Genomic DNA, 72,089 nt, shown 5'->3' with positions numbered 1-72,089 from the left:
ATAGAATTGCAAGTTAATTTGTTTATATATTTGGACAGTAATAATACAATCCAAAGATTGATACTATAAACTTTATATTGCAGGTATTGGACAGAAAGCCTGGTGAGGTGCACTTTGTTTCCATGAGTGGTAGATAAAACACATATGGACAGCACTTGCAGTATTAGTTGCCTTTTGCTTCAAGCTTTATTGTTGTATATCCGGCACATTATGTTGTCAGTTGTTCTTTCGGATTTTTCAAAGTATGGTGTTTGTTTTTGCATGATCTGAATATTGTTGATCACAATAAAATTGATATAATTATACATTTTCTGGTGTGTTTTTTAACAATATGTGTGATTGTCAAATACGTTAACCTTTGCCGTGCTTCCTGGGTTCACCTGTACCCAGAGACACACTAAAATCATTGTAACTCTGGAACCATTAAAGGTATAGTTTTGAAATTTTAAGTATCTCTCACACACCTAATTTGCTCTCTGTCTGCAAATTTTTAGTGTGTACATGACAAAACATTAAAATTAATTGATTATGATAATTTACATAAACACTACCGATGGCGCGGGTTCACACAAACCCATACTTTTAAAGAGTAGTAGTGATTGTAACTATCCCTCTGCCGACGGCGCGGGTTCTGCTACACCCATAATTACCAAAGCGGCGGAACAGTGTCTGTCTGCCTGTTTGTCTCCAAGAGACTGTCTGTCCGTATCTCTAAGTCTGTTGTCAGTTGCTCTGTCTGTCTATCTGTCTATCCGTCTATCTGACTGTCTGTCTCTGTCTCTCTCTTAGGCTCTCTCTCTGTCTCTCTCTCTTAGTCTCTCTCTCTGTCTCTCTTTCTTAGTCTCTCTCTCTTTCTTAGTCTCTCTCTCTTTCTTTCTTAGTCTCTCTCTCTCTCTCTTTCTTAGTCTCTCTCTCTCTTAGTCTCTCTCTCTCTTTCTTAGTCTCTCTCTCTTTCTTAGTCTCTCTCTCTCTCTTTCTTTCTTAGTCTCTCTTTCTTTCTTAGTCTCTCTCTCTCTCTTTCTTAGTCTCTCTCTCTCTCTTTCTTAGTCTCTCTCTCTCTCTATTTCTTAGTCTCTCTCTCTTTCTTAGTCTCTCTCTCTCTTTCTTAGTCTCTCTCTCTTTCTTAGTCTCTCTCTCTTTCTTAGTCTCTCTCTCTCTCTTTCTTAGTCTCTCTCTCTCTTTCTTAGTCTCTCTCTCTATCTTTCTTAGTCTCTCTCTCTCTCTTTCTAAGTCTCTCTCTCTCTTTCTTAGTCTCTCTCTCTCTCTTTCTTAGTCTCTCTCTCTTTCTTAGTCTCTCTCTCTCTCTTTCTTAGTCTCTCTCTCTCTCTTTCTTAGTCTCTCTCTCTCTTTCTTAGTCTCTCTCTCTCTCTCTCTCTTTCCTAGTCTCTCAGTCTCTCTCAGTCTCTCTCAGTCTCTCCCTCCCCCTCTCCCTCCCCTGAAAGAAGTCGGTGAAGGGAGAAACTCGATGTACCCACTGAAGTAGCGCTGTGGGTTTCCCTGAACCCACCCCGTCGTTAGAGAAATAAACGGTAAAAACCCTCTTTCAAATGTATGGGCTCAGACAAACCCGCATCGTCGTTAGAGAAATAAACGGTTTGTTTGTTTGTTTGTTTATTTGTTGCTTAACGTCCAGCCGACTACGCAGAGCCATATCAGGACGAGGAAGGGGGGATGAAGGGGGCCACTTGTCAAGCGATTCCTGTTTACAAATGCACTAACCCATTACTTGTGTCCCAGCAGGCTTTAGTAAAACTAAATTAATACCTACTGGAAGATTACCAGTTTCCAGTATGTTAAAAATAGGCTTAACCTATCTACTGCTGGACTTACATCAGAACACTAACAGATTAAACTATACATGAATCGCGAGACAAGCGGCAAGAGAAGAGATTTTTGGAAAAAATACAGGTGAATGAGCAAGAAGGCAGAAAAAAGAAAAGAATTCATGAAGAAAAAGAGAGCATGACAGGAAAGAGGAACCAAAAATCTACCTAACAGCAAACTAGAAAGCTCCTGCGGTTCCAAAAACAGGAGGGGCCTTTAATTTCATAACCGCAGTGCCCCACTGCTGGAAGAAATAAACGGTAAAAACCCTCTTTCAAATGTATGGGTTCAGACAAACCCGCATCGTTGGGCGTGTGTAGTCAAAAGCGGCATCCGGCAAAGGTTAACGTCGTTTTCAACCATTCAAGGTTATATCGCGACGGGAAAAGGGGGGAGATGGGATAGGGGAAAGCGGGGAGATGGGATAGGGGAAAGCGGGGAGATGGGATAGAGCCACTTGTTAATTGTTTCTTGTTCACAAAAGCACTAATCAAAAAATTGCTCCAGGGGATTTTCAACGTAGTACAATATATGACCTTACTGGGAGAATGCAAGTTTCCAGTACAAAGGACTTAACATTTCTTACATACTGCTTGACTAAAATCTTTACAAACATTGACTATATTCTATACAAGAAACACTTAACAACGGTAAAAGGAGAAACAGAACCGTTAGTCGCATCTTACGACATGCTGGGTAGCATCGGGTAAATTCTTTCTCGTCCCAACCAATATGGGACTCCCCTTAACCCGCAGGGGGTTCCCCTAACCCGCGGGGGGTGACGGCACAAATAAATTAATCACATACAAATAATCACACAGCAAAAGCACTACTTGAAAACTGGCGTCAAACTGTACAGCACAACTTAAAAACCATAAAATGCCTCTGTTTTTGCACAAGAATCCATAAGACAGACAGCAAAAATACATTAATCACATCTTGATGCTCAGCAGAAGCACTACTTGTAAACTAGCGTTTGTTTGTTTGTTTGCTTAACGCCCAGCCGACCACGAAGGGCCATATCAGGGCGGTGCTGCTTTGACATATAACGTGCGCCACACACAAGACCGAAGTCGCAGCAGGCTTCATGTCTCACCCAGTCACATTATTCTGACACCGGACAAACACTAGTGTCCTAGCATTAACCCCATAATGCCAGACGCCAGGCGGAGCAGCCACTAGATTGCCAATTTTAAAGTCTTAGGTATGACCCGGCCGGGGTTCTTTCTTTCTTTATTTGGTGTTTAACGTCGTTTTCAACCATTCAAGGTTATATTGCGACGGGGAAAGAGGGGGATGGGATAGGGGAAAGGGGGGAGATGGGATAGGGGAAGGGGGGAGATGGGATAGAGCCACTTGTTAATTTGTTTCCAGTACAAAGGACTAACATTTCTTACATACTGCTTGACTAAAATCTTTACAAACATTGACTATATTCTACACAAGAAACACTTAAGGGTAAAAAGAGAAACAGAACCGTTAGTCGCCTCTTAGGACATGCTGGGTAGCATCGGGTAAATTCTTTCTCGTCCCAACCAATATGGGACTCCCCCTAACCCGCGGGGGGTTGATAAATGTTGATATCACAGTCAAATCTAACGATAAATAATATATACTAAACTTGGCAAAAATATTATTGCGATTAAGTTTGCACCCAAATTAAAGTGGTAATTCCCGTGTCATTTTATTCCAACCTTCTCTTGGATGACTTCTCGGATAACTAATTTCCTTTACACAAATCACGTGATCGCCGCTTAGATTTCCCTGTACAATGCAGTGAGGACAGGTGGCTTTTCTCAAGTATGTGTTAACATGTGGATTTTCAAACTATTTTCGTGAGAATATTTTGCTGTGCAAATAAGGCAGGCATGTGGCTTTTCTCCTGTATGTGTCAACATGTGGGACTTCAAATACCATTTCCGAGTAAATTTCTTTGAACAATGAGGACAGGCATGTGGTTTTTCTCCTGTATGTGTCAACATGTGGGTCTTCAAACCCACTTTCCGAGCAAATGTCATTGTACAATGAGGACAGGCATGTGGCTTTTCTCCTGTATGTGTCAACATGTGGGTCTTCAAAGTCCCTTTCTCAGCAAATTTCACTTTGCAATGAGGACAGGTATGAGGCTTTTCTCCTGTATGTGTCAACATGTGGATATTCAAAACATCTTTCCAAGCAAATTTCTTTGAACAACGAGGACAGGCATGTGGCTTTTCTCCTGTATGTGTCGACATGTGGGGCTTTAAATGCTCTTTCTGAAAAAATTTCACTTTGCAATAAGGACAGGCATGTGGCTTTTCTCCTGTATGTGTTAACATGTGGGTCTTCAAAAGCCCTTTCTGAGCAAATTTCTTTGAACAACGAGGACAGGCATGTGGCTTTTCTCCTGTATGTGTCAACATGTGGGTCTTCAAAACGTCTTTCCGAGCAAATTTCTTTGAACAATGAGGACAGGCATGTGGCTTTTCTCCTGTATGTGTCAACATGTGGGTCTTCAAATGCCCTTTCAGAGCAAATTTCTCTTCGCAATGAGGACAGGCATGTGGCTGTTCAGTTGTATGTGTTAAAATGTGATTTTTTACAAGAGCACTGGACAATGTTGGTATTTCAGGTGCCTCTTGTTTCAGCCAAACAACGTTGCTGTCAGCACTGGACGATGTTATTTCTGATGTACGCTCCATCTGCACGTAAACTGTTTTGTCTCTCTTGAAATCTTCACCTGCTGGTGCTGTAACAGAAAATGCAAAAATCTTTTGTAAGTCTCATGATGAAAATGTTTACATACCTTTTCTGAAGGTAAGCAAGACAGCATTCCTGAAAGATAGAAATTCACAATTCCCAAAGACAGAACGATTCTCTTCCTGAAAGAAAAGACGAGACGTTAAGGAAAGACAGAAAAAGATGTCACTTCTCAGGAAAACAGTTCGGCTTACCATCTCAGATTTGGCAGGTCTTTGCATGGAATACGACCATCTGTCCACTTGGTCACATACCAGAAATGAACAGCGTGGGTGATCCCTGTGCATAGTAGACATTAGCTGATGAATTAAATTAAATGTTGTAAATGCAACCACTGGCTTCTCAATAAATCATTTTATTCAGTGGAACCCCCCCCCCTTTTAAGACCCTTCAAAAATCTAAGAAAATCAGGTTTTCACTGTACAGCAATTTCAACTCACCAGGGGCAGTGAGGAATTGTTAGTATGTAACCAAGTGAAGGGATGGTCTTAACCCATGTCAAGTCTGGCCTGATCTGAGATGCTGATCCAAACCATTTTCACAAGAAGGAGTGAGCCTTTAAAGTCATCTTCCCATGCTTAATGCTGTATGTGGGGCTTGCCTGTCTTGTCAAAAGTACTTCAGATGAGTTTACTCAAGTTACATACACACACCCTGCAATCACAGGAACGCTTGGTGGTTAAGGAATCGTGTGCAAAGGGGAATAACCACGTTTTATCTCTAACTCAAGAGGAAGAAAAGGCAGTTGCTTTTCTTAAAAGTGACTTTGAGCAAAACTTGCATTTTTAAGTTTTTGTTGTTGCCGCAGCCTCAACACGACCCCCACACACCTTATGCGTATATCGCATGTTAACATGTGGATTTTCAAACTGTTTTTGTGAGAATATTTTTTCTGTGCAATTAAGGCAGGCATGTGGCTTTTCTCCTGTATGTGTCAACATGTGGGTCTTTAAATGCCTTTTCCGAGCAAATTTCACTTTGCAATAAGGACAGGCATGTGACTTTTCTCCTGTATGTGTAAACATGTGGGTCTTTAAATGCCCTTTCAGAGCAAATTTCACTTTGCAATAAGGACAGGCATGTGACTTTTCTCCTGTATGTGTTAACATGTGGGTCTTCAAATGCTCTTTCAGAGCAAATTTTACTTTGCAATAAGGAGAGGCATGTGGCTGTTCAGTTGTATGTGTTAACATGTGTTTGTTTACACCCCCCTTTTGACCAAATATTGTTGTACATTTAAGGCAGGCATGTGGTCTTTCTCTTGTCAACATGTGATTGTTTACTTGACGCTTTGAATCATGTGTAACTGCACTCGTGGAACAGACATATTGTCGTTTCTTACTGTATGGGAGTGCACATCTTGTCAAATTGTTCTTCAAACAATGAGATTCATCTTTACTACTCGAAGATCCATCTAAAACAATATGTTTTTCTTTCACTAACGTTCTGCTAAAGATAGGTGTTCTGATTTTTGTTTTTTTTTCCTTTGTCCTATGACTTGTCTCTTTGTCCAGTGATGTCTTTGTCTTACTTGCAGTGACCACAGATTCTGTAGCTGAACATTTCTCCACCACAACAGCCTTGACTCTTGCAGTCTCACAGGTGAAGGTGTCAGAGGATTTCAAGTCACTGTGTTCCACACTCTCAACGTGTTGTGTGGGTTCTACTGGCTCTTGTTTCACTTTCACTTGACAGTAACAGCCTGCAGACAGAGGACAGCATGCTGCTTGCCTTACACAGTCACGTGCAATGTCTGGTTTCCTGTCCTCTTCAACTTCCACACCACCACAAACAAAACTCTCACCATGCGCATACACACTTGTTGCAGGGATGTCTTCAACTGCAGAACTGCTGGTCTCGGTCACAGCTGGTAATGCCTCAGTCTTGAAGTCCTGCCCCGCATTGCATGTACACTCCTCTTTGCACTTGTCGGAGACCTCCATCACTGGCCTTGCTCCACCCTCCCCCACACCGTCTTTTTCATGCTTGATATCAATAGAACATGTACCCCAATCTTGTTCTGAAAATGAAGCTGTGTCTGCAATGGTTCCAAAATCAATTGGGATTTTTGCTGCCCCTTGTTTCTGCCTAACAACTTCACTGTAAGCACTGGATGATGTTGGTATTTCAGCTGCCTCTTGTTTCAGTCTAACAACGTCGCTGTGAGCACTGGACAATGTTGGGATTTCAGCTGCCTCTTGTTTCAGCCAAACAACGTCGCTGTCAGCACTGGATGATGTTGTTATTTCAGCTGCCTCTTGTTTTAGCCAAACAATGTTGCTGTCAGCACTGGACGATGTTGGTATTTCTGATGTACGCTCCATCTGCAAGTTGACTGTTTTGTCCGTCTTGAAATCTTTACCTGCTGGTGCTGTAACAGAAAATGCAAAAATCTTTTGTAAGTCTCGTGATGAAAATGTTTACATACCTTTACTGAAGGTATGTAAGACAGCATTCCTGAAAGATAGAAATTCACAACTCGCAAAGACAGAAAGATTCTCTTCCTGAAAGAAAAGACGAGACGTTAAGGAAAGACAGAAAAAGATGTCACTTTAAAGGCACACAATTTCTCAGGAAAACAGTTCACCTAACCATCTCAGATTTGGCAGGTCTTTGCATGGAATACGACCATCTGTCCACTTGGTCAAATACCAGAAATGAACAGCGTGGGTGATCCCTGTGCATAGTGGATATTAGCTGATGAATTAAATTAAATGTTGTAAATGCAACCACTGGCTTCCCAAGAAATCATTTTATTCAGTGGAACCCCTCCTTTTAAAGGCCGAGGTCCAACAGGCCGAAATACCCATGGGTCTTGGCGGAGCCTATTTTCAGTGAGCGACAGGTCTCAGGTTACCTAGTCTGTTTGATGCAGTGGCCAAGGCATTCCGCTTGATTAAACAAGCCAACAGCTGACTGCATACCTCTTCTTGCTGTGTGCCTTTCTTGTGAACCTCTGTAAATTCCCGTTATGTGTGTGTGTGTGTGTGTGTGTGTGTGTGTGTGTGTGTGTGTGTGTGTGTGTGTGTGTGTGTGTGTGTGTGTGTGATGTTTTTGTGTGTGATATTCACCTTTTTTTCTGACGGTTGTTTGGAACCATTATTAGTGGCAATGATTTTATTGACACTAGCAATAAATCCGCTGAGTGCAGATTACACGCACACACACATACACACGTGCACACACCGTCGCGCACGCATTTGTTCACTGTTTAATACAACTGAGCACATGGTCAAAGTTATGCAGTGCCAAACACTGACGCAACCGGTCAACCTGACTTCGTGTTGTAGACTGAAGAGTAGAAATACCTTCTCTCTTGGTGCAGAACCAGAGTGGAAACTCGCACCAACAATCGGATGTCAAGAACTTGAGGAACCACATAGAGTTCAATGTGTCACTGCTTTCTAATGTTTTATCCAATATACTGGCGCCACTATGTAGCTTTGTGTCTTGGTCTTACAGTTCCCAAGGTATCAAGGTCGTTACCGTTTTCAAGAAGAGTGGGTCAGTCTAGCCGGCTTTTGGAACAGTGGAACCCTGGTTACACAAACTGACTGCATTCTCTAGAGAAAATATATTGACCATTGTCTTTGCCATAAAAAACCAAATGTAAAGTCTGTGAATCTAACAAGTTGAAAGTGACTTGTTAGACACCCTTATTTTGAACAAAACATATGGTTTGCGGTTGTTAATTATGAATGTGACCGTTGGTTTCAGGTTGACCAGTAAGTCCAGATACATAACGGCACTGTGAGCGTGCATTTCGCTCCCCCAGCCCACATGTTTGGTTTTGTCTGAGACTAACTAGGTCACCAAAATTTGCGGGAAGAGGAGAAATTTGGTGGGAAAACTTTCATTTAGTCAGTCAAGGCATGGTCTCGCGTCGTGGACGGATGAGAATAGCTTTGTGATTAATATATTTTTAATTAGATAGCAGAGCATCACTATTGCTGGATGTTTATGAATATGATATCTGTGACAGACAGGGATTACGACATTTGCCGCATAGTCGCCTGAAGAGTGGTGTTTTAGTGTGTGAAAAAGTGAAGAAAGTGTCTTTCGTGAGTGCCTGGTTCCAACGTGCGTGACTGTGATACGCGGTGTTCTACTGGAAACATCAAGCAACGCGTACAATATTATTTTCTCTGGAAAAGTCTGCCATAAATTCAAGACATTGGTACCTAACTCACGATCGTATTCATTTAGGGAGAACTGCCACGGCTGCTTTGAAAAAGCCGCAGCCATAGCTGATTGTCAATCATTCCCCCATGGGCGTGTGGGGTCAGCCTCTAGGCGGGACCTAAACTGTTGGTCATAAAGGGCCCAGGCGTTATCTGGGTTGTCCCTTGCGGCGCCCCTTATCAGCTCAGCGTAGGCGAGCATATCTTGGAGCTGCTGGGGGTGCCGCACCAGGTAAACGCTCATCAGAACGTGGAAGGCGGAAGACCACTGATCTATGGTGAGGTCTCCCTTGCTTCGCCTTTCTAGACTTGGGACCAGCCGCCCTTGCTTGTCATGAACAATTTTGTTTGTTTGTTTGCTTAACGCCCAGCCGACCACGAAGGGCCATATCAGGGCGGTGCTGCTTTGACATATAACGTGCGCCACACACAAGACAGAAGTTGCAGCACAGGCTTCATGTCTCACCCAGTCACATTATTCTGACACCGGACCAACCAGTCGTCCTGAACTAAGGCTAAGGCCTTTTCCTCAAGCCTGTCCAGAAACGATTTCGCAGACAAAACCTGCAGGTCCACAAATTTGTTAAGCACAATTCTCTCCTTTATCTCGTGGGGAACCGTGATGGAGAGGGCGTCCAAGGCCTGCCCCTTCTGGCTGGCAGACTGACTCGCTAAAGCTGACTCGAGAGCCCTAATCCTGGCTTCCGAATCCTGCCTAGCCTGATTGGCCGCCTCCTCTAAGGATCTCACCCAGTTAAAGAGACCCTCATCAGTACCTTGTTGTTGTCGAGGTTCAGGTTCCTGTCTGGTGGCGTCATGTGCCCCGTCAAACCAGGCTCCCTGGCTGTCTCTGTTGCTGCTGGGCACCTGGGCTGTCGCAGCTCTTGTCGCTGTCCAGCGCTGCCTTTTTGCCCTGGCCCCACTCACAGGCAGCTCCTCCTGCAGCCTTGCGGGTCTCGTACCTTGGTTGGGCCTACGAGGTCGTCCTCTCCCAGACATCTTGCCAGTACCAACTAATCAGTTAAACAATTAATAATAATAATAATAATACGAGAATTTATAACGCGCAGATAACTCACCACAAGGCGACTCAAGGCACACTCATACACAATCTTTCGCATTAACAACTCAAGCATACTCAAATACACTTACGCATAAATTACATCAAGATGACAAGGCAATAACACAAACAGAGACACGGCACTCAAAAGTAAGCATGAGAAAAAAAAGAAAAAAAAGTACAGTCATGGCTATTTATAACTGATATAATTAGGCTTGCGGGTGAAAAGGGTGAGGGGGGGGGGGGGGGTGCGTAGCGGGGCACAGTAGTCTTGAGGATTATTTAGGGAAAAGAAAAGTCTTGAGGCCAGATTTAAATGCTTCTAAAGTCTGTTGTTGCCGGAGGGGGAGAGGTAGTGAGTTCCAGTTGGTGGGGGCTTGAAAGGAAAAGGAGCGTTGGCCTGCAGTTTTGAGCTTTGTGTGAGGTATGTTGAGTTTGAGGTTGTCGTTTGAGGAGTGGAGTGGTCGAGAAGGTTGATAGAGTGAGAGGGAATCAGAGAGATAGGAAGGAGCAAGCTTGTTGAGGCATTTGTATGTGAGAGTGTTGAGCTTGTTGAGCGACACACACCCCTCTGCCTTGGGTTCTGTGTGGTGTTCTTTTGCTTCGCTGGTGGATTGGGCCTGCTAGGGGGAACTGCCACGGCTGCTTTGAAAAAGCTGCAGCTATAGCTGATTGTCAATCATTCCCCCAGGGGCGTGTGGGGTCAGACTCTAGACGGGACCTAAACTGTTGGTCATAAAGGGCCCAGGCGTTACCTGGGTTGTCCCTTGCGGCGCCCCTTTTCAGCTCAGCGTAGGCGAGCATATCTTGGAGCTTCTGAGGGTGCCGCACCAGGTAAACGCTCATCAGAACGTGGAAGGCGGAAGACCACTGATCTATGGTGAGGTCTCCCTTGCTTCGCCTTTCTAGCCTTGGGACCAGCCGCCCTTGCTTGTCATGAACAATTTTGTTTGTTTGTTTGCTTAACGCCCAGCCGACCACGAAGGGCCATATCAGGGCGGTGCTGCTTTGACATAAAACGTGCGCCACACACAAGACAGAAGTTGCAGCACAGGCTTCATGTCTCACACAGTCACATTATTCTGACACCGGACCAACCAGTCGTCATGAACAAAGGCTAAGGCCTTTTCCTCAAGCCTGTCCAGAAACGATTTCGCAGACAAAACCTGCAGGTCCACAAATTTGTTAAGCATAATTCTCTCCTTTATCTCGTGGGGAACCGTAATGCAGAGGGCGTCCAAGGCCTGCCCCTTCTGTCTGGCAGACTGATTCGCTAAAGCTGACTCGAGAGCCCTAATCCTGGCTTCCGAATCCTGCCTAGCCTGATTGGCCGCCTCCTCTAAGGATCTTACCCTGTTAAAGAGACCCTCATCAGTACCTTGTTGTTGTCGAGGTTCAGGTTATAAAATCTAACCATCATTTCAACACTCACCATGTGAATGTTGCTGGGTCATGCACCATGCTAGTGGTGGTTCTTCGGCAACGTCGATCTCTATCTTGATCTCTGGCTCTCGTGAATGTTGCTGTGTCGTGCACTGTGGCACTGATTGTCTCCCTAGTAGTGGTTCTTGTGTATCTCTTTCTGTCTCAACCTCTATCTTCACTGTTCGCTCTTCTTCCTCCATCCTGTCACAGCCGCTCACTGTCTGTCTGGCCTGGCTTCTTTCCACTGACTGCGGTTGTTGCTGTGTCATGCTCCATGCCAACGGCGGTTCTTCAGCTACGTCAATCTCTATCTTGAACTCTGTCTCGTGTGAGTGTTGATCTGTCTCCATCCTGTCACAGACGCTCACTGTCTCTCTTGATTGGCTTCTGTCCACTGACAGCTGCAACAATCACAGTCATGGTTCATTTTAACAATGTGCTGGCACCAACTGAGACAGAATTTCTCTCCTTCAAACATTAATTTCAAACAGATGATCTTGCAAAGTTGCATAGGAACCTGACACAGGAGAAACCTGACACAGGAGAAACCTGACACAGGAGAAACCTGACACAGGAGAAACCTGACACAGGAGAACCCTGACACAGGAGAAACTTGACACAGGAGAAACCTGACACAGGAGAAACCTGACACAGGAGAACCCTGACACAGGAGAACCCTGACACAGGAGAAACCTGACACAGGAGAACCCCTTGTTCTTCCTCTTTACAGACCAGCTTTTCTTACATGTTCTGTTCACAACGTTACCTTCATTTTATTATTAAGACACCCTCCTTTTTCAAACCAGATTGTCTCAGATTTGTTCTGTCTTAAAAAAGGGGTTCCGATGTGGAGTTACCAGCCAGGATTACTACAGCAACGCTGAGGCTTCTCTACACCTTTTCTCCAAGTCCCCCTACCCACATTATGAAGAAAATGTAAAGAGGGGGGACGAGATGGGTACTTAAGGCTGTAGGTTACTTCTGCAACTACGTTGGGGATAGCCTCCCTTATCGGATATAGAATGCTTTGTGTGTCGTAACAGGTAATCCACGCATGAGCCATATCCATATGCCAAATAATATGAAATTCTTTCTTTATTTGGTGTTTAACGTCGTTTTCAACCACGAAGGTTATATCGCGACGAAAATAATATGAAATAAACATTCGGAAACGCCAGAAGTTGTAAAATATCGACATTTTTATTAGTTCAATTTAAAACAATAGCTAGAACCTGCAAACACGGGATAGAGTATACCACATAATAGACTTTCCTATTATTCACACAGCAGTCAGCTTGTCTTCTTAGCTCAGTCGTTAGTGAAATGCGCTAGATACCGTGAGGTCGCCGGTTCGAGCCTTGCCATGGTCGGTACATTTTTATTTTTTCTTCAAAAATGGGTTTAAAGGTGTTATTTCTGAATTCACCAGTAAAATCACTATGTTTTATGTTCTATGTTGTTTCCTAATTCTCTTTTTCAGTTTCTGATCATCTCATTATCATACTTTACTAAGTGGACGAGAATAAATATATATATGGATCCACTCTTTTTTGTCAAATGGGTAGGGGGTTGTGGTAGTAAAAGCATCACAGTTCAAGATTTTGCACGACAAGAGGTGTGTTTCTTTTAACTCTGATGAAGAGGGATAACTCAACTTGGTATCTAACACTATGTTATGAACACTGAACCACTTTCAATTTTGTTTCTTTCTTCCAAGCTTCAAAAATGAGTAACAAGTCACGTAAGACGAAATTACTACATTTAGTCAAGCTGTGGAACTCACAGAATGAAACTGAACGTAGTTCGCCGCTAGTGCAAAAGGCAGTGAAAGTGACGAGCCTGTTTGGCGCGGTAGCGGTTGCGCTGTGCTTCATACTCATACATGTACCTCTCTTCGTTTTAACTTTCTGAGCGTGTTTTTAATCCAAACATATAATATCTATATGTTTTTGGAATCAGGAACCGACAAGAAATAAGATGAAATATTTTTTAAAATGATTTCGAAAATTTAATTTTGATCATAATTTTTATATTTTTAATTTTCAGAGCTTGTTTTTAATCCAAATATAACATATTTATATGTTTTTGGAATCAGAAAAAGATGAAGAATAAGATGAACGTAAATTTGGATCGTTTTATAACAAAATATTTTTTTTTTACAATTTTCAGATTTTTAATGATTAAAGTCATTAATTAATTTTTAAGCCATCAAACTGAAATGCAATACCGAAGTCCGGCCTTTGTCGCAGATTGCTTGGCCAAAATTTCAATAAATTGGATTTAAAAATGAGGGTGTGACAGTGCCGCCTTAACTTTTACAAAAAGCCGAATATGACGTCATCAAAGACATTTATCGAAAAAAACGAAAAAAACATCCGGGGATATCATTCCCAGAAACTCTGTCAAATTTCATAAAGATCGGTCTAGTAGTTTAGTCTGAATCGCTCTACACACACACACAGACAGACACACACACACATACACCATGACCCTCGTCTCAATTCCCCCCTCTATGTTAAAACATTTAGTCAAAACTTGACTAAATGTAAAAAAGTGGGTTTTTTTCTGAATTCACCAGTTAAATCACTACGTAATGTTGGATGTTCTAATTTTATTTTGCTTCCCTATTTCTCTTCTTACGTTTTTGGTCATCTGACTACCTTGCTTTTCTATAATTTGGAAGATAATATGCACTTTTCTGAAAAATGGGTTGGGGGTGGAGGTAGAAAAAGCATCACACTCACAGTTCAAGATTTTGCGCGACAAAAGGTGTGTTTCTTTTAAAAGTGGAGAAGAGTGATAACTCAACTTGGTATCTAACACTATTTCTGAACACTGTAATCACTTTTAACACTTTTCATGTATCTTTGTCTGTGTTTCCTGCTTCAAAAATGGATACATAAGTGGGTTTTTTCAAAATTCACCAGTAAAATTACTATGTTCTATTTAGCTTCCCTATTTCTCTTCTTCAGTTTGTGAAATACCGATCGTCATAATAACTAGCCAATCACAGCCTGGCTGCGTCCTGCCGCTAGCCCCAAGTTTCTTTGGTTCGAATTCGATAAAAGTGACTTGTAATTATTATAATGTCAAAAATAAGTTCAAAACACTACCGGATTTTATACTGTGACTGTCCAAGGCTAAATTTCAACATTACAACTTGAATGTATGTTTACAAGAGCAAGTTCTTCCGCAACCCTCCAAAGCGCCACTAATAGTCAGAACGTTGACCCTGGGCGTTAAATGGAAGAAGAAGAAGAAGAAGTTCTACGTAAATAGTAGAGGCTAAGATTGCAGCCGTAGAAAAACGGCACAAAAGATGTAAACAAAAGGCACTGCGCCCAAACAAAATGGCGTTGCGCGACCCTTCGCTGTCGAAAACAAGTCTGTCAGCACCTCTGCTTACCTAACAATTAAACATATTCCTAACGTAGTGCTTGCGGGAGCTCAACATTACCTCATAAACCAGAGCAGACATTGGCTCAGAGCTTGCTTCCAATGCTACTTCACTGGCAAGCACCATTCGCATGCGGCGTGACAATGAGCAACAGATTTAGTGAGTCTGAGTTACTTCCCTCTCATTATCTTTCTACACCAAACTACGCAAAGACAAAAACAATTGATTGCCCAGGAAAGACAAATCTGGCTTCACCCGTTAAAATAACTTGTATGTAAGCGTGTTTGTGTGTGCACACATGACGAATTCATGTCAGTAAAAACCGATGTAGGGCCAAGCCACAGGATGTAAATAAAGACTTTTTACATTGTTTTTACACTAACTCTGACTCGCTTTTAAACAAGCGATCAGAACTTTTACATGTGATAGAGATGGAGAAGCCGGATGTTATCTGTGTTACAGAAGTTTTACATGTGATAGAGATGGAGAAGCCCGATGTTATCTGTGTTACAGAACTTTTACATGTGATAGAGATGGAGAAGCCGGATGTTATCTGTGTTACAGAACTTTTACATGTGATAGAGATGGAGAAGCCCGATGTTATCTGTGTTACAGAACTTTTACATGTGATAGAGATGGAGAAGCCCGATGTTATCTGTGTTACAGAACTTTTACATGTGATAGAGATGGAGAAGCCCGATGTTATCTGTGTTACAGAAGTTTTACCAAAGAATCTGAAGAATCCTTCATCTTTAAGTGAATTAAACATTGACAAGTATAACTGTTTTACTAACATTAACTCTGATGTACAAACTGGCTCCAGTATTTCTTTATTTGGTGTTTAACGTCGTTTTCAACCATTCAAGGTTATATCGCGATGGGGAAAGGGGGGAGATGGGATAGGGGAAAGGAAGGAGATGGGATAGATGGCTCCAGTATGAGAGGTGTGGTTGTGTATGTGAAAAATGTTCTTAATGCCCAAGTGTTTTTTTAAGACTACGCATGTTTTAGAATCAGTATGGTGTGAGGTACCACTTGACGGTAGGGATAGGCTTTTGATTGGATCAGTGTATAGGTCACCAAATAGCACTCATGAAAACAACTTGGCGTTGAACAATTTGATTTTGGAAGCTACCCAAAATAGATCTCATGTTCTTATTACCGGGGACTTTAACTACCCAGAGTTAAATTGGGAGGAGGGCACCTCACCCTCAAATTCAGAACACAAAGCAACAGTATTCATGGATACAGTCAGAGACGCTTTTCTCCACCAGCATGTGGTTAAACCTACTCATCATAGAGCAGAGCAGAATCCTACCCTGATTGACTTGATTTTGACAAATGAGGAGGGCATGGTTAGAAAACTGCAGCAGCAGGCACCCTTGGGCAAGAGCCACCATCAGTGTCTTTTGTTTGAGTATGTATGCTATGCAGGAAAATCATCCAGTGGCAAAACCGGACGTTACGTGTACAATAAAGGTGACTATGAGGGTATGAAGGAAAAATTTGGAGCCATCGGTGTGAACGACAGACTGAAAGGGATGGGGGTTCAGGAGGCGTGGGATTTGTTGACAAATGAACTGGATAACATGGTGAAGGAATTTGTGCCTTACGTTAACAGTGACTGTACTGGTAAGAAGAAAAAACCTCTGTGGCTAAATGAGAAAGCTTTGACTAAAGTTAAGAAAAAACTTGCAGCTTATCAAAGATACATGAATACCAGAGATGGAAAAGACTATCAGCTATACGCTCGGGCTCGAAACCAGGCCAAGTCGGCATGTAAAAGAGCCATAAAGGACCATGAGAAAGAAATAGCCAAATCTGCAAAGAAAAACCCAAAAGAATTCTACGCATATGCAAGGAGTAAAATGAAAACAAAGGACACTATTCCCGATCTAAAGGACTCTGGCGGGACTCAGTATACCTCCGACCGAGTCATCCATACCGGAATGCACTGAACGAAATTTGAACTCAACCTTAAGCACTATTGATATTAAAACGGAGTGTGTTCTCAAACTGTTGAAGTCTCTCAATGTGTCCAAACCTCCAGGTCCTGATAATGTGCACCCTAGAATTCTAAGAGAATTAGCAGATGAGTTGGCAGAGCCACTGGCAACTGTGTTTAGGACATCTTTGTGTGAAGGTGTGTTACCAAGACAATGCAAATGTGACACCACTGTTTAAGAAGGGTGACAAGTCCAAGCCTGGAAATTACCGACCAGTATCTCTGACAAGTATAACATGCAAGACAATGGAAAAAGTTGTAAGAGACTCACTGTTTGAGCATATGGGAAGTAATGGTGTGTTCACAGTTGACAGAGTGTCAGCATGGATTTGTGTCAAAAAGATCATGTGTAACAAATCTGCTTGGAGTCCTTGATGACTGGACAAATAGCCTAGACAATGGAAAGCCGGTGGATGCGATATACCTGGATTTCTCTAAGGCATTTGATACGGTGTGTCACGAACGCCTCCTCGCAAAGCTCAAATCGTATGGTGTCACTGATGAGGTCAATGATTGGATCGGCAGCTTTTTAATATATCAATATATCATAATCATCAAAGCTGAAAAAGTTTTCCCTTTCCACCTCCAGTCTCTCAATATATATATATACACTCAAAGGAAAAAGTTAGGGACCGCCCTTGAAAAAAACAGCTGACTTCATCTGTGCCAAACTCCTTGTTCCTAAGTTTATAAAACCAAATGGTTGTCAGGCCGTACACACCAGTGGGTGAGCAATGCTGTGTTAGCAGGAAACTTGCTCGGGATCCACGGAGGCCTGACTAGGGCATGAGACAGAAACTGCCAAACTGCAAAAAGTGGACCATTTTTACGCTGGCGCGTGGGCAAGCCTGGGCGGGAAAGATGAAAAATTCGTTATGCACGTGCAGGGAGGATGTGTTGAGAGTGAACTGTTGTCACCAGTTAGGCTTTATAGCCCCGCGATTTTCCGCTAGCCACCATCTTCTCACTATGCCTCCCAGACGAAAGGTGACCACCTTCAACAAAGCCCGGGCCATCGCATGGCTGCAAGACGGCGTAAGCAAGCGAGAAGTGGGCAGACGACTTGGAGTGTCCCATTCTGTCGTGGTCAGGCTGCATCGGAAGTTCCAGGCCACCAACAGCGTTCTGGAGAGGCCCAGGTCAGGACGGCCTAAGAAGACAACACAGCGTGAAGATCGCTTCATCAGAAGACAAGCTCTGCAGCAGCGAGGCACCACTGCAAACATCATCAGGGGCCAGCTGAGGGTGGCAACAAACACCAACGTCAGCACAAAAACCATCCGCAAACGCCTGCACGAAGTTGGCCTGCGATCACGTCGTCCAGCTGTACGACCACGACTGACAGCAGCTCATCGCCAGGCTCGTTTGGCGTTCTGTCACAACCATGCCAGGTGGACACGCTGTGTTCCAGGACGATAACGCGACACCTCGCAGAGCGAGGCTGGTCAACAACTTCATCCAGCAGGCTGGTGTCACCAAGATGAACTGGCCGGCCTGCAGCCCTGATTTCAACCCCATCGAGCACCTCTGGGATGAGCTGGACAGGCGAGTGAGGAACAACCACACACCCCCAAGGAACCTGCAGCAACTGCTTCAGTTCCTGCAGCAACTGCTTCAGTTCCTGCAGCAACTGCTTCAGTTCCTGCAAATCGAATGGCAGGCTATTCCTCAGGCCTTCTTCAGGAAGCTGGTAAACTTGATGCGGAACAGGACTGCAGAAGGCATCGCAAAACACGGCGGACACACCCATTACTGAACTGTTCGGAACTTGCACATTTTGTTTTCAACCCCCATGTTGTTTCAGAGCTTGTTGACACGTAATGCGTGAATGAAATGTCACCATATTTTGGAAAAGGATCCCAGAGATAATGAATTAAACATCTTACATGTTACAAAATTGATTCAATTTTGTTTGGTGGTTTGGAAGCTGTGTTTGTTTGCGTAAGTGGTCCCTAACTTTTTCCTATGAGTATATGTCAATTCTTTTAAATCCTTTGGCGTGTCGCTCTTCTTTGAACTCTATCCAAGGCAATAGATTGCCGTTTTAAAAATAGGGACCATACCAAATTACCATATTCCAAATGCGGCCTAATTAACAATTTATACAATTTAAAAAAAGAATCTTTATCCAATTAATCGAAACTCTCTTATCATATACATGTATTGATATAAATCATTTTAACAGCCTTATTAAGGTTGTCGAATACTCCTGCGAGTAGCCTCCCTTTTCGATATAGAACGCTTCGTGTGTCGTCACAGGTAATCCACGCATTAGCCATATCCATACATGTTTATGCAAAATAATGAAATAAACATTAGGAAATGCCAGATGTTGTAAAATATCCCATTTCTATCAGTTCAATCAAAAACAATGGCTAGAACCTGCATTTATGGGATAGTCTCCCTCAAAATAGACTTTCCTAGTTTTCACCCAACAGTCAGCTTGCCTTTTTAGCTTAGTCGTTAGTGAAATGCGCTAGACATCATGAGGTCGCCAGTTCCAGCCTTGCCTTCTTAGCTTAGTCGTTAGTGAAATGCGCTAGAGATCATGAGGTCGCCGGTTCCAGCCTTGCCTTCTTAGCTTAGTCGTTAGTGAAATGCGCTAGAGATCATGAGGTCGCCGGTTCCAGCCTTGCCTTCTTAGCTTAGTCGTTAGTGAAATGCGCTAGAGATCATTCTTTCTTTCTTTACTTGGTGTTTAACGTCGTTTTCAACCATTCAAGGTTATATCGCGACGGGGAAAGGGGGGAGATGGGATAGGGGAAAGATGGAATAGAGCCACTTGTTAATTGTTTCTTGTTCACAAAAGCAATAATCAAAAAATTGCTCCAGGGGCTTGCAACATAGTATATATGACCTTACTGGGAGAATGCAAGTTTCCAGTACAAAGGACTTAACATTTCTTACATACTGCTTGACTAAAATCTTTACATTGACTATATTCTATACAAGAAACACTTAACAAGGGTAAAAGGAGAAACAGAACCGTTAGTCGCCTCTTACGACATGCTGGGTAGCATCGGGTAAATTCTTTCTCGTCCCAACCAATATGGGACTCCCCCTAACCCGTGGGGGATGCTAGAGATCATGAGGTTGCCGGTTCCAGCCTTGCCTTCTTTTTTGCCTTCTTAGCTTAGTCGTTAGTGAAATGCGCTAGAGATCATGAGGTCGCCGGTTCCAGCCTTGCCTTCTTAGTTTAGTCGTTAGTGAAATGCGCTAGAGATCATGAGGTCGCCGGTTCCAGCCTTGCCTTCTTAGCTTAGTCATTAGTGAAATGCGCTAGAGATCATGAGGTCGCCGGTTCGAGCCTTGCCTTCTTAGCTTAGTCATTAGTGAAATGCGCTAGAGATCACGAGGTCGCCGGTTCGAGCCTTGCCATTGTCGGTACATTTTTCTTTTTCTTCAAAAATGGGTTTATACCCCCTGCGGGTTAGGAAAGAATTTACCCGATGCTCCCCAGCATGTCGTAAGAGGCGACTAACGGATTCTGTTTCTCTTTTTACCCTTGTTTAAAATCAAGGATAATCCACAAATTGTTTATAAAATAGCTAACATTCTTCAGCTTCAGGGGAGTTTTGCCCCCCAGACTCCCCAACGGGACCCTGGACCCCAGTTTGTACACCCCCCCCCCTCTGGCTTAACTGCTCCGCCCCTGTAATCTGTGTTCATAAGACAATGATTGTATGTATTGGTGTTCCCCTCTTGAGTCTTGTTCTTCAATGACAATGTTGCGGTGACTTTGTATGAGCCAAAATAATAGCCGAACATTTTCCAAGATGTCCTAAAGCTTTCTGACAGTTTCGGCCAAATGTCCCAACATGAAAATGTCTGGCAACACCCCTGCCTTCTAAATGAAATTTAATTTTGATGAGTAAATGGAACATGAAAATGATGAATTAGGTAATCTTGAACTTTAGCGTGTTAAATTCATAGCTCATAATTCGGAGGCATTTAAGTCTCCAAATTTGTAGAACCTGCACTTGTAATCATAACAAGTCATTTTAGATCCCTTTGAAGTTACGGAATAAACTCCGATGAACTGTACGAATGCATTTTGTTTACATGGGTCAAAGAAGGAATTATCCGTATGATCAGAAAAGGGAGACAACTCTTTCGTGTAAATGATGTCCCATGGCTGACAACGTACGCCATTTTCGTCGATTGAACAACCAAATTAATTAATTATGCTTAAGTTTGAAGCTCAATCCGTCAATTAATTTCACGACAAATGTTCTTTGGCTTGCTTACAATGGACTTGTATCAAAAATAAGTAAAGAATGTCACTGGATTCTAAGCTATGAATTTAACACGCTAAAGTTCAAGATTACCATGAATTAAATATCATAAACAAGTAAATGCAGACAAAAATGTTGAAAAAATACTGATGGGACGATATTGGGCCTTACGGCCTACACCATATCCCCACAAACTAAACTAAACTAAGCAAATTTCCAAGTCTAAAATCAAATTTTCACGAGTGAAATACGAGGTCTAAAGTTCAATCAGCAGTACTTTGAGGGGGAGGGAAGATCGTTAGTATGCAGTTTATGTGAGATAAACAAGGCCGGCTGCCGTCCTACCTGTATTGTAGCCGCATGTGCGTTTTACCAGAGATCTGTAGCTGGAGGCTCGTCACGGATGTTCTCCTTTTCCGCACCACGTGTCGTTTTATATTACGGTTCCCCCAAAAAGTGTGTCAACTTAGCGAAAGTTTCAGTGATTGTGGCTTTCTCAATGGCTGAAAGGTTCAGTGACTGTAGTTTTCTCAATGGCTAAATAGCTTGCCTTAATGGCACACGTTTGCACTGCTGTTCGAAAGCTGCGTTGATCCCGGAAACAACACAGTAGTGACCTCCCCTCTACTGAAGTGTCTTTTTAGTGGAATTGTAACTAATGATGGAAACCTTAGCTATTAACGGCGGCCGATCTCTTTATTTCTTGGAGATAAGAAATCTGAATGGATATTTCCGAGGAATTGTGCTTCCCAGACTTCATATTTTTTTATTTTATCTTTTATGCATGCATTCATTTTTTCAAGCCCTTACACTTTTTGATGTGTTATTGGGAACTTTTACGCTGTGCATTTCTGTGGACTGCTTTCAGAAAGTAGAAGAAAACAACAGAAAAAGTCTGCTTTCAGTCATTTATTAAAAAGCATCTTGAAAATAACCTAAAGTTAGCGATAACATATTCAAAAATCACATCAAACAGTCTCCATTACGCACAAATTAATAACTTCATTTATGTGTTTATGTTTTTACCTAGTTTCCATAATTTCAGACCAAACAAGTCAAACTTACTGGGCAACAGTTAACAGGGTCAGATTTAGTGAATGTAATTTTAAACTTATGCTGTCCAGTGTTGTTTTTAAATTAATTTTGTTGATCAGTTTGTATAAATGATGCGTGTGTTGGTGTATATGGCTGGATTGAAATGTTTCTTAACCGCAACGTCATCACAAATTCCCAACCTTGGACAATTGAAGATTCTGTATTCTGTATTCTGTATTAATTTTTCTCGTCGTGTTTTTCCCCACTGACCGTACTGCTTGTATTCTAGACAACTAAGCGTACAAAATACAGTAACATGCAAACTGACAAACCGACAAGTTTCATTTGGCTGGCAACACTAAAGGCATGTGTAGTAATCTGTGGGATAGTCGTGTAAATGCTTTAACTGTTTATAATCTTATTTGCAACAAAAAGACAAATCGCTCTGGTGCTGGAGTGAAAGGGATATTGAATGACAGAAAAATAGTTGTCTTAGAACAACATGTTGATTTTGATTTGTTTCAGAATTGTGACAAGCCAGTACATGTAGCATGATGGAACTTGGAAGACCTGAAGTCTTAAGATGGTGCTGCATGTATGTCTTCCAGTGGCGGGTGTGTGTGAACTGCTGTGTGTAAGAACGTGTGTGTGTGGGTGTGTGTGTGAGCGAGCGAGCGAGAGAGAGATCAGAGACAGGGACAGAGGAGAGAGAGAGGGAGAGAGCTGGAATATTTATATAAGTGGGAAAATGTTGGACAAAAAGCATATACCCGTAAAATCCCTAGCATAAGCCCACAATCTAGCAAACGCCGACCCCCCACTTTGGGCCAAAAGTTGTGCACAGGGGTAACTACCTAGCAAACGCCCACCCTGCTTTTTTCAAAGAGACTATAAGCTCACTTTCACTAGGATTTGTGCAGACTGTTCTAAAAGTCATCTTTTTCCCCTTCTTTACCTTTTCGTGTTTCTTTCCTCTTTTTCTTATTCTTTGTCCCCTCTCCTCACTCCCACCCATCGTTCATGTTTGTTCGAGTTTCTCTTCTCCTTTTTTTCCTAAGTTTGTGAGGTTTTCTTTCTCAGAAAGATTAGGCCTTTTGAAGACAAAATCCAAGTTCAGTTAACGTTTCATTTCCAAAGACGATCGTGTAATTTCTTCCCTGTACAGAAAGAAAGGGCTTCATTGGTGTTGACATTTCGACATTTCATCAAGTTTCTTTTTCCCGGAATTGTGTTGTTATTGTTTGTCCTTGCAAAGGCCTGGCGATTTTGTTTTTACTTTATACATTTATATGAATGACTATACTCGTGTTGTTTTCAGAAGAGCCAGTCCTTTTTATATTTAGTCAAGTTTTGACTAAATATTTTAACATCGAGGGGGAATCGAAACGAGGGTCGTGGTGTATGTGCGTGTGTGCGTGTGTGTGTCTGTGTGTGTGTCTGTGTGTGTGTGTGTGTAGAGCGATTCAGACTAAACTACTGGACCGATCTTTATGAAATTTGACATGAGAGTTCCTGGGTATGAAATCCCCGAACGTTTTTTTCATTTTTTTGATAAATGTCTTTGATGACGTCATATCCGGCTTTTCGTGAAAGTTGAGGCGGCACTGTCACGCCCTCATTTTTCAACCAAATTGGTTGAAATTTTGGTCAAGTACTCTTCGACGAAGCCCGGGGTTCGGTATTGCATTTCAGCTTGGTGGCTTAAAAATTAATTAATGACTTTGGTCATTAAAAATCGGAAAATTGTAAAAAAAAATAAAAATTTATAAAACGATCCAAATTTACGTTTACCGTATTCTCCACCATTTGCTGATTCCAAAAACATATAAATATGTTATATTCGGATTAAAAACAAGCTCTGAAAATTAAATATATAAAAATTATTATCAAAATTTTTTTTTCGAAATCAATTTAAAAACACTTTCATCTTATTCCTTGTCGGTTCCTGATTCCAAAAATATATAGATATGATATGTTTGGATTAAAAACACGCTCAGAAAGTTAAAACGAAGAGAGGTACAGAAAAGCGTGCTATGCAGCATAGCGTAACCACTACCCCGCTCTTCTTGTCAATTTCACTGCCAATGCCGTGAGCGGTGGACCACGAGTATACGGTCTTGCTGCGTTGCATTGCGTTCAGTTTCATTCTGTGAGTTCGACAGCTACTTGACTAAATATTGTATTTTCGCCTTACGCGACTTGTTTCTTTCTCTCTCTCTCTTTCTCTCTTATGGGCGAGGGCCGGATGAAAAGAAGCATGTATACATTGCTTATTCTGTCACCCTCGTAAAGTAAATTTCAATTCAATTCAATTCAATTCTCTCATGATTGTCCTCGTTTGCCTTCTTTGCCTCAAAGTCCCTTTTTTCTTCTTTTTTCCTTCACTTCTACTCACACGACCTAACATGCTTTCGGGGTTTGTATTCACTCAATTACATGGTTGAGCACAAAACTTACTTTGTGCAAAGGGGTCTATCCCTAGCAAACGCCCACCCCCCAATTTTACCCTAAATCTGTGCACAGGGGGGGTGGGCTTATGCTAGGGATTTTACGGTATATATATGTATATATATAACACTGTGATGTGGGTTTTTTTCTGAAAGGTTTGTATTGAACACATATAATATATAATTTGCTTGTATGGTTTACTGGTATCACAACTGACATTCATTATTATAATCTTTATAATCACATGTAGCCAGGACAAATCAATCAATGCATCCTGCATTTACAACTTCCTTAGTTGTTATTTATGATGTTAAGTTTGTCTTTGTTTCTCTTCTCTGCGGAGTATAAACAGAAAAAAGTACACATTTGATATTTCACAAAAACAACAGAGAACAGTATCTTAGTGTTACTTCATATTTATTGAAAAGCACAAAGCAAAATATTTCTCCACTCTCACTTCTTAACATAAATTTACAACAGTTGCATTCAGATCCATTTCACTCTGAAGCCCATTCACACTTGCGATATAAATTGCATTAAAAAAACCACATTTTAAATAAAAAATTCCTGCGCTTAGAATTGTACCCACGGAATACGCGCGATATAAGCCTCATATTGATTGATTGATTCATTCATTTATTTGCTGTGCACGTGCGCACATGTGTTTGTGTGTGGGTGTGTGTGTGTGTGTGTGTGTGAAAGTGTTTGTATGTATTTGTGCGAGTGCCTGTGCATGCGTGCGTGCTGGTATAATTGTGCGTTTGTGTGTGTGTGTGTGTGTGTGTGTGTGTGTTCGACGGTGTGTGTTCGACGGTGTGTGTGTGTGCACCCCCACCCCCCACCCCCCCTTCACACACACACACTATTATGAGCTGATTATTTGCGCCTCAATATTTCATTTATTTTCTTACGTTTTATGTTGTTTGTTGTGATTCACCACACCCGAGTTTCTCGAAATTGAGATAATAAAGACATTTAAGCCTCAATCTTAAATGTTGTTATGTCGGGCGAACGATCTACTCCTGTATTCTGAATTGGTTATTCCTATTCAGCATGCTACTGTGTCAGCATTTGGTCTAGTATAGATGCGAACTATTTGGGTTATTCTCAGACAGCTTGGTAACCACCGGATAACAAAGTGCTCATCATAGGGTGTCACAAGTTACCTCCCATGTAGTGCTGTACTAATTATTTCAATGGGAACTAAGGAATTTGAGGAAAGAACTTTACAGTGATTACAAATAATTAAGGAAAAGCAACCACAATAAGTTTGAGAAGTAAAAGATCAAACTCAGACATTTCTTTAATTGTTGATTTTAGGGGGAAAAGTTTCACTAAAAATACTTGGACAAGAACTTAGAACCTTAAATAATTTAGTGGGGCTAAAGCTTGGGCATATAGAGCTGTACCTTTCCACTACAGAAAGGGAAGAAGGAAGAACAACACGGGGTTATAACATGGTATTTCAACTATTTATAGTCTGAGTGTTGCAGATGTCAACATCGTCGGATGTCCGCACTTCAGCGCCCATGAGCAGAACCGATCCAGGTACACGTGAATTACTTGAGAGACTAAGATTTTTAGAGGAAGCTTTCGAGAGTGGGGCGGGGGGACACAGGGGTCATAGAATGGATCACCTCTCTATAACAGTGGCACATGATGTCAGAAGAAAGATTGTGGAGGAGAAATCCATCGACCTGGCAATTCTCCTTGCCAAAGCCTTTATGGACAGGCACGAGGGACAGGCAGACAGTGGCCTTTGTCCTGGACGACCTGGGGCGCCTGGTCCCAAAGGAAGAAAAGAGGGAAAAAGGTAAATTGCTAGCAATTTGTTGGCACAAGATAGACATGGCCACAGGCGAAAATAATTCTGCTTGGAAGCACACACCATTCAGTAACTTTAACGATATCTGCAGGATCCTCCCAGGATTGAGCCCTTACAAAAGGCCATGTTGTTGTGGTCTGGTTTAGTGGAGGAGGGTCCTGTGGCTGCACCATTACCAACCTGTATCCATTGCTAGTCTTTCTCACCCTGTGAGAGCCAGGGGTTGGCGTGCTAAACAGAGTGATTTGGTTGGTGTACACCACCAGATTACTTCTGCAAGTATAGTACGTAATGGGCAAAACAGAGCTGAGACGTCAGCCAGGGGCCTGCTGATTTGCTGGTACAGATGAGGGCATTTGGATACAGAGAAGCGGAGGGGGTGCATTTCAAAATTAGGTGTTTAAAAAAGTGGTCAATTACTGCCTGTGGTTATATCTATCTCCCCACTAAGATTGGTGCGAAAATCCATTGCGCCATCTACACAAACTGCTTATGAACAAGGTGTACACCGGTTCGAGGCATTTAGGGACTCTCTTGGGCTACCCCAGAGCTGGCCCGCACCAGAATCGCATGTATTGCATTTTGCAGCGTCTGTCTTTACAACACTGTGCGCCAGCAACAGTTAGAACTTACTTAGCGGGTGAAGCTGTAAACACAAACTGAACGGTTGGGAGGACCCCACCGACAATTTTGTACTTAAGTAATTGTTACAGGGGTTGGCCAAGGAGGGCCAGCGACAGGTTAACAGGCTGCCCATCACTTTTGATAGGCTAAAGCAGTTGATCGACATCTTGCCCAGCATATGTATGAATCAGTTTGAGGTAAACTTGTGTATCTTATAAGCTGCATTAACCTCCGCTTAAGTATTAACATTTAAAAATATATATGTTTACAGCTTGCTGGATCATAGGATCAAGTTTTATTTCTCGCATGGACAAGGGTTTGAAACAGAAAGGGCAGGGTCTACTGCTCCCAATACCTACAAGGCTTATTGGACGACCAGGACTCCGCCTAGGCCAGGTGCGTCCGCTTGTGGTGGAGACCCTGAAGACTAGTGTGCCTCCAACATACATGGTTCTGCATGTTGGGGCCAATGATATTGGGTTGCTCAACACCTTTACCTGGAGGAAGGAACTGGAGGAGTGTGTCCTGTTCATGCGGACCTTATGCCCCGACACAACCCTGGTATGGTCGGACATGCTGCCCAGACAGAGCTGGCGGTACAGTCAATCTGTAGCGGGGGCAGAGAGGGCCAGAAAATGGGCACAAAGGAAGGCAAGAAAAGTGTTTGGGGCTGAGGGAGGGGAGGTAATTAAGCACCCCAACATAAGCAACGACGGCTGGTGCCTCGCCGCAGATGGTGTACACCTCAGCGAATGGGGCAACACACTCTTTGTTGCGAACTTAGAGAGACAGCTCACATGTATAATTAGGGCGGGCAGAAGTGGCGTAAATTGCTAGCAATTTGATGGCATAAGATAGACATGGCCACAGGCGAAAGTAATTCTGCTTGGAAGCACAAACTATTCAGTAACTTTAACGATATCTGCAGGATCAGTAACTTTAACGATATCTGCAGGATCCTCCCAGGATTGAGCCCTTACAAAAGGCCATGTTGTTGTGGTCTGGTTCAGTGGAGGAGGGTCCTGTGGCTGCACTATTACCGACCTGTATCCATTGCTAGTCTTTCTCACCCTGTGAGAGCCAGGGGTTGGCGTGCTAAACAGAGTGATTTGGTTGGTGTACACCACCAGATTACTTCTGCAAGTATAGTATGTAATGGGCAAAACAGAGCTGAGACGTCAGCCAGGGGCCTGCTAATTTGCTGGTACACTGATGAGGGCATTTGGATACAGAGAAGCGGAGGGGGTGCATTTCAAAATTAGGTGTTTAAAAAAGTGGTCAATTACTGCCTGTGGTTATGTCTATCTCCCCACTCTGCGCCCGATTATGCCAAAAAGTAATAACCTGATAGAACAGAAATATGTGTTGTTTCGAACCTCTGCATTTGTGTCAGAGGAATAGTGATTCAGAACAGCTAAATGTTTGGTTGTACATGTATAGACATTTTTACCCTGGTCAGGGTTTTGTGCTTAATGAGGAATGTAAATTGAAACTGCTATGCTACTGTTGTAGGTCGAGCAAAACCAAGGTGACTAGTATAGCTAGAAAATTGAAGAAAACTGGAGCTAGAAATTGCGCCACAATTTTGGTGCTGGTCTATCATCCAGGGTGTTTTGTCTCCCGACCAAGCTATTTGAGAATAACCCAAAATGCCGACACAGTAGCCTGCTGAATAGGAATAAAACCAATTCACCATACAGGAGTACGTCGTTCGCCCGACATAACAACATTTAAGATTGAGGCTTAAATGTCTTTAAGTCTTAGATTGTGCGGTATGGGGATGGAAGTGTGTGTATATGTGTAAATATGTGATAAGTGGTGTCTCGACATAAAGACATTTAAGCCTCAATCTTAAATGTTGTTATGTCGGGCGAACGATCTACTCCTGTATTCTGAATTGGTTATTCCTATTCAGCATGCTACAGTGTCAGCATTTGGTCTAGTATAGATGCGAACTATTTGGGTTATTCTCAGACAGCTTGGTCTGGAAGCAAAACACCCCGGATGTTTACACCAGCACCGAACTTGTTGCACAATTTTTTAGCTCCAGTTTTCGTCAATTTGTCTAGCTATACCAGTCACCTTGCTTTTGCTCGACCAACAACAGTAGTCCTAGCAGTTTCAATTTAAAACCACCCACCCACCCTTCTATAGGTTAAGGATGTTAATTTAATCCTGATTTAGTCACTTAATTCACAGGGGTTGAATCTCATTACATTTGGTGTTTTTGTTTTGGTTTAATTTTAATTACAATTTGATAGCAATTTTTTTTTTTTTTTTTCATTACTGTTGTGTTACGGTGCTTTGTGGAGGCATAAGATAGACATGGCCACAGGCGAAAGTAATTCTGCTTGGAAGCACAAACTATTCAGTAACTTTAACGATATCTGCAGGATCAGTAACTTTAACGATATCTGCAGGATCCTCCCAGGATTGAGCCCTTACAAAAGGCCATGTGGGCATGTTGTTGTGGTCTGGTTCAGTGGAGGAGGGTCCTGTGGCTGCACCATTACCGACCTGTATCCATTGCTAGTCTTTCTCACCCTGTGAGAGCCAGGGGTTGGCGTGCTAAACAGAGTGATTTGGTTGGTGTACACCACCAGATTACTTCTGCAAGTCATAGTACGTAATGGGCAAAACAGAGCTGAGACGTCAGCCAGGGGCCTGCTGATTTGCTGGTACAGATGAGGGCATTTGGATACAGAGAAGCGGAGGGGGTGCATTTCAAAATTAGGTGTTTAAAAAAGTGGTCAATTACTGCCTGTGGTTATGTCTATCTCCCCACTCTGCGCCCGATTATGCCAAAAAGTAATAACCTGATAGAACAGAAATATGTGTTGTTTCGAACCTCTGCATTTGTGTCAGAGGAATAGTGATTCAGAACAGCTAAATGTTTGGTTGTACATGTATAGACATTTTTACCCTGGTCAGGGTTTTGTGCTTAAAGAGGAATGTACAGCAGCAAGTTTGTTGCTAGTGGAATTTTGAACCCCAGTCAGGGGAGTTTGTTGATGTGTGGATACACATGTGTATATACCAGTTCAATAAATGTTTGAACTGTTAATACCAGTGTTAAGTCTTAGATTGTGCGGTATGGGGATGGAAGTGTGTGTATATGTGTAAATATGTGATAAGTGGTGTCTCGACATAAAAGCTAGCATCAATTCAACTGCATGAAAGCATACATTTTCATGTTTGCACCTTTGTTAATCACCCAGCCATACAGATGCGTGACGGTTTTTTTCACAATTTGTCGTGTATAATGACGTAATTCATGAAAAAAGAAGGTGTAGTTGACATTTTGGACGGCTACGTTCGTAACGCCCTCTGGTACCGGCGAGGTGCAGACCCCGATTGCTTGAACTCCTGGGAATCTCACATGACAAGGTTGGTATTATTTTGTCGCTCATTCATTTATAAGCATATTTGTAAAAAAAAAATTCAAATCAAATCACGCAAGTGTGAACTCCATGAAGTTCTTCAGCCCCACCGGGTTTCGCTTGTCAGTCTTGTAATCTCATGAAGTGAGCGTAACGGCATATTCGGAATCTTGCGATTTAAAATAAAACATTTTCACCTTCGCAGCCGGTCGTGAGTACTTTTGTCACAGTCCGGACTTTAATTGCGAATATCTCGAAAACTAGGTGGAATTCTGTAATGAGCTTTTGGAAATGCCTCAAACACCTAAAAATCTATTATCTCCTAAACCCGCATTAAAATTGATTGACAGGTAATGAAATAAACAAAGGTCAAACATCGATTATCTTCGCAGCACGTCGTGAGACACTAAGTAACCATACTTCTAACAGTGTAATGTGACTTTCTGGTTCTCTTTCTGAGAAGAGTTCTGATCTATTTCAAGATGGCTCAAGGAACAAGCAGCGAACTCAAGCGGGAGTTTGAGAACCGCGGGTAAGTTTTTCTTCTACATCCTGTTCTTTTTGTATACAGAGGTTATGAACAGAAAGTCTGAGAAAACAGGGTCTTAAAGGGAAGAGTCTTAAATCATAGGGTCTTAAAAAGGAGCGAGTCCTAAATCATAGGGTCTTAAAAAGGAGCGAGTCTTAAATCATAGGGTCTTAAAAGGGAGCGAGTCTTAAATCATAGGGCCTTAAAAGGGAGCGAGTCTTAAATCATAGGGTCTTTAAAGGGAGCGAGTCTTAAATCATAGGGTCTTAAAAGGAGCAAGTCTTAAATCATAGGGTCTTAAAAAGGAGTTTCTGGAAGTTTTCAGACAAAATCGCGATTGTAAGGAAGATAATTGTGGGTTCGATGTCAAAATAAAAGCTGAGTTATGGTTCCTGTTTATTTCAGGTAAGAATTAACTTGGTGCGTAATTACACAACACGTAAAAGATAAATGTAAGTACAAAATCGGAAATATATTTAGTTTGATAATCTCATTCAATGAAAAGCCTGATTTCTGTATTTTTTTCTTTTTTTTCTTCTTGTTCTTGTTTTGTTTACCCGTGCATGTTTTTCCTTCTTTGAAAAGTATGGTTACTTTGGTACTCACGACGTGCTGCAAAGAATGTTTTTAGCGACCGGCTGCGAAGGTTAAAACAAAGGTGTATGCTCACCTAGATTGCTCACTTATGACATTGTATTGCATTCTCAAAAGCGAATATTATGAATTTGATGCTTTATCCAGTAACCAAGTTTTGTGCACACCAGTGACAACAATTAGACGTGTTGTGAATGATGTCTCCGGTAGAAGGCTAATTATCCCCCGGACAATTCCCCCGTATACATCTGCCCTCTAAACAATTGCCCCAGACAAATGCCCCAAACCATGGGCGGACAGTTGCCCCCCCCCCCCCCTTCCGAATACCCCCTCCTCCCCAGCATCGTGTGTGTGTGTGTTTGTGTTTGTGTGCATGTGTGTGTGTATATGCGTGCGTGCGTGTGAGTGTATGTGTGTGCGTCTGTGTTTGTTTCTGTGTGTGTTTTTCTGTGTGTTTTTCTATGTGTGTGTAAGTGCGTGCGCGTCTGTGAGTACGTGCGTGCGTGTTTGTGTGTCTTTTTGTCCCTGTGTGTCTGTTTGCACGTGCGTGCGTAAAATGTTAACGCCGCGTGCATGCGTGTGTTTTCGAAATGCCGTGTATTGTGTGCGTGCGTGCGTGCGCACGTATGCGTACAGGACGCGGTTCAAGCACCGTTTGGAGAGACCTGCATTATAGTCTGCTTATTCAGTGACGCACAAACCCAAACCTGTGTGTGTGTGTGTGTGTGTGTGTGTTTCTGTTTTTCTGTGTGTGCGTGCGTGTGTGTGTATGTGTGTGTGTGCGTGCGTGTGTGTGTGTGTGTGTGTGTGTGTGTGTGTGTGCATCAAACGTTCTTAAAGGAATGGTGAATATAAAACTTAAAGCGTTCATTGTAGAAATAATTATAATCATGATAGCAAGAGAAGTGTAAAGCGGTTCCTTTCTTTATTTGGTGTTTAACGTCGTTTTCAACCATTCAAGGTTATATTGCGACGATTTGTTTGTTTATTTATTTGTTGCTTAACGTCCAGCCGACTACGCAGAGCCATATCAGGACGAGGAAGGGGGGGGGGGGGGGGGGATGAAGGGGGCCACTTGTCAAGCGATTCCTGTTTACAAATGCACTAACTCATTACTTGTGTCCCAGCAGGCTTTAGTAAAACTAAATTAATACCTACTGGAAGATTACCAGTTTCCAGTATGTTAAAATAGGCTTAACCTATCTACTGCTGGACTTACATCAGAACACTAACAGATTAAACCATACATGAATCGCGAGACAAGCGGCAAGAGAAGAGATTGTTGGAAAAAATACAGGTGAATGAGCAAGAAGGCAGAAAAATGAAAAGAATTCATGAAGAAAAAGAGAGCATGACAGGAAAGAGGAACCAAAAATCTACCTAACAGCAAACTAGAAAGCTCCTGCGGTTCCAAAAACAGGAGGGGCCTTTAATTTCATAACCGCAGTGCCCCACTGCGGGATGTGGCACTCGTGGGGCCATGCAGACCCATAATATGTTACCAAATACCGTGTGTAGTCTAAATTTGACCATTAATTAATTAATTAATTATCACCGACATTTAATGAGCTTTTAGGAGATGATAGCTTTTTAGGTGTCTGAGGCATTTCTAAAAGCTCATTAAAAAATTCCAACTCGTTTAAGAGATATTTGCAATCAAACACCCTTCTGGGTCCGCACGGAAAGATATGCATATTTTTCTTTCTTTGAGAAGCATGGGTCTGCACGGCCCCACGAGTGCCACGAAAGGATATGCACATTTTTCCTTCTTTGAGAAGCATGGGTCTGCACGGCCCCACGAATGCGTCCGTGTGTAGTCGATAACGAGTGCCGGCGAAGGTTAATCACATCTTGATGTTCAGCAGAAGCACTACTTGTAAACTAGCGTTTGTTTGTTTGCTTGCTTAACGCCCAGCCGACCACGAAGGGCCATATCAGGGCGGTGCTGCTTTGACATATAACGTGCGCCACACACAAGACCGAAGTCGCAGCACAGGCATCATGTCTCACCCAGTCACATTATTCTGACACCGGACCAACACTAGTGTCCTAGCATTAACCCCATAATGCCAGACGCCAGGCGGAGCAGCCACTAGATTGCCAATTTTAAAGTCTTAGGTATGACCCGGCCGGGTTCTTTCTTTCTTTATTTGGTGTTTAACGTCGTTTTCAACCATTCAAGGTTATATTGCGACGGGGAAAGGGGGGGGATGGGATAGGAGAAAGGGGGGAGATGGGATAGGTGAAGGGGAGAGATGGGATAGAGCCACTTGTTAATTTGTTTCCAGTACAAAGGACTAACATTTCTTACATACTGCTTGACTAAAATCTTCACAAACATTGACTATATTGGGGTCCTGATTTGGCCTATTATGGTCCGCTGGACCCGAAAAGCAACAGCTAACTATTGACTATATTCTACACAAGAAACACTTAACAAGGGTAAAAAGAGAAACAGAACCGTTAGTCGCCTCTTAGGACATGCAGAGTAGCATCGGGTAAATTCTTTCTTGTCTCAACCAATATGGGACTCCCCCTAACTCGGGGGGGGGGGGGGGGGTTGATAAATGTTGATATCACAGTCAAATCTAACGATAAATAATATATACTAAACTTGGCAAAAATATTATTGCGATTAAGTTTGCACCCAAATTAAAGTGGTAATTCCCAAGTCATTTTATTCCAACCTTCTCTTGGATGACTTCTCGGATAACTAATTTCCTTTACACAGATCACGTGATCGCCGCTTAGATTTCCCTGTACAATGCAGTGAGGACAGGTGGCTTTTCTCAAGTATGTGTTAACATGTGGATTTTCAACCTATTTTTGCGAGAATATTTTGCTGTGCAAATAATGCAGGCATGTGGCTTTTCTCCTGTATGTGTCAACATGTGGGTCTTCAAACCATCTTTCCGAGCAAATTTCTTTGAATAACGAGGACAGCCATGTGGCTCTTCTCCTGTATGTGTCAACATGTGGGTCTTCAAATGCCCTTTGCGAGCAAATTTTACTTTGCAATGAGGACAGGCATGTGGCTTTTCTCCTGTATGTATCAACATGTGGGTCTTCAAAACCCCTTTGAAAGCAAATTTCTTTAAACAATGAGGACAGGCATGTGGCTTTTCTCCTGTATGTGTCAACATGTGGATCTTCAAAACCTTTTTCCGAGCAAATTTCTTTGAACAATGAGGACAGGCATGTGGCTTTTCTCCTGTATGTGTCAACATGTGGGTCTTTAAATGCCCTTTCTCAGCAAATTTCACTTTGCAACGAGGACAGGCATGTGGCTCTTCTCCTGTATGTGTCAACATGTGGGTCTTCAAATGCCCTTGCCGAGCAAATTTCTTTGAACAATGAGGACAGGCATGTGGCTTTTCTCCTGTATGTGTCAACATGTGGGTCTTCAAATGCCCTTGCCGAGCAAATTTCTTTGAACAATGAGGACAGGCATGTGGCTTTTCTCCTGTATGTGTCAACATGTGGATCTTTATATCCTCTTTCCGAGCAAATTTCTTTGAACAACGAGGACAGGCATGTGGCTTTTCTCCTGTATGTGTCAACATGTGGGACTTCAAATGCCCTTTCCGAGTAAATTTCTTTGAACAACGAGGACAGGCATGTGGCTCTTCTCCTGTATGTGTCAACATGTGGGTCTTCAAAACCTCTTTCCGAGCAAATTTCTTTGAACAATGAGGACAGGCATGTGGCTTTTCTCCTGTATGTGTCAACATGTGGATCTTCAAATGCCCTTTCCGAGCAAATCTCTTTGAACAATGAGGACAGGCATGTGGCTTTTCTCCTGTATGTGTCAACATGTGAGGCTTTAATTGCCCTTTGTGAGCAAATTTTACTTTGCAATAAGGACAGGCATGTGGCTTTTCTCCTGAATGTGTCAACATGTGGGTCTTTAATTGCCCTTTCTCAGCAAATTTTACTTTGCAATGAGGACAGGCATGTGGCTTTTCTCCTGTATTAGTCAACACGTGGGTTTTTATAAACTCTTTCCGAGCAAATTTCTTTGAACAATGAGGACAGGCATGTGGCTTTTCTCCTGTATGTGTCAACATGTGGGTCTTCAAAGCCACTTTGTGAGCAAATTTCTTTGAACAATGAGGACAGGCATGTGGCTTTTCTCCTGTATGTGTCAACATGTGGATCTTTATATCCCCTTTCCGAGCAAATTTCTTTGAACAACAAGGACAGGCATGTGGCTTTTCTCCTGTATGTGTCAACATGTGGTTCTTCAAATCCCTTTTCTGAGCAAATTTCTTTGAACAATGAGGACAGGCATGTGGCTTTTCTCTTGTATGTGTCAACATGTGGGTCTTTAAAGTTATTTTGTGAGCAAATTTCTTTGAACAATGAGGACAGGCATGTGGCTTTTCTCCTGTATGTGTCAACATGTGGGTCTTCAAATCCCCTTTCCGAGCAAATTTCTTTGAACAACAAGGACAGGCATGTGGCTTTTCTTCTGTATGTGTCAACATGTGGGTCTTCAAATGCCCTTTCCAAGCAAATTTCTTTGAACAATGAGGACAGGCATGTGGCTTTTCTCCTGTATGTGTCAACATGTGGGTCTTTAAATACCCTTTCAGAGCAAATTTCTCTTCGCAATGAGGACAGGCATGTGGCTGTTCAGTTGTATGTGTTAACATGTGTTTGTTTTGACCAAATATTGTTGTACATTTAAGGCAGGCATGTGGTCTTTCTCTTGTCAACATGTGATTTTTTACTTGAGCACTGGACAATGTTGGTATTTCAGGTGCCTCTTGTTTCAGCCAAACAACGTTGCTGTCAGCACTGGACGATGTTGTTATTTCTGATGTACGCTCCATCTGCACGTTAACTGTTTTGTCCGTCTTGAAATCTTCACCTGCTGGTGCTGTAACAGAAAATGCAAAAATCTTTTGTAAGTCTCATGATGAAAATGTCTACATATACTGTTCAAAAAAAGAAACGCATAGCTTGTAATATTTGGTTAATTTAGTTATATGGCTACAAGGATATCCACAAAACTGCAGAAAATTTTTATCTGGTCGTCGACCTTTCGTCCATTGCCACAAGTGAGCACGTGACGCATGCGTTATCAGTGGCGACAATGTCAAAATTGCTCATTTGGCATGACCACTCGTCATGCTTCAGTGTAATCTCATGAAATCGGGGAATATTGAGCTCTCACCATGTCTTCCAAAACCCATAAAAGCGGATTGTTCGCCACAAAGAAATCAGACGACAATTCAGCGACGAAAGATGGCCCGATTGAGCAGAGAAGACCGCCAAATTGCATTGGGTTGTTTACAAGCAGGCCAAAGTCAAAGTGCAATCGCCAGGCACTTCCACGTGTCCCAGAGCACCATCAGTAGACTGTGGGTCAGGTTTCAAGCCACTGGCTCCGTTGCTGACTTGCCACGAGCGGGAAGACCAAGGGCGACAACTGCTGCTCACGACCGCTTCATACGGCTCCGCCATCTCCGGAATCGTTTCCTGTCGGCCTCATCTTCTGTCCAGGCTCTCCCCGGGCCACACCGATTATCGGACCAGACCGTGCGGAACCGCCTGCATGAAGCTGGTTTGAGAGCTCGCAGACCTCACAGAGGAGCTGTCCTCACCCGCCGCCATCGCCAGAACCGAGTGCAGTGGGGCAACCAGCACCTTCGCTGGACCGTCCGGAATCACTGGAGACACGTGTGGTTCAGCGACGAGTCCTACTTCCTGCTCCAGCGACATGATGGTCGGAGGAGGGTCTACCGAAGAGTAAACGAACGTTACGCGCCTAACTGTGTGGATGAGGCACCCGTTCATGGTGGTGGAGGCGTCATGGTGTGGGGGGCGATCAATACCGCTGGAAGGAGCACCCTGGTGCACGTCCAAGGGCGCATAACTGCCCAGCGATACGTGGAGGAAATTCTGCGCCCACACGCCCTTCCTCTTCTGGCTGACCAGGATGCCATATTCCAGCAGGACAACGCTCGCCGGCACACAGCACGACTCACCACCCAGTTCCTCACCGACCACCATGTCCAGGTGCTTCCCTGGCCATTCATGTCGCCAGACATGAACCCGATAGAACACCTCTGGGATGAATTGGACAGACGTGTGCGCAGGCGAGAAGAAGCGCCGGCAAATCACCGCGATCTATTGCAGGCACTTCAGGAGATTGTGGGACACCATCCCACAGCAAGATATCCGGCATCTGATCCAGTCCAAGCCCAGAAGGTGCCGGCAGTTGTTGCTGCTCAAGGCAGTCACACCCCCTACTGACTTGACAGCCTCGGCACCCAATCGTATTGATTGACTGATTGATTTGAAGATGCAAATGAACTGTGTGTGCATTCAACTGTGTCCATACCAAATTTCAAACAAATAATCTAAATATTGGATTTTCAGTTAATTCTTTCGAAAAATAAAACAAATTTGGCAAGTAGCAACTATGCGTTTCTTTTTTTGAACAGTATACCTTTTCTGAAGGTATGTAAGACAGCATTCCTGAAAGATAGAAATTCACAACTCCCAAAGACAGAAAGATTCTCTTCCTGAAAGAAAAGAAGAGACGTTAAGGAAAGACAGAAAAAGATGTCACTTAAAGGCACACAACTTCTCAGGAAAACAGTTCGGCTTACCATCTCAGATTTGGCTTGACTTTGCATGGAATACGACCATCTGTCCACTTGGTCACATACCAGAAATGAACAGTGTGGGTGATCCCTGTGCATAGTAGACATTAGCTGATAAATTAAATTAAATGTTGTAAATGCAACCACTGGCTTCTCAAGAAATAATTTCATTCAGTGGAACCCCCCCCGCCCCCTTTTAAGACCCTTCAAAAATCTAAGAAAATCAGGTTTTCACTGTACAGCAATTTCAACTCACCAGGGGCAGTGAGGAATTGTTAGTATGTAACCAAGTGAAGGGATGGTCTTAACCCATGTCAAGTCTGGCCTGATCTGAGATGCTGATCCAAACCATTTTCACAAGGGGAAGAAAAGGCAGTTGCTTTCCTTAAAAGTGACTTTGAGCAAAACTTGAATTTTTAAGTTTTTGTTGTTGCCGCAGCCTCAACACGACCCCCACACACCTTACGCGTATATCGCATGTTAACATGTGGATTTTCGAACTGTTTTTGTGAGAATATTTTTTCTGTGCAATTAAGGCAGGCATGTGGCTTTTCTCCTGTATGTGTTAACATGTGGGTCTTTAAATGCCCTTTCAGAGCAAATTTCACTTTGCAATAAGGACAGGCATGTGACTTTTCTCCTGTATGTGTAAACATGTGGGTCTTTAAATGCCCTTCTCCTGTATGAGTCAACATGTGGGTCTTTAAATGCCCTTTCAGAGCAAATTTCACTTTGCAATAAGGACAGGCATGTGACTTTTCTCCTGTATGTGTTAACATGTGGGTCTTCAAATGCTCTTTCAGAGCAAATTTCACTTTGCAATAAGGACAGGCATGTGGCTTTTCAGTTGTATGTGTTAACATGTGTTTGTTTGCACCCCCCTTTTGACCAAATATTGTTGTACACTTAAGGCAGGCATGTGGTCTTTCTCTTGTCAACATGTGATTGTTTACTTGACGCTTTGAATCATGTGTAACTGCACTCGTGGAACAGACATATTGTCGTTTCTTACTGTATGGGAGTGCACATCTTGTCAAATTGTTCTTCAAACAATGAGATTCATCTTTACCACTCAAAGATCCATCTAAAACAATATGTTTTTCTTTCACTAACGTTCTGCTAAAGATCAGACATGGGATTCAGAAAAAGTGATAATTAAGGAAAAAAATGGTGGGGGTCTGGGGGCCTTCTGCGGCCCCCAGTAGGGTCCAGGGGCAACGCCCCTGGTCGGGGTCTGGGGGAGAAGCCCCCAGAAGCTGAAGGTTTTTAGTGTTTTAGACACACAAAAAATGGCCCTGAAATGCATATTTCAGCTTAATCATAGCCCCCCCCCCCCCCCTTTCTCTTCCTTCCCATGTTTCTCAAATTAATTTTACGCTAAGACTCAAAATAAGGAGGAGAGAGAGAGAGAGAGAGAGAGAGAGAGAGAGAGAGAGAGAGAGAGAGAGAGAGAGAGAGAGAGAGAGAGAGAGAGAGACAGGCGGGGATGGGGGGGGGGGGGGGGTGGTGGCGTGTGACGGTGTGGTTTCAATGTTCTTACCTTGTCGGTGCCAAACGACCCCAGTGACTGATTACACGACTGGGTTTTCAGGATAGTCAGGTGCTTGTTGCTTTTCAAGTGGCTTTTGAGGGCAGTCTTTCCATTGGAACCGTAGTTGATAACATTAACATCGTTGCACAAAGTGCACTGAGCTTTTCTCGGCAAGTTGATTTTAGCAAAAGCATCGCCAACTTTCAGTTTCATGTCTTGTGTCTTCTAGCCTTTCTCGTATTTCCAGCTCAATGATACAACTTCATCGAGCCAGTCGAATCTCCAGAGATTTTTCTTGTACTTCTGCTGGTCAATTTCCCGGGATAGAACGGTTTCGTCTCGCTTTAGCTTCCTCATCATTTTGGCAAGTGGCTCAAAGCGATGTAAAAATGGCGCCGAATCATTCTCATACGGTATGCTTATACTGAATCCCCGATAGCTACGTTGAAACGGTGACTGTAGGAGACAAAGACACAGAGCGCGTTCCCATACGGATCGACCAGCAACAGTCTGACCGTTTTAGAAACCAACCGTTCAAGAATAGTATGGAATGGAGCGTCGCGATCAGCGGACCGGCCGAAAAACTTGGGTCTTTACCAACATATACCATAACATTTTCTCAGCGGATTTGCACGAATCTCAAGAATGATCCCTGGAGCCTAAAAATTTACGGAATTCCGTAATTTTACGGAAGAATCCCATGTCTGAAAGATAGGTGTTCTGATTTTTGTTCTTTTTTCCTTTGTCCTATGACTTGTCCCTTTGTCCAATGATGTCTTTGTCTTACTTGCAGTGACCACAGATTCTGTAGCTGAACATTTCTCCACCACAACAGCCTTGACTCTTGCAGTCTCACAGGTGAAGGTGTCAGAGGATTTCAAGTCACTGTGTTCCACACTCTCAACGTGTTGTGTAGGTTCTACTGGCTCTTGTTTCACTTCCACTTGACAGTAACAGCCTGCAGACAGAGGACAACATGCTGCTTGCGTTACACAGTCACGTGCAATGTCTGGTTTCCTGTCCTCTTCAACTTCCACACCACCACAAACAAAACTCTCACCATGCGCATACACACTTGTTGCAGGGATGTCTTCAGCTGCAGAACTGCTGGTCTCGGTCACAGCTGGTAATGCCTCAGTCTTGAAGTCCTGCCTCGCATTGCATGTACACTCCTCTTTGCACTTGTCGGAGACCTCCATCACTGGCCTTGCTCCACCCTCTCCCACATCGTCTTTTTCACGCTTGATATCATTGGAACATGTACCCCAATCTTGTTCTGAAAATGAAGCTGTGTCTGCAATGGTTCCAAAATCAATTGGGATTTTTGCTGCCCCTTGTTTCTGCCTAACAACTTCACTGTAAGCACTGGATGATGTTGGTATTTCAGCTGCCTCTTGTTTCAGTCTAACAACGTCGCTGTCAGCACTGGACGATGTTGTTATTTCAGCTGCCTCTTGTTTCAGCCAAACAACGTTGCTGTCAGCACTGGATGATGTTTTTTCAGGTGCCTCTTGTTTCAGCCAAACAACGTTGCTATCAGCACTGGACGATGTTGGTATTTCTGATGTACGCTCCATCTGCACGTTGACTGTTTTGTCTGTCTTGAAATCTTCACCTGCTGGTGCTGTAACAGAAAATGCAAAAATCTTTTGTAAGTCTCGTGATGAAAATGTTTACATACCTTTACTGAAGGTATGTAAGACAGCATTCCTGAAAGATAGAAATTCACAACTCGCAAAGACAGAAACATTCTCTTCCTGAAAGAAAAGACGAGACGTTAAGGAAAGACAGAAAAAGGCACACAATTTCTCAGGAAAACAGTTCGGCTCACCATCTCAGATTTTGCCGGTCTTTGCATGGAATATGACCATCTGTCCACTTGGTCACATACCAGAAATGAACAGCGTGGGTGATCCCTGTGCATAGTGGACATTAGCTGATGAATTAAATTAAATGTTGTAAATGCAACCACTGGCTTCTCAAGAAATCATTTTATTCAGTGGAACCCCCCCCCCCCCCCCCCCCCCCCCCCCCTATGAAAGGCCGAGGTCCAACAGGCCGAAATACCCATGGGTCTTGGCGGAGCCTATTTTCAGTGACCAACAGGTCTCAGGTTACCTAGTCTGGTGGATGCAGTGGTCAAGGCATTCCGCTTGATTAAACAAGCCAACAGCTGACTGCATACCTCTTCTTGCTGTGTGCCTTTCTTGTGAACCTCTGTAAATTCCCGTTGTGTGTGTGTGTGTGTGTGTGTGTGTGTGTGTGTGTGTGTGTGTGTGTGTGTGTGTGTGTGTGTGTGTGTGTGTGTGTGTGTGTGTGTGTGTGTGTTATTTTTGTGTGTGATATTCACCTTTTTGTCTGACGGTTGTTTGGAACCATTATTAGTTGCAATGATTTATTGACACTAGCAATAAATCCGCTGAGTGCAGATTACACGCACACACACACACATGCGCACACACTGTCGTATGCGCGCGCGCATTTGTACACTTTGTAATACAACTGAACACATGGTCAAAGTTATGCAGTGCCATACACTGACGCAACCGGACAACCTGACTTCGTGTTGTAGACTGAAGAGTAGAAATACCCTCTCTCTTGGTGCAGAACCAGAGTGGAAACTCGCACCAACAATCGGATGTCAAGAACTTGAGAAACCACCTACAGAGTTCAATGTGTCACTGCTTTCTATCTTTCTTTCTATATTTGGTGTTTAACGTCGTTTTCAACCATTCAAGGTTATATCGCGACGGACTGCTTTCTAATGTTTCATCCAATATACTGGCGCCACTATGTAGCTCTGTGTCTTGGTTTTACAGTTCCCAAGGTATCAAGGTCGTTACCGTTTTCAAGACGAGTCGGTCAGTCTAGCCGGCTTTTGGAACAGTGGAACCCTGGTTACACAAACTGACTGCATTCTCTAGAGAAAATATATTGACCATTGTCTTTGCCATAAAAAACCAAATGTAAAGTCTGTGAATCTAACAAGTTGAAAGTGACTTGTTAGACACCCTTATTTTGAACAAAAGATATAGTTTTCGGTTGTTAATTACGAATGTGACCGTTGGTTTTAGGTTGACCAGTAAGTCCAGATACATAACGGCACTGTGAGCGTGCATTTCGCTCCCCCAGCCCACATGTTTGGTTTTGTCCGAGACTAACTAGGTCACCAAAATTTGCGGGAAGAGGAGAAATTTGGCGGGAAAACTTTCATTTAGTCAGTCAAGGCATGGTCTCGCGTCGTGGACGGATGAGAATAGCTTTGTGATTAATATATTTTTAATTAGATAGCAGAGCATCACTATTGCTGGATGTTTATGAATATGATATCTGTGACAGACAGGGATTACGACATTTGCCGCATAGTCGCCTGAAGAGTGGTGTTTTAGTGTGTGAAAAAGTGAAGAAAGTGTCTTTCATGAGTGCCTGGTTCCAACGTGCGTGACTGTTTGTTTGTTTGTTTGTTTGTTTGCTTAACGCCCAGCCGACCACGAAGGGCCATATCAGGGCGGTGCTGCTTTGACATTTAACGTGCGCCACACACAAGACAGAAGTCGCAGCACAGGCTTCATGTCTCACCCAGTCACATTATTCTGACACCAGACCAACCAGTCCTAGCACTAACCCCATAATGCCAGACGGAGCAGCCACTAGATTGCCAATTTTAAAGTCTTAGGTATGACCCGGCCGGGGTTCGAACCCACGACCTCCCGATCACGGGGCGGACGCCTTACCACTAGGCCAACCGTGCCGGTGTGCGTGACTGTGATACGCGGTGTTCTACTGGAAACATCAAGCAACGCGTACAATATTATTTTCTCTGGAAAAGTCTGCCATAAATTCAAGACATTGGTAACTCACGATCGTATTCATCCACTAAATAACTTCAGCTAGAGACATACATTCTTTGCTTTAGCTTACTTTTTCAGCCCAAGAAGAACACGTATTTTTTTCGAATGTATATGTTTCACTAAAAAAAAAAAAGAAGTAACATTCGAAAAGTGCAGACTATCTTTGAAATAATTTATTAATTACAGAACGATCATTGAAAGTGCTCAGGCAGATTAGCCAGTGGTATCTTTCTTTCTTTCTTTATTTGGTGTTTAACGTCGTTTTCAACCACGAAGGTTATATCGCGACGAGGGAAAGGGGGGAGATGGGATAGGGAAAAGGGGGGGGGGGGAGATGGGATAGAGCCACTTGTTAAGTGTTTCTTGTTCACAAAAGCACTAATCAAAAAATTGCTCCAGGGGCTTGCAACGTAGTACAATATATGACCTTACTGGGAGAATGCAAGTTTCCAGTACAAAGGACTAAACATTTCTTACATACTGCTTGACTAAAATCTTTACAAACATTGACTACAGTGGAGTCCAGCTATAACGAACCTGGGTAAAACGAAATCCCGCTTTTAACAAACTGCCATTGATTTCCCGGCAGACAGCCTTCTATTTCTTACTTGTTACTTTCGGGCTACAACGAAGCTTTTGAACTCATTTGCATAACGAATCCCTCTTATAACAAACACGTTTTCATCCCCCCAGAGCAGTTTTGTCTCTAAAAGTCACAAGGCTACAACGAACGGTGCAAGGTCTCGGCCAACCAAGACTATGGCATACTCGTGGCAAAGCCGCGGAATGGTACCGTAAACCAAGAATAGTGACGTAATTACGTCACGGTCGAAAGTCTTTGACGTCAATGCCTCCCTGTAGTCTTTAGTTTCTCTCGCGCGGTGTGTGTGTGTGTGTGTGTGTGTGTGTGTGTGTGTGTGTGTGTGTGTGTGTGTGTGTGTGTGTTCATTTTGTGCACATGTGTTAGTGTTACTGTTTGTGTGTGTGTGTGTGTGTGTGTGTGTGTTTGTGTGTGTGTGTGTGTGCGCGTGCATGAGTCTGTACTCGTGTGTGTGTGTGTTTGTGTGTGTGTAAGAAAGAAAGAGAGAGAGAGGGAGGGAGAGAGAGAGAGAGTGTGTGTGTGTGTGTGTGTGTGTGTGTGTGTGAATGTCTGAAGAGTACTCGGGTCCAGCGCGAGCGTTTTTAAAAGACACTGACCTTCTTCCCAGGGGTCAATGACCCAGTTTTAGCTATGAGGTGGTTCCCCTGTCATATGAGAGTGGAAACATTTCCTGCACAGGGGTCAGTGACAGTTTAATCTATGGGGCGGTCTCTTTGATGTCTCAGCTGAAACATGCATTATCACAAGTTGTTTGACTGGTACTCAGGCGGTCTCTTTGATTTTATTTCTATTTTGATACACTCCTGGAAAAAAAGTGCCCCCTTAATGACCCGGAAAATACCGTACATACTTTTACACGACTTTTTAAATTTTACTTCTAAAATTACAGTAAAGTGAACATTTGAACTATGCCTCTCTATGGATTATATTATGAAGCATGCAGAGATTGTACTCTCCAAGGAAAGATCGATGGGACGATCATTTGAAGGTGAGTGGGAAAACTTGTCTTGAGGCCATTTAGGGTTGAAAACTCTACAGCGAATTACTGATATAACGAACTAAAATGTATCTCCCTTGAGATTCGTTGTACCCGGACTCCACTGTATATTCTATACAAGAACCACTCAACAAGGGTAAAAGGAGAAACAGAATCCGTTAGTCGCCTCATACAACAGACATGCGGGGTGCAGAGAAATAAGGATGTGGAAAAGAAGACTTTTGGTAAGTGAAATAAAGGTGATGGATCCAGTCAGGTAGAAGAAATAAGACAACAAGAAAAGAATTGGAAAACTGCAGGGAATAGTAGGGAGAGTTTTCTTGGAAGGAAATATAGGTGAAAGGACTGGTAAGGCAGAAATAAGACAAAAGAAGAGAAGAAACAGAATCGTTAGTCGCCTCTTACGACATGCTGGGTAGCATCGGGTAAATTCTTTCTAGTCCCAACCAATATGGGACTCCCCCTAACCCGCGGGGGGTCCAGTGGTATCATGTAGCATCCATGGCGGCTGCAATAGCGCGGAGTGACCGAACTTTGGGGTCAGGCAACATCTGGTAAACGGTGTGTTGCGGGTGTGTGTTGCCGAAAAGGAATGAGCGGTACGTGGACATTATCTTTCTCGTGTCTTTAGCTCCGCCCAGTCCACCACGACTGACAGCCGCTTGATTTTGAATTCAAATTTGGTGAGTGAATTTTTTTTCTGAAAGTACGTTATCCAGGGCTTATTAGACACACTTTTTGGGGTGCATGTGTATGGTGTACACCTTGAAATGTTTGCCTGACAAATATGGTGCTTTTGAGTTTGGTATAGACAGAGTATTTTTGAAAATAATATTTCAAGTGAGAGCTCGTTTCCTGTGTGGCAGATTTGATTGAGACCGGGGGCTGCCAGGGGATTGTGCAGGATGTTTCTTATTTACTCGTGATGTTGTTTGTCTGACCTCGCGTTGTGTTTTGTTTTGAGTGTAAGAATGTTTCCCGTTTCCCTCTCTTATCCCCGATGCAGTAGTATCTAGTATTCAGCTCTCATACGGCCAACGGCCTCTCTCTTGCGAATGAATGTAGCCCACACCGTGGTTGTACAGTTTAAAAGATCATTTTTATTCTACAAGTGCATGGAATCAAAACATCGTCACTCTCTCACGCAGACTCGTTTTCTTTCTTCCCTCGTCACTTCATAATTATTTTTGTCGTGTCTCAGTACTGTCGCTGACTATTGTCTAAACAAGAGGGGGGAATTATCAGGTTCCCGATTGACAAGGAACTTATTCAGACTTAAAGTCTTTATAACAGAACTCCCGATTGACAAGGAGCTATTCAGTGCATGAAATACTATCACTATCAGATTCCCGATTGGCAAGGAATTTATACAAACGTTATAACAGAACTCCCGATTGACAAGGAGTTATTCAGTGCATACTGCAAGGTTCCTAGTTCACAAAGAATGATTAACAACAGATCTAAGCAATAAATCCTTGCGGTTAGAAATGAGGGCCGGCTTCCGATTAACGAAGAAGTCGGCTAAGGTTTACTTTTCCCGGTTAACAAGGAATTTGGTTATAATTAAAAGACTCCCGATTAACAAAGAGTGCCGCACCCTCGAAATCCAAAACATTATATAGACCTCAAATCTTTGGACTATTTCGCATAATCATGCGCTACAGTGAACTCTGACCCTGAATCACTAACTTCCGGCAAATAATCCGGTTCTTCCTTAATTTATACTACTCTATTTTCCGCTAACTGTCGTTAAACAACCATGTCCGTAAGGGACTATTATCCTAAGGAAACGTGTCATTTTATCAAACAACTCCCGCACATCGATACTAACAGATTAGCAGCTGGTCGTCTGCAACAAAGTCACGTCGACTCGATGTGCGCAGTTTCGTATAAAAATTATTTTCCAAAATTCCCCACTGTGTTTTATAAAATAATCATATTATGAAAGCACATACTTTTTTATCTTAGTTGTTATGTATTTATTGTTAGTAAACATCGGCATTATTCATGTTTTACTTTAAACGCAATCATTGTTATTTATAGATCACAGGCACCTGATGTAAGTAGGTCACACACGTGTAAATGTTGTGCCCAGTCCTTGTTTTTGTTTCTGTTATTATTTTAGTTAGCAGGTCTAGTTGAGCACGTATTAAGTATTATGTACCCACTACTAGTTATTGTGCATTTTAGTTAATGGACTGATGATGTCATTGTATGGAGTCGACGCACGTGCGAGGATATGTATGTGTGGGGGGGGGGGGGGGGGGCGCGGGAGATGGAAGCTTGCTGTATGTTATGTAATGTATATATTGTGTGTGATACGTGGAATGTGATACTATTTATTTGCATGTATGATACAGGTACAAATGTGATAATTGTAGGCTTATACTAGTGATTACTGTGTGTGATACATGAAATGTGATATGAATGCTGTTTTTATATGTTATACTCTTACTTTCTCCCAAGCGCAAGACAAATTCTTCTCTGAAAATTGAAGCCAATAAAATTTGAGTTGAGTTGAGTTGAGTTGAGTTAAGCTGTTCTAAAAGCTAGCATCGTGCGTCGTAAATTACGTCACATAAAAGATGGCGTCAAGTGCATGCGTACCAATGAAGTCACTCAAACACGCGCACGCACACTGAATATTATTACGTGGGCTGCAAGGCTATTCCCTCACACCTGAAAAGGGTTGGACATTAGACTGAAGTGGCACGCGTCGCTCTGCTTTTATAGCCGACCCTCGGCCTTTAACACTTTCGCGACGGGACACTGATAAATCAGTACCAGCGCTGACACGCCCATGGACGGGAAGCGCATTTTTCAGTACCAGCCATAGAGGGTACACGACTCGTGATTGCTTCCCGGTTTTTGAAGCTTGCAAATAAATTGAGTTGTTTCCCTTGATACACTTGGCGTCCCCTTCTGCCATTTGCAAATCCGCCTGATTTGTGTGCGTTTTTGAGGAAAAAAAATGAATCAAAGGCGAGCCTTGTCTCGGGAGGAGATTCTCCGGATGTTGGACCTAGAGGATCCCGTAGAGCATGATTCGGACGTATCGTTTTCGCCTCACGAAAGCGATACAAGCAGTGAAAGTGAGGAAGAAACAGTCCCGTTGTTGCTAGTACGAGTCGGCAAACTACACGTGGTTGGCGGTGATACTGCTAGACGAACATGTATCTCGGAATCGTGCAGGAGCTATGGGGGCGTGGCAGCACTGATAACAATGGATGGCTGGAGCCTTCAAATCCTTTTGGAATTGTTCATAGGTGTACACTTGGTACTGTGTTGTGAAAATGTGACTTATATTCAATATGGATTACCTAGACATCATTTGGTGAGTGTTAGATCTACAGTTTTGTTTCATTTGAGTCAGGATGCTGTGAGTGAATGCGTGATTTGCTTGTTTTTTTCTTTGTACTGTCTCCTTATTTCTGTGTACAATGTTAACAATATTTCAGCTAATTCATAGGTTTTACACCTTGTTTGGTTATAACATTATTTACAATACTTTCTGTTAAAAAATAACTTTTAAAAAAAGCAGTAGAAAATAAAACACACACAAAAAAACGTTAAAAAACACAAATTATCCCCCTTTCACCCCCCTTTGCTAAAACAAATCGCGTGACAAACTTATAAATAGCACGACTGAACTGGGCATCCATTTTTGAATTAGTACACAAAATTTGGTGGTGATTGGACTTAATTCAAGCTTGCTAGACAGATTTCTTTACAGTTACTGATTTTTGGGAAGTTTCTTGGTGGCAAGCTTGGGCAGGCAGGACGTAAACGCCGTGGCAGTGCTAGTCACAATAGTGTTAAGACCCTTCAAAAATCTGATAAAATTGGGTTTCCGCTGTACAGCAATTTGAACTGACCAGGGGCAGTGAGGAATTGTTAGTATGTTACCAAGTGAAGGGGATGGTCTTATCCCATGTAAAGCCTGGCCTGATCTGAGATGCTGATCCAAACCATTTTCACAAGATTTGTTTGTTTGTTTGTTTGCTTAACGCCCAGCCGACCACGAAGGGCCATATCAGGGCGGTGCTGCTTTGACATATAACGTGCGCCACACACAAGACAGAAGTCGCAGCACAGGCTTCATGTCTCACCCAGTCACATTATTCTGACACCGGACCAACCAGTCCTAGCACTAACCTCCCATCTCCCCCCTTTCCCTCGTCGCGATATAACCTTCGTGGTTGAAAACGATGTTAAACACCAAATAAAGAAAGAAAGAATAGCACTAACCCCATAATGCCAGACGCCAGGCGGAGCAGCCACTAGATTGCCAATTTTAAAGTCTTGACCCGGCCGGGGTTCGAACTCACGACCTCCCGATCACGGGGCGGACGCCTTACCACTAGGCCAACCGTGCCGGTATTTTCACAAGAAGGAGTGAGCCTTTAAAGTCATCTTCCCATGCTTTATGCTGTATGTGGGCATGCCTGTCTTGTCAAAAGTACTTCAGATGAGTTTACTCAAGTTACATACACACACCCTGCGACCACAGGAACATAGGCTTTGTTGTTAAGGAATCGTGTGCAAACGGGAATAACCACGTTTCATCTCTAACTCAAGAGGAAGAAAAGGCAGTTGCTTCCCTTAAAAGTGACCTGGAGCGAAACTTAAAATTTTGTTTTTGTTGATGCCGCAGCCTCAACACTACCCCCACAGATCTAGAAACGCGTATATCGCTATCTCATTCTTTGGACCACAACATAGTGGAAGTCTACTGAAATTAGGATTACAACATAAAAAAAAACAATTGCAGGTTTTGTCAGCATTAAATTCTGCATTTTCATGTGTAATTGTTCTTTTCATTACAAAACACAAACTGAAATGTTTTATGCTTCTGATAATTTTTGACAATCTGTGGTGAACATAACACCTATATTTGGATGGTTTGCAACTTTCATATTTCTGCTTGATTTAAAGCAGCTGAGATACTTTGCCTTAAAGTGAAATTAACCTGATGTAGTTGCCTTTTTATGCATTAAACCCTGTGTCAGGGAGGCCCACCGCTGCGAGCTCAAAGCGACTGTAGCCGCATCATATTTTTGCTACTTTTGTTCGCCTCTTACTCTGTTGTTATTTGTAATAAAACAACCAAATTACAAGATTTTCTTCAATGGTGTTGTTTCTTACTGTGTGTGGATTTTGTAGTATGTACATCATTCCAAAGCGGAGATATTTGTGCTTGAAAACGGCTCATCGCACAGCGACAGCGGTAGCGGCGCGAGCTGTGCAGGGAAATTGTCAGCTCGCGCCGCGGGGTGTTGGAACGGTCTACAAACTGTGTATAATTTGCCTATTTTTAGATGGGTCGCCCAACAAGACTATTCGAAGTTCGAAGTTATTTTAGCATATAGGTTTTTTATGGTCTTAACAGTTAAATATGTATTACGTTATCATTAAGATTCATGCTTTGTTAGTACTAAGCAGTTGTTTTAATCAGTCTGGTTTTCTCTTGTTTTCATCTTATGAACATTCTAAATGTTAGACTAACTTATTGTCTTGTACAGAATAACAACTGTGTGAATGGTGCTATACTGAATGAAAGAGTGTGACATGAAGTTCTTGTACATCATTGCAAAGAGTGTGAATGACGTTTTAGTTTAGATGTCAAGCGCTTAGAGCAAGCCTTTTTAACGAAAGTTTTTGATTTAGCGCTATATAAATGTTCTTCTTCTTATTATTATTATTATTCAAATACATCCAATGAAATTTGGTGTACCTTAAGTTCATAGGTCAGGGCTGCTTCTGGCAACCGGTAGGCCAATGAAAAGATCGTTTACGTTCACAACATCGACGTCACAACTTTGCAAACTGCGAACACGTGTTGCGCCTCAGTCAGTTCTTTATCTGTTCTCACCGGTTTACACGTCGAAGAAACTATCATCATCAGTCCGTGTGCCAAGTTTTGAAAGTTTTCGTAAGTTATTTAACCAAGGCGAGCGATTCGAAGTGAGGATAATGTGAATCGTGTGACTGAAAACAACCAACGAAGCTCCACGCTAGCTGCATCGTCGCCAGCACGCGGAAATTTTCTCAATGGTCGGTCGAGTCTATTTTCCGTGGGGGGACACAGACTGGTTAAGTCCTTCTGTAGTTTTTGTTTACGTGTTTTCCGCATTCGGATAAAGACCTAGATGTGTTGCGTTATTTAATTACTTGTTGTTATGAACAAATTCATTCAAACATTCGTAAAAGAAAGTCTAAAGCATCCTAAGTTGACCGGTTGCTCAGACCTGACTCCCCCTTTTTCGGGTCAGTCAAGTGTCGGAAGAAAGGCCAAAGCAGACGGCCGCTTTCTTTACCATCGATTTGTTTGCCCATCTTCTTTGACTTTGTCTTGAAATTTTTCTTCACGTCGTCTTTATACTTGGTTGTAATCAAACTATAGTAACTTTCAGCCCCCTCTCTTGATTTAATCATCCTTAACTTTCGTCAAGACTTGACGGTTTGATGTTGAACAGCTCCGTCAGTCCCGTGACTGTCGCTCGCTCGCGACTCCAAATGACATGACACATGTAATGAATGCAGTTCTTTTAACTTTTTGAAGCGACTTTTAACTTGCTTTTAAACAGCATAGAAACGTAATATCCTTTATTGATTCTCTTCACGGTATTTTAATTTCAATGTGAGTTCGAAATGGATTTAATGATGAAATAAATCCAAAAACAAAGCAACAAAAAAAAACAATTAAAAAAAAACGTTTTTAACTCTTTTTTTTTGGTACACATCTTAATTTTGGTTAAAATTATGTTTTATTGGCAACTTCCCTTTTAGTTAAAATAAGATTTGTGGAAAACTGTTTTGTTTGAGTGACAGGTATCCTCTCTGACTCTGCCTTTGGTCATGGTTGTCTGTGATGCAATCCGTTAACTGCTGTGTTTATGTATTGTCTCACATACTGCTTACAGGATGAATGAAATATGCCACATACATTTTTATAATGACTGTTTTAGCAAAGAATCATCTCTTAAAGGAATTTAATTGATTTTTGCAATCTTTGGTCCTTTGTCGCATGTTGGCGTGAAAGGACATTTTGCGATGTTAAAAATCTTGATATTATGTAACACTTTTTCAGAATCATGTTATCAATTTCAAAACATACGTCATTGGATAGCTTAGGTGATGACCTTTAATTTGATATATCATATGTACATAATCATTGGATTGGTTTAGCTTCAAGCTCAAAGTTCAGTTTTCATTTCTCATGTCATTTTAATGTTACAGCCTGAAAAACAAAATCATCTATAAAGTATTCAAAACAAGTTTTATTTCTCATATTTTATTGGTTACATGTCCTAAACATTAAAAAAAACCAATAACTTCATTTCTATGTTGGATTCTTAAAAAACACCTTATGCACACTATTTTTCTGCCCAATTCCAAATTTGGTCATTTTGCCCGATTAGCCGTATTTTGCTAGCCTGTAACTTTGTTTTCTGAAATCATAGAGCTTTGAAATTTGTTGTGCTTATTTAAAGTATATACATTATTCGGATAAACATTGCTTGACTGTTATAACCTAATCTGTTTGTGTTTAATGAGGGTGTAAAAATGGCTGATTGTGCTATGTGCGATGGGCCTCCCTAATTATTGGCACATGTAAACAATAGGAATTAATTAATGAACGCAGTAAATTTTCAGGGGCTTATTGTCCGTCAGGTCTTAATTGCCTATATTGGACATGAATTGGTTTATACGATTCGAGTTTTTACGCCCTCACGGCTTTTGATATATGCGTGTTTAGGTGGTATCAGCCATCTGCACTTATGGTAGAATGACCAAGATCTTTAACGTGCCATTGTGGTGACACGGGGGTGGGAGATGGATACCGTCTCTGGGTCTGCACATAAAGTTGACCCGTGTCCGTCCCGGCCCGGATTCGAACCAGCGACCTTTCGATCACAAGTCCAGTGCTCTACCACCTGAGCTACCCGGTAAAGATTTTAGTCAAGCAGTATGTAAGAAATGTTAAGTCCTTTGTACTGGAAACTTGCATTCTCCCAGTAAGGTAATATATTGTACTACGTTGCAAGCCCCTGGAGCAATTTTTTTGATTAGTGCTTTTGTAAACAAGAAACAATTAACTCTATCCCATCTCCCCCCTTCCCCCGTCGCGATATAACCTTCGTGGTTGAAAACGACGTTAAACACCAAATAAAGAAAGACTATCGTCTGCTGTGTTGTCTGCTTCGACAGACTCAACAACACTACTACCACTCACACTGACACTGTCCACATTCGCAGTGTTCCTGTCATTTTGTCCGGAATCACTTACCGTATTTGACGGATTACAAGACGCACTGTTTTATAAGCCGCACCCCCGACTTTTAACAAAAAAATTGAGACGAGCCACGTATAGGCCGCGTCACTATATTAGCCGCCGTCAAAAAAAATATAATCAGATTGTGTCAATCAATCAAAACAACCAGGCAAACGAAAGTACGGTATTTGGCAAAATCGGTTCCGAGAATAAACAAGTGAAACAAAGAAGAAAAGTGAAAAAGTTTGAAAAAAATATCACACGCACAATTTGTAACCAACACACACATGTAGTCCCGCCCGGAATAAGCTTTTTTGGGATGATTTACGACTTTTACGCACATTTCGAGCAGACGAAAACACAAGATGGCGGCTCCCGCTCCTCCAACTATCGCGAGACACAAAAAAACGAAATCTCGCGCGCGTGAGATCCTGATACATCCGGTGTTTCTCTGTACGCTATCTTGTCACAACGACTTGTTGACAAACGAAGATTCGCGAAAGAAAGAGAAAAGCGCCGAGTCTTGAGTAGAGAGCTAATAAAGTACGGGTAATCGCTAATCGAGCGAAATGAAAATCCGCGGCGACTTCCATAAGGTGAATGCTATTAAAGTTTAGGTAACGTTTTAGCCGCATCTTTTTATAAGCCGCAATGCGATTTTTTTTTTAAGAAGTCGCGGCTTGTAGTCCGTCAAATATGGTACCTTGGCGAAGGGTAGCAAACCTTGGCCAATTTAGTTTTTTTTCTTTTTTGGTTGCGACATGATGTTCAAATCCAAATCGAAAGCACTGACTAATTGATAAACTATCGCGAACGCAATGCTGAGAGTGTGGTTTCCCATGTCTAAGGGAAACCACTCTGGCATCTATAGGTTTTGGCACTGGCTTCCGTTCAAAACATTGATGTTTCGTTTTTGGTATTCGCGAAGGAAATAAACGTCAGTCAGTTGACTAAGTACATCGGCAGCAGTTTTAGCAATCAAAGCCTGACCAATAATAACAAGAATGGCAAAGCCCATACGACTCACATACTTGACCTTGACATGACCTTGACCGTCAAGGTCAAATAACTAAACCTAGTAATGACATACACCAAGAACTGCTTTACACATTTTTCCTACCAAAATACATGACCTTGACCCAAGGTCAAGGTCATCCAAGGTCATGCAACACAAAGCTGTTAATTCAAGACATAGGAAGTACAATGGTGCTTATTGGCTCTTTCTACCATGAGATATGGTCACTTTTAGTGGTTCACTACCTTATTTTGGTCACATTTCATAAGGGTCAAAGTGACCTTGACCTTGACCATATGTGACCAAATGTGTCTCATGATGAAAGCATAACATGTGCCCCACATAATTTTTAAGTTGGAAACAGTTATCTTCCATAGTTCAGGGTCAAGGTCACTTCAAAATATGTATACAATCCAACTTTGAAGAGCTCCTGTGACCTTGACCTTGAAGCAAGGTAAACCAAACTGGTATCAAAAGATGGGGCTTACTTTGCCCTATATATCATATACAGGTGAGGTATTCAATCTCAAAAACTTCAGAGAAAATGGGAAAAATGTGAAAAATAGCTGTTTTTTAGACAACATTTATGGCCCCTGCCACCTTGACCTTGAAGCAAGGTCAAGATGCTATGTATGTTTTTTGGGGCCTTGTCATCATACACCATCTTGCCAAATTTGGTACTGATAGACTGAATAGTGTCCAAGAAATATCCAACGTTAAAGTTTTCCGGACGGACGGACGGACGACTCGGGTGAGTACATAGACTCACTTTTGCTTCGCATGTGAGTCAAAAACTGGACAAACTTTGGCCGATTTAGGCGAATACTCTTCGGACATTTGGCCGATAGGGACATGAAAGTTTCGGCCAAAGTAAAAAAAATCGGCGATTGGCCAAAGGGCCGACCTAAACGACACCCCTGAGCACCCAAAACCTCAAAGAGAGATAACTGGCGGAAACCTTCCTATTGTAGTCTTCTGTCCGCCCAGCCGACCTTCCCGTTGATCCTGCTTGTGACCTCGATGTTTGATGCCCCCGCAAGGGGCACAGTATTCTGTAAGCACCCAAAACCTCAAAGAGATAACTGGCAGAAACCTTCGTATTACATACCTTTTCTGAAGGTATGAAAGACAGCATTCCTGAAAGATAGAAATTCACAACTCCCCAAAACAGAAAGATTCTCTTCCTGAAAGAAAAGAAGAGAAAGACAATAAATCCGCTGAGTGCAGATTACACGCACACACACACATACACACGCGCACATACCGTCGTATGCGCGCACGCATTTGTACACTGTGTAATACAACTGAGCACATGGTCAAAGTTATGCAGTGCCATACACTGACGCAACCGGTCAACCTGACTTCGTGTTGTAGACTGAAGAGTAGAAATACCCTCTCTCTTGGTGCAGAACCAGAGTGGAAACTCGCACCAACAATCGGATGTCAAGAACTTGAGGAACCACCTACAGAGTTCAATGTGTCACTGCTTTCTAATGTTTTATCCAATATACTGGCGCCACTATGTAGCTCTGTGTCTTGGTCTTACAGTTCCCAAGGTATCAAGGTCGTTACCGTTTTCAAGACGAGTCGGTCAGTCTAGCCGGCTTTTGGAACAGTGGAACCCTGGTTACACAAACTGACTGCATTCTCTGGAGAAAATATATTGACCATTGTCTTTGCCATAAAAAACCAAATGTAAAGTCTGTGAATCTAACAAGTTGAAAGTGACTTGTTAGACACCCTTATTTTGAACAAAAGATATGGTTTGCGGTTGTTAATTACGAATGTGACCGTTGGTTTCAGGTTGACCAGTAAGTCCAGATACATAACGGCACTGTGAGCGTGCATTTCGCTCCCCCAGCCCACATGTTTGGTTTTGTCTGAGACTAACTAGGTCACCAAAATTTGCGGGAAGAGAAGAAATTTGGTGGGAAAACTTTCATTTAGTCAGTCAAGGCATGGTCTCGCGTCGTGGACGGATGAGAATAGCTTTGTGATTAATATATTTTTAATTAGATAGCAGAGCATCACTATTGCTGGATGTTTATGAATATGATATCTGTGACAGACAGGGATTACGACATTTGCCGCATAGTCGCCTGAAGAGTGGTGTTTTAGTGTGTGAAAAAGTGAAGAAAGTGTCTTTCGTGAGTGCCTGGTTCCAACGTGTGTGACTGTGATACGCGGTGTTCTACTGGAAACATCAAGCAACGCGTACAATATTATTTTCTCTGGAAAAGTGTGCCATAAATTCAAGACATTGGTACCTAACTCACGATCGTATTCATCTAGGGGGAACCGCCACGGCTGCTTTGAAAAAGCTGCAGCCATAGCTGATTGTCAATCATTCCCCCAGGGGCGTGTGGGGTCAGCCTCTAGGCGGGACCTAAACTGTTGGTCATAAAGGGCCCAGGCGTTACCTGGGTTGTCCCTTGCGGCGCCCCTTATCAGCTCAGCGTAGGCGAGCATATCTTGGAGCTGCTGGGGGTGCCGCACCAGGTAAACGCTCATCAGAACGTGGAAGGCGGAAGACCACTGATCTATGGTGAGGTCTCCCTTGCTTCGCCTTTCTAGCCTTGGGACCAGCCGCCCTTGCTTGTCATGAACAATTTTGTTTGTTTGTTTGCTTAACGCCCAGCCGACCATGAAGGGCCATATCAGGGCGGTGCTGCTTTGACATAAAATGTGCGCCACACACAAGACAGAAGTCGCAGCACAGGCTTCTTGTCTCACCCAGTCACATTATTCTGACACCGGACCAACCAGTCGTCATGAACAAAGGCTAAGGCCTTTTCCTCAAGCCTGTCCAGAAACGATTTCGCAGAGAAAACCTGCAGGTCCACAAATTTGTTAAGCACAATTCTCTCCTTTATCTCGTGGGGAACCGTAATGGAGAGGGCGTCCAAGGCCTGCCCCTTCTGTCTGGCAGACTGACTCGCTAAAGCTAACTCGAGAGCCCTAATCCTGGTTTCCGAATCCTGCCTAGCCTGATTGGCCGCCTCCTCTAAGGATCTTACCCTGTTAAAGAGACCCTCATCAGTACCTTGTTGTTGTCGAGGTTCAGGTTATAAAATCTAACCATCATTTCAACACTCACCATGTGAATGTTGCTGGGTCATGCACCATGCTAGTGGTGGTTCTTCGGCAACGTCGATCTCCATCTTGATCTCTGGCTCTCGTGAATGTTGCTGTGTCGTGCACTGTGGCACTGATTGTCTCCCTAGTGGTGGTTCTTGTGTATCTCTTTCTGTCTCAACCTCTATCTTCACTGTCTGCTCTTCTTCCTCCATCCTGTCACAGCCACTCACTGTCTGTCTGGCTTGGCTTCTCTCCACTGACTGCGGTTGTTGCTGTGTCATGCACCATGCCAATGGCGGTTCTTCAGCTACGTCAATCTCTATCTTGAACTCTGTCTCGTGTGAGTGTTGCTCTGTCTCCATCCTGTCACAGACGCTCACTGTCTCTCTTGATTGGCTTCTGTCCACTGACAGCTGCAACAATCACAGTCATGGTTCATTTAAACAATGTGCTGGCACCAACTGAGACAGAATTTCTCTCCTTCAAACATTAATTTCAAACAGATGATCTTGCAAAGTTGCATAGGAACCTGACACAGGAGAAACCTGACACAGGAGAAACCTGACACAGGAGAAACCTGACACAGGAGAAACCTGACACAGGAGAAACCTGACACAGGAGAACCCCTTGTTCTTCCTCTTTACAGACCAGCTTTTCTTACATGTTCTGTTCATAAGGTTACCTTCATTTTATTATTAAGACACCCTCCTTTTTAAAACCAGATTGTCTCAGATTTGTTACTGTCTTAAAAAAGGGTTTTATTTATTTATTTATTTATTTGTTGCTTAACGTCCAGCCGACTACGCAGAGCCATATCAGGACGAGGAAGGGGGGGATGAAGGGGGCCACTTGTCAAGCGATTCCTGTTTACAAATGCACTAACCCATTACTTGTGTCCCAGCAGGCTTTAGTAAAACTAAATTAATACCTACTGGAAGATTACCAGTTTCCAGTATGTTAAAATAGGCTTAACCTATCTACTGCTGGACTTACATCAGAACACTAACAGATTAAACTATACATGAATCGCAAGACAAGCGGCAAGAGAAGAGATTTTTGGAAAAAATACAGGTGAATGAGCAAGAAGGCAGAAAAAAGAAAAGAATTCATGAAGAAAAAGAGAGCATGACAGGAAAGAGGAACCAAAAATCTACCTAACAGCAAACTAGAAAGCTCCTGCGGTTCCAAATACAGGAGGGGCCTTTAATTTCATAACCGCAGTGCCCCACTGCGGGATTAAAAAAGGGGTTCCAATATGGAGTTACCAGCCAGGATTACTACGGCAACGCTGAGGCTTCTCTGTACACCTTTTCTCTAAGTCCCCCTACCCACATTATGAAGAAAATGTAAAGAGGGGGGATGAGATGGGTACTTAAGGCTGTAGGTTACTTCTGCAACTACGTTGGGGATAGCCTCCCTTATCGGATATAGAACGCTTTGTGTGTCGTAACAGGTAATCCACGCATGAGCCATATCCATATGCCAAATAATATGAAATTAACATTCGGAAACGCCAGAAGTTGTAAAATATCGACATTTTTATTAGTTCAATTTAAAACAATAGCTAGAACCTGCAAACACGGGATAGAGTATACCACAAAATAGACTTTCCTATTATTCACACAACAGTCAGCTTGTCTTCTTAGCTCAGTCGTTAGTGAAATGCGCTAGATACCGTAAGGTCGCCGGTTCGAGCCTTGCCATGGTCGGTACATTTTTATTTTTTCTTCAAAAATGGGCTTATAGGTGTTATTTCTGAATTCACCAGTAAAATCACTATGTTTTATGTTCTATGTTGTTTCCTAATTCTCTTTTTCAGTTTCTGATCATCTCATTATCTTACTTTACTAAGTGGACGAGAATAAATATATATATATCCACTCTTTTTTGTCAAATGGGTAGGGGGTTGTGGTAGTAAAAGCATCACAGTTCAAGATTTTGCACGACAAGAGGTGTGTTTCTTTTAACTCTGATGAAGAGGAATAACTCAACTTGGTATCTAACACTATTTTATGAACACTGTAACCACTTTCAATTTTGTTTCTTTCTTCCAAGCTTCAAAAATGAGTAAGAAGTCGCGTAAGACGAAATTTCTACATTTAGTCAAGCTGTGGAACTCACAGAATGAAACTGAACGTTGTCCGTCGCTAGTGCAAAAGGCAGTGAAAGTGACGAGTCTGTTTGGCACGGTAGCGGTTGCGCTGTGCTTCATAGTACGCTTTACTGTACCTCTCTTCGTTTTAACTTTCTGAGCGTGTTTTTAATCCAAACATATCATATCTACATGGTTTTGGAATCAGGAACCGACAAGAAATAAGATGAAATAGTTTTTAAAACGATTTCGGAAATTTAATTTTGATCATAATTTTTATATTTTTAATTTTCAGAGCTTGTTTTTAATCCAAATATAACATATTTATATGTTTTTGGAATCAGAAAAAGATGAAGAATAAGATGAACGTAAATTTGGATCGTTTTATAAAAAAATAATTTTTTTTAACAATTTTCAGATTTTTAATGACCAAAGTCATTAATTAATTTTTAAGCCACCAAACTGAAATGCAATACCGAAGTCCGGCCTTTGTCGCAGATTGCTTGGCCAAAATTTCAATCAATTTGATTGAAAAATGAGGGTGTGACAGTGCCGCCTCAACTTTTACAAAAAGCCGGATATGACATCATCAAAGACATTCATCGAAAAAAAGAAAAAAACGTCCGGGGATATCATTCCCAGAAACTCTCATGTCAAATTTCATAAAGATCGGTCCAGTAGTTTAGTCTGAATCGCTCTACACACACACACAGACAGACACACACATACACTACGACCCTCGTCTCGATTCCCCCCTCTATGTTAAAACATTTAGTCAAAACTTGACTAAATGTAAAAAAGTGTTTTTTTCTGAATTCACCAGTTAAATCACTACGTAATGTTGGATGTTCTCATTTTATTTTGCTTCCCTATTTCTCTTCTTAAGTTTTTGGTCATCTGACTACCTTGCTTTTCTATTTGGAAGATAATATGCACTCTTTTTTGAAAAATGGGTTGGGGGTGGAGGTAGTAAAAGCATCACAGTTCAAGATTTTGCGCGACAAAAGGTGTGTTTCTTTTAAAAGTGGAGAAGAGGGATAACTCAACTTGGTATCTAACACTATTTCTGAACACTGTAGTCACTTTTAACACTTTTCATGTATCTTTGTCTGTGTTTCCTGCTTCAAAAATGGATACATAAGTGGGTTTTTTCAAAATTCACCAGTAAAATCACTATGTTTGATGTTCTATTTAGCTTCCCTATTTCTCTTCTTCAGTTTGTGATCATCTGATTGTTATTTTTTTTACATATTCACAATACAATATCCCAATTTCTTCAGTAGTGTGTGTGTTTAACTTTAACTTTATTTGGTGTTTAACGTCGTTTTCAACCACGAAGGTTATATCGCGACGAGGGAAAGGGGGGAGATGGGATAGGGGAAAGGGGGGAGATGGGATAGAGCCACTTGTTAAGTGTTTCTTGTTCACAAAAGCACTAATAAAAAAATTGCTCTAGGGGCTTGCAACGTAGTACAATATATGACCTTACTGGGAGAATGCAAGTTTCCAGTACAAAGGACTAAACATTTCTTACATACTGCTTGACTAAAATCTTTACAAACATTGACTATATTCTATACAAGAACCTCTTAACAAGGGTAAAAGGAGAAACAGAATCCGTTAGTCGCCTCTTACGACATGCGGGGTGCAGAGAAATAAGGATGTGGAAAAGAAGACTTTTGGTAAGTGAAATAAAGGTGATGGATCCAGTCAGGTAGAAATAAGACAACAAGAAAAGAATTGGAAAACTGCAGGGAATAGTAGGGAGAGTTTTCTTGTAAGGAAATATAGGTGAAAGGACTGGTAAGGCAGAAATAAGACAAAAGATGAGAAGTAAAGGGGTGGGGTAGCTCTGTTTAAACGCTCCCGCCGCGTGAAGGCGACCCCATGGGAGCAGTGTGTGTGTGTGTGTGTGTGAAAAAATCTGATACCCATGCTCAAACTTCAGTCATTATCTTAAAATTTTGCGCGTCAAGCAATTTTCTTTTTGTTTTTCCTGATAAACCAAACATTGAACTAACATAAAAAGTAAGTTTTAAAACTGCCTAATCACTTTGAAATATGGCCTCTGGTGTATCCTCCAGCCTTAAAACACCCTCACAAAACCAGTCCCATACACAAGTTCAGGATGAGATCTGCAACATTTTGCTCACATTCCCACTTACTTGACCAAAATGTTACGGGTGATGCCTGACACATGGAGATATTGCACACTCAAAATAGAGTCAACATTTCCAGGTCCATTCAGTGTGATTATAGCCAACCTCATATCGTACTTTAGTTCAACTGGTAATTTGAACTTGAAAGCCCTGTATAAGTTGTAAATTCATAGCTCCAGTGGCATTTTAGATTTATTTTTTAAAACAAATCACTCATATCAAACAAAACAAAGAATAGTTGTTGTGAAACTTATTGATGGACTGTAAGTTGTAACGTCTCTGAATCTGATGATATGATAATGATCTGATGATATGATAATGATCTGATGATATGATAATGATATGATGATGTATTCGACGTATGCAAATGGAGACAACCGTGGGAGATATTTTCCTCAATCAAATTAATGAATTGCGCTTAATTCTGTGGCTCAATGCGTCACTTAATTTCAAAAGAATAATTCTTTGGTACGGGAAGCTAGCGGCAGGACGCAGCCAGGCTGTGATTGGCTGGTCATTATGACGTATTTTCCGGTTGACCCGAACCCTAACCCTAACCCATAAAAAGTGCATCCTTTATTTCAACGCAAAGCATTTAGTGTGGATTTTATTTATGAATCAGCTGACCTACACACACAGGAATCTGCACTATCAAATATTTTTTGGAGTCCATGATGTATTTATTGAGCTATAAAAATACAACATATATACCCATACTGAAGTAACAGAGACAAAGAAGGCAGGTCATGGGATATGTATATATATATATATATGTATGAAATGCATGCTTTTTGACTCACATGCGAAGCAAAAGTGAGTCTATGTACTCACCCGAGTCGTCCGTCCGTCCGGAAAACTTTAACGTTGGATATTTCTTGGACACTATTCAGTCTATCAGTACCAAATTTGGCAAGATGGTATATGATCACAAGGCCCCAAAAAACATACATAGCATCTTGACCTTGCTTCAAGGTCAAGAATGGTATTGCCAATTTATTTCGGCTGTATATTATCGTTGTCCGCTTAATGTATACATATTATCTGTCTCATTTCTTACCTGATTTTGTTAAACCTATTTTCTTTTCTTTTTGTTTGTATACATGTATGGAAGTGTATATATATATTTATTGCCAATTCATTTTGGTTGTATAGTATTGTTGTATTTGTCCGCTCAATTTGTATACATATATTAACTGTCTGATTTGTTACCTTTTCTTGTTAAAGTTATATCTTTGTTTCAAAGCCCTCTGGGCCCAAAACAATAAAATACTTGACTTGACTTGACTTTCTCTCTCCCCCTCTCTCTCTCATACGCCCACATTAACGTGAAAGCTTACAATATTACATATTTGAAACTGACGCAAGGGTTGTTGCTGTTTTGTACTGAGCAATGTTAAGTCTGACCTCACTCTAACTTTGTCGACATTGTGAACATTATTGATCCTTAGGCTTAACAAAAAGCATGGCTGCTTCATGTTGAAGGCATTTTCTACTGACCAGCGCCTCAGAGTGGAAGTTTGACTGTATCATATTTCGTTCATCGTTTGTCAGGATGCCTCGTCGGCGAGTCTGGTCGATTCCGGGTAAAAGAAGTACCCCTTTGGAATGCACTTGCACCTTCTAAAAAAAAAGCACAAAATGTTTACTCCTTCAAAAACCGGTTGTAATCAACTTGGATGATGATATCCACATTTTAACAGTGAAATTTAATTTTGATGAGTAAATGGAACATGAAAATGATGAATTAAATATCATGAACAAGTGAATGCAGACAAAAATGTTGAAAAATACTGATGGGACGATATTGGGCTTTACGGCCTACACCATATCCCCACAAACTAATCTAAACTAAGCAAATTTCCAAGTCTAAAAACAAATTTTCACGAGTGAAATACGAGGTCTAAAGTTCAATCAGCAGTACTTTGAGGGGGAGGGAAGATCGTTAGTATGCAGTTTATGTGAGATCGAGGAGTCCGAGGAAGTGACAGTCATGTCAGGGGTCCCAAAGGGCACAGTGCTCGGCCCTTTGCTGTTCCTGTGCCACATCAATGACCTACCACAGTCTGTGAAATCAACGGTACGACTTTTCGCAGACGACTGCCTACTATACAGAGAGATACGTACCTTCCAGGACCACCTCACTCTCCAAGAGGACCTCAGACAACTGGAGCAGTGGGCACATAAATGGGGGGTGAAATTCAACGCAAAGAAGTGCTACATCCTTAGTTCAAAGCCCACTTCCAACTTCTTCTACAACCTTGATGGAACAACCCTCAAGCAAGTTGACAAGAGCCCCTATCTCGGTGTCCAAATTTCATCCGACCTAAAGTGGTCACCACATGTGACGACCACCAGCAACAGAGCATCATCAACTCTTGGATTCCTCCGCCGAAATCTACGGAACTGCCCACAGACCTGCAGACGCACAGCATACATTGCCCTGGTACGATCAACCCTAGAGTATGCTGCGGTTGTGTGGGATCCCCACCTGAAGCAAGACATTGAACGACTAGAGCGCGTACAACACAGAGCAGCCAGGTTCATCACCAAGGACTATAGTAGTAGTAGTAGTAGTAGTAGTATATAGGGGCGGCTATATTTGTTAGCCGAAGGCCGCGAGGCCTTATTGGTGCCCCTTCTTTGTCACATACTTTGCATGCCTAAATCCCTATTCTTTCAATGCTTTCAATCAAAGTCGTAAAAAAGGTTAAGAAATTTTGGAGAATTGTCCAAGAAGTTTTTGAAGGCGTCTACTGTGGGTGCGAATTTTATGTTAGCGTGTAGTGCATTCCAATTGTTAGCAACTCTATGAGAAAACGAAAACTTGCGCTTGTTAGTCTTACAGTGTTGAACAAAGATTTTTCCCTGGCTGTTTCTGGTGTTGTCTGTCTGCTTGAATGTGAATATTTTGTGCATGTCAATATCATCCACCCCATTTATAATTCTATATGTTTGTATTAGGTCACCCCTTGTCCTCCTTCCCTTCAAACTATAAGTCTAGAGAGCCTGGCTCTGTCACCAAGATGCTAAAGGACCTCGAGCTCACAACACTCCAAGAACGACGGCGCCAACATAGACTTACAACACTGTTCAAAATATCCACAGGGCAGATACCAGCACTCCCCCCCGAAAACTTCCTCACCCCTGCAAAACAGACCCGCAGGAGGGTGAAGCCAACACAGTTTAGCGACTACAGTTCCAACAATGTGATCGAGAGGCAGGCCATCAACAACTCTAAAGGCCTAACCATACCACACTGCCGAACTGAACTGTTCAGACACTCATTTTTTGTAAAGACAGCTCAGGAGTGGAACCATCTAAGCGAGGAGGTGATAGGCTGCACATCAGCAAAAGCCTTTTCTACTGCGGTAGGAAACCTCCCTCCTCCCTCCTCCTCTTTTTAGGCCGCTGCGCCCATCAGTCCCGTCGCATATAGTCAACTTGGCTCCTGCGACGTACCATACCAGAACCAGAACCAGATAAACAAGGCCGGCTGCCGTCCTACCTGTATTGTAGCCGCATGTGCGTTTTACCAGAGATCTGTAGCTGGAGGCTCGTCACGGATGTTCTCCTTTTCCGCATCACGTGTCGTTTTATCTTACGGTTCCGGCACGACTAAACTACGCGCCAGCACGCGCTAGTACGCGCCAGCACGCGCTACCTTGAACCATAGCACTTATATACTTTATTTTTATATTTCTAGTTAGTTCATCGTCCATTATCACATAATACAAAATTTCAAACTTCAATGATGAAAAATACGGAAGTTATGACGAGTTTAAGGAGAGCTAATGCACTACTCTCAAATCCGACGATTTCCGCCATTGACTAAACTGACAGCGCACTACCACTTTGAAGTAGACGCTACCCGGTGATCCATAACACTTACATAATTTATTTTTATAATCTATATAGTTCATTGTCCATTCTTCCATAATACAAAATTTCAAGCTTGAGTGTTGAACATTTCAGTAGTTATGACGGGTTTTAGGCGAGCTAATGCGCTACTCTCAAATCCGACAAAATCCGGCAGTGACTAAAACTGCGCACTACCAATTTTAAGTGGACGCTACTGAGATTCATAGCTGTTATATGATTTATCTGTATGTTTCTAGTCATTCCATCGTCAGTTCTTACATTATACAAAATTTCAAACTTCAGTGATAAAAAACAATGTCGGATACGGAGTCATTCGTTCCAACACAGTCAGTCGGATGCGGAGCCAGTCATTCCTCTGTGTGTGTGTGTGTGTGTGTCACAGTGTGTGTGTGTGTGGATATCTATGGTGTGATCCATAGCACTTACATACTTTATTTTTATATTTCTTGTTAGATCATCGTCCACTCTCACATAATACAAAATGTCAATTTTCAATGATGAAAATTACGGAAGTTATGACAAAACTTCGACATTGACTGAATACAGACATTAATGCATACCAACTGCACAACCACTTTGAAGCAGGCACTGCCTTGACCTGTATCATTTATGTTACTTTATTCTTTCACCATCTCTCACAAATAACACCAACCACACCCCACACCCCCCCCCCCCCCCACACACACACACACACGGCTTGAACAAACACATCTCCTCTCTCTCTTCTGGTCTAGTTACTGTGCCGACTGTGTGTATGTCTTCGGTGTTATCTTCGTGGGTTTCTTTGTAGGCTACGTCTCGTTCTTAATCCTTCATCGAACGATGCACTGTGTGTAAGTGCCGTCCTCACAAAGAGGATTTTTAACCTGCAACTCATCGAAATCGTATCCTAGTCACTCTTCTTTACATCTACACCAAGATAAAGGGAAGCCTGTAAAGCTATATAGCTAACAAACAAACAACTGTTCCTGCACTTTTTGATTGTTTTGGCTCCATTTCATGTCGTCTGAGAGGAGAATGCCAAGGTAGGGTGTGGATCTAACGTTTTGGAGGATGCTGTTGTCCAGTTGGTAGTAGAAGTCAGAGGATTTGTTTATACTGAGGATATAGCATTTAGAGGCGTTGAAGCGCATGCCCCAGGTAACCGCCCATTTTTCGAGGTGTCTGAGGTCTTGTTGCAGGGATTGGTGGTCCGTGAAGGAGTTTATTTCCCTATAGAGCAGGCAGTCGTCGGCGAACAAGCGGACGTGGGACGATACGGAGGCTGGCAGGTCGTTAATATGGACAAGGAAGAGTAGTGGGCCGAGCACCGTCCCCTGTGGGACGCCAGAGTCTACTGTAGTTGATTCGGATGAAGTACCCTCGAATACAACTTTCATGGAGCGCTTAGTGAGGAACGACGTGAGCCAGTTGAGTAGGGGGCCGTTTATGCCATAACAGGAGAGTTTGTGGAGAAGGTGGGGGTGGGGAACAGTGTCGAACGCTTTAGAAAAATCAAGCACAGCGACATCTACTTGTTTTCTTTGGTCGAAGGAGGTCAAGAGGTCGTGGGTTGTGGTGAGAAGTTGGGTTTCGCACGAGAATCCAGAACGGAAACCATGGTTTAGATGCGTGAGGATATTATGCGAGTCGAGATGTGTGAAGATGTGGCGGCATATAATATGTTCTAGGAGTTTGCAAGGGATGGAAGTGAGGGAGATGGGACGGTAGTTCGCGGGGAGGTGGCGATCACCCTTTTTGAATACACAGGAGATGTTGGCCTGGAGCCAGTCGGAAGGGAGAGAACCGCTATCCAGGGATCTCTGGAAGATTGCACGGAGAGCAGGTGCAATCTGGTCGGCGCAGGTCTTTAGGACCAGGTTGGGTATGCTGTCGGGGCCTGGGGCTTTGGCGGGGTTGAGGTCACGTAGCAGTTTAGCTACTCCAGCTGTGGTCACTTCAATCTGCTCTATGGGGCTGACGGCGGGGGGTGGGGGAGGGGGGGTGAAATTAGCACTCTTTGTGAATACTGATTTGAACTGGTCGAGGAGAAGTTTAGCTTTCCCTACGCTATCGTTTATAAGTTTGCCCTTGTGTTTTAAGGGGGAAACGCCGGTGTTGTCCTGTCGGCGGGACTTAATGAAGTTCCAAAATGGTTTTGTGTTGTTGCTGGACAAGCCTGCTTGGATCTTATCGTTTATGTAGCTCCACTATATATGGTGAACTCAGTTGAAAGAGTGAGAGAGAGAGAGAATGGAGCTCTGTTTTTCGTTTTATTGAGTTTTATTTCTCAAATAGATCAGATAGATGTAGCTGTTGTAAACTTTGCGATTGTGAAGAAAATGTAACAGCAGAATACATCGCGCGTCGTGAATCGCAGCGCTCCTCGTAGCGCCGCGCGTTGTAAATCGCAACGCTGCACAACGCGCCGCGCGCTGTGAATCCACTTCGAAACAAAATGGCGCACCGCAAAGACATAGTCGAACCATATGTTATGTTATGTTGTTATGTTATGTTATCAGACTGGTACTTAGGCTGTTAAGCCTTTGTCTGATCTTTTGATCAGTTGCTATCCTAGCCTAACTTTGGGCTAGGTAACCTACACGATCTTTTGACCGTGGCCTATTCTATCAACTTTTTCTTGGCTGGTGTAGTGAGAGGCATACTGACATTTGGGCTATACATATAATCTTTCAGTGCATTGTCCAAGCGATTTTTGAAACTGTTCATTGTCGGCGCTTCTACCACATTCTTGTCCAAGGAGTTCCACGTGTCTATGATTAGGCTGTTCGTGAAGAAAGATTGTCGGAGAGCTGTTCTGCATTGTTTCTTCTTGAGCTTGAACTGATGTCCACGGGCAGTATTACAAAGGCTATTCAGCTCCAGTGGGTTCTTGCAATCGTAGTATCCATGCATGAATTTGTATGTTTCAATCATGTCTCCCCGGATACGCCTATAGCACATGCTTGGAACTTTCAAAACTCTCAAACGCTCTTCATAACTCAAGGTCTTCAACCCTGGAATACACTTCGTGGCTCTTCTTAATACACTTTCAATCAAATTTTTATCTTTCTCGAGTCGGGGACTCCACACCACATTTGCAAACTCCAGATGAGGCCGTACAAGTGCAACAAAGAGCAGTCTTAGCGTTTCTGCGTCCAAATGCTCATAAGACCGTCTAATGAGACCCAGGATTCTGTTTGCTTTGTTGACTTGTGTTTCCACGTGCTTTGAGAATTTCAATTCACTGTCTACATTGACTCCAAGGTCCTTTTCTGCACTTGAGCTTTCCAGATCAACCCTGTCCACGCTGCCAGGTTTTCTCATATTATACACAAGTTTCTGATTTTTTGTACCCAACTGTAATGTCTTACACTTATCTGCATTAAAGCGCATCTGCCACTTGTCTGCCCAGTCGACCAAACTGTCCAAATCCCTCTGGAGTTCCTTGCTATCTTCACAAGTTCTGATTTGTCGGTACACTTTTGTATCATCAGCGTACATGCTGCACAGACTGCTCACAACTTCAGGGAGATCGTTAATGTATATAACAAATAAAACCGGGCCCAGCACACTGCCCTGGGGCACTCCACTTGTCACGTCTTTCCAGTCTGACATAGACCCATTGACCTTCACCCTTTGCTTTCTATCACTTAGAAAATCACCGATCCAGTCTTTGACAAGTCCATGGATACCATATGCTTCTAGTTTTTTCAGTAACCGCACATGCGGAACACAATCGAATGCCTTAGCAAAATCAAGGTACACAGCGTCAACCGGTACTCCATCATCTAAGCTATCTGTCCAGTCGTCAATGACGCTAATTAGGTTTGTCACGCATGATCGTTTTGCCACAAAACCATGCTGGCAATCTGATAACAAGTCGTTGGCTGTCAAATGAGAGAAAACACTGGTTCTTATCAACTTTTCTAACAGTTTGCATGGTATGCTTGTTAAACTCACTGGGCGGTAGTTGCCTGGACTGCTCTTACAGCCTTTCTTGAAAAGGGGTGTTACATTTGCCTGCTTCCACTGATATGGTACTGTTCCTTCAGCTAGCGATGCCCTAAAAACAATCGCTAAAACTTCAGCTAAAACGTCAGCCAATTCTTTCAACACTCTTGGATGCATATTATCAGGTCCAGTTGACTTCGAGGCGTCAAGTGCCTTGAGCAACTTCAGGACTGCGTTCGTGTCAATGCCTATGTTATTCAATTCATTATTCAACTTCCTTCCCTCACAATCAGGGACGTAGTCAAGATTTTCTTTCGTGAACACACTACAGAAAAAGTCATTAAGCATATCCGCTTTCTCACTGTCTTTCGTTGCTTGTTTACCACTCTTATCAGTTAGATCGGGCACACCATCTCGGGTGGCCATCTTGCTTTTGGCGTAAGCGTAGAATGCTTTGGGGTTGCTCTTAGCAGCTCTAGCAATGTCTTTCTCATGATCTTTTACCGCATTTTTACATGCCTTCTTAGCTTGGTTTCTGGCCTTTACATACAATAAGTAGTCTGCCCCTTCCCTAGTTTGCATATATCTCTGATATGCTGAACGTTTCTTTTTTACTTTGGCCAATGCTTTTTCATTCATCCACAGAGGTTTTCTTTTCCTATTGGGTCCATTGCTCCGAACATGAGGAACATATTCACCCACTAGTGTCTCTATATTGCTGGACAAAATGTCCCATGCCTCCTGTGCTTTGAGTCCTTCAATTTTGTTTGCTAAGTTGAGAGATGCAAACTTAGTTTTCATCGAGTCATAGTCCCCCCTGGCATAGGCGAACTTCCCCTCAGACCCATGGTCTATCTTACCGGCATAGCATATGTACTCAAACATTAAACAATGGTGATGGCTTTTACCTAAAGGCGCATGATGTTTTAGATTCGCAACCATGCCTTCCTCATTCGTTAACACCAAGTCAATGAGAGTAGGTTGCTGATCACCTCGACAATGAGTAGGGTCCACAACATGCTGATACAAGAAAGTGTCTCTGATCGTGTCCAAGAACACAGTGGCCTTATGTTCTGCGTTAGACGGTGACGTGCCTTCGCTCCAGTTCACTTCAGGATAGTTAAAGTCTCCAGTCACTAGCACATGAGTTCTATTCGTTGTAATTTCTTTCAGTAAAGTGTTCAGTGCATTGTTATTGTCCACAGAGCTGTTTGGCGACCTGTATACAGTTCCCAGTAAAAGCTTATCTCCCTTCACAAGTGGTATCTCACACCACACAGACTCTAAAACTCTTGCATGGTTGCCATCTAGAACAATCTGTTGCGCTCCATACTGTTCACGTACGTACATAACCACCCCCCTAGTCCCCTGTACACCCCCCTGGATGTTAGTAAAACAACTGTAGCCATCAATCTTTATTTCACACAAATCCACAGTAAATCTAGAAAATTTTGGTAAAATCTCAGTTACACAAATGATGTCAGGCCTATCACACTCAATCGTATGTAAAAGCTCTGCCCTTTTGTTAAGCAGAGTATCACTGTTAGTGTAAAAACAAAAAAGGTTTTTCTTTGTACAGTTTGCTCCCAAGTTAGAGCTCTTATCCTCTGTCTTACTCCCCTTCCCTCCCCGAGTTCCTTTCTTTTCTCTTACTCTCTTCCCTTCTCCGCATTTTCTTCCAGTACTATCGTCCCCACCCCCTGCTCTGCCACTGGTTTGTCTACTGGCTGGTTTCTTCTGTTCACATTCACCACCCTTCCATTTCTGATGACCCATGTTTCTGTTCCCTTCTTTTCCCTTGTCGCTTCCCTCTTCTGGTCCCTTTCCTCTACCAGCTTCTTCATCTCTGCCCTTTCTAAAGGGGTACAATCCTTCTTGATAAAAACTCCTTTAAAAGTTTCATTGTCTTTCAGTTTTCTGGCTTCCCTCAAAACACTATCCACCTGGGTGCCATCTTTCAACGTGACCAACAGAGGTTTTTTGTTCTTTCCCTCTGACCCCTGCGACTGCGAGTGCAGCCTTTTACAACTGGCTATCTCTACCTCTATCCCCAAGGCCTGCGAGCATGCCTTCTTCACAAAAATAGTGTCATCTGATTTTCTGGTTTGTGCATCGTCTGAGTTGCTCACTGGCACACCAAACCACACCAAGTTTGCCTTTCTTCTATCCCTCTCTGCCATTTCTGCCAACAGTTTGACGCTATCATCCTCTCCTTTCCCCCTATCAGCCTTTCCCTTAACTACTTCCTCCCCCTTCTTCCCGCCCTCAGGCTTTGCAGTCCCTGATGCCCCCTTCACAAATTCTTCCCTCAGGCTTGTCAACCTGGTCATGAGCTCCTTCTCCATAAATTCCTGGAAAAGTGCGCTACACTTTGCTTCTATTAGCTTGTCTTCTTTGACTGCTGCCAAGGCAGCACCTTCGCAGCCTTCACAGAAACTTGATCTTATTTCTTGTCGGTTCCTGATTCCAAAAGCATATAGATATGATATGTTTGGATTAAAAACACGCTCAGAAAGTTAAAGCGAAGAGAGGTACAGAAAAGCGTGCTACCCAGCACAGCGCAACCGCTACCGCACTAAAACAGGCTCGTCAATTTCACTGCCTTTTGTATGAGCGGAGGACTACCGTCGGTCATTGTGACAAAATGCAGTGCGTTCTGTTTCATTCTGTGAGTTCCACAGCTTGACTAAATGTATTAATTTCGCCTTACGCGACTTGTTCTTCGTATTTCCGAAGATCGGGTCCTCTTGGCTTATTAGACGC

General features: G+C 42.6%; 2 protein-coding genes across 3 annotated transcripts; both read right to left on the bottom strand.

Annotated features, from left to right (window-relative positions):
* Positions 1–32,121: 32,121 nt before the first annotated feature.
* LOC138951111 (zinc finger protein 268-like) lies at positions 32,122–37,451 on the bottom strand. Its single transcript, XM_070322763.1, has one exon. It carries the CDS (start codon positions 36,134–36,136, stop codon positions 34,091–34,093), a length of 2,046 nt encoding a protein of 681 aa, XP_070178864.1. The 5' UTR covers positions 36,137–37,451; the 3' UTR covers positions 32,122–34,090.
* Positions 37,452–39,029: 1,578 nt separating this feature from the next.
* LOC138950121 (immunoglobulin A1 protease autotransporter-like) lies at positions 39,030–65,105 on the bottom strand. 2 transcript variants are annotated; one of them, XM_070321876.1, is made up of 3 exons: positions 63,012–63,130; positions 57,283–57,676; positions 39,030–41,070 (listed from the first exon to the last, which is right to left on the bottom strand). In XM_070321876.1, exons 1-3 carry the CDS (start codon positions 63,042–63,044, stop codon positions 40,106–40,108), a joined length of 1,392 nt encoding a protein of 463 aa, XP_070177977.1. In that variant the 5' UTR covers positions 63,045–63,130; the 3' UTR covers positions 39,030–40,105. The 2 variants fall into 2 exon arrangements, with proteins under 2 accessions (XP_070177977.1, XP_070177978.1); XM_070321877.1 differs by lacking the exon at positions 63,012–63,130 and adding an exon at positions 65,020–65,105 and having other exon boundaries at positions 39,031–41,070.
* Between the last annotated feature and the right edge of the window lie 6,984 nt (positions 65,106–72,089).

Source organism: Littorina saxatilis, linkage group LG16 (genome assembly GCF_037325665.1).
Source record: "Littorina saxatilis isolate snail1 linkage group LG16, US_GU_Lsax_2.0, whole genome shotgun sequence".
In the NCBI taxonomy this organism is placed as follows: Eukaryota; Metazoa; Mollusca; class Gastropoda; order Littorinimorpha; family Littorinidae; genus Littorina; species Littorina saxatilis.
The sequence above is the reverse complement of the archived record's forward strand: the minus strand, read 5'-3'. Positions and strand labels throughout refer to the sequence as shown.

Coding starts and splice junctions, on each gene's coding strand:
- LOC138951111 (XM_070322763.1), bottom strand. CDS start 36,136: ATGGAGCGTACATCAGAAATAACAACATCGTCCAGTGCTGACAGCAAC.
- LOC138950121 (XM_070321876.1), bottom strand. CDS start 63,044: ATGATACAGTCAAACTTCCACTCTGAGGCGCTG. Junction 57,677..63,011: donor ACTTCCACTCTGAGGCGCTG/GTCAGTAGAAAA, acceptor TGATTGTTGCAG/CTGTCAGTGGACAGAAGCCA. Junction 41,071..57,282: donor GACCCAGCAACATTCACATG/GTGAGTGTTGAA, acceptor TTTCTGTTACAG/CACCAGCAGGTGAAGATTTC.